The sequence below is a fragment of the Rattus norvegicus genome, chromosome 2, assembly GCF_036323735.1.
Source record: "Rattus norvegicus strain BN/NHsdMcwi chromosome 2, GRCr8, whole genome shotgun sequence".
In the NCBI taxonomy this organism is placed as follows: Eukaryota; Metazoa; Chordata; class Mammalia; order Rodentia; family Muridae; genus Rattus; species Rattus norvegicus.
In genome coordinates this window covers 120,109,457-120,181,545 of record NC_086020.1, presented here as the reverse complement: position 1 = coordinate 120,181,545, position 72,089 = coordinate 120,109,457, and the positions used below count along the sequence as shown (strand labels likewise).

The window sequence follows — 72,089 nt, the reverse complement described above, 5'->3', positions numbered from 1 at the left end:
CATCATCTTCCTGAATGTTCAGAATAACTCTGGAGTGAGGCAGAATTGAAACTTATTAAATTAGGGTGGTGAGATCCAAAAAAAGCAGGCAATTATAAGCAGAATCCTGCTCCCCGATTTCCACAGCCCTTCCTTAGACATACGTGATCAACAAGCAGATGAAATGATCAGTGTTTCCGGTGGTAAGCGTGCACTTAAAATATCAAGATGTAGGGGTTGGAGAGCTGGCACAGCCAAGAGCACTGGCTGCTCCTCTAGTGGACCCAGGGTTAATTCCCAGCACCCACATGGTTTTTCACAACCATCTGTTCCAATGTACTGACACTTCTGGTCTCCTTGGGCACCCAAGGCATACTTGGGTGCATAGACATACTCGCAGTCAAAACACTCAAATGTATAAAGCTTCAAAGGGTTATCAAGACATCCCTTATCAACTTCATTAAAATTGTGAAAATTAGCAATATATTCTGTTGACTGGTCAGCACAGCAATGCAGCTGGCATTAGAAGTAGATACACTCCACTTACAGCAGCCTTCGTGTGGAAACATGTCTGTTTAGAAAGACATGTATACAATGAGACATCATTGAAGGCAATTAAAAAGGGGAAACAACTGTAACACACACATACAAATGTAGCACAATGAGATCCTATCGGGAACAATACAATGGGTGTGTATGTGCTGCTGTGGAAAATCTCTCAGACAATATCTATGTCACTGCCCAGACTGAAGGTCAGGAAGCATCACAGAAGAGAGGGTGAGTAGAAGTGAAGAGCCGGAAGGAGGGGTTGGGGATTTAGCTCAGTGGTAGAGCGCTTGCCTAGGAAGCGCAAGGCCCTGGGTTCGGTCCCCAGCTCCGAAAAAAAGAACTAAAAAAAAAAAAAAAAAAAGAAGAGCCAGAAGGAGGGGAAGAGCCTGCAGACAGGGCAAGGAATCATGTAACTCTGCTGTCCAGATGTCACGCTGCTCTAACAACTATGAACACACAGCTATAGACACCTTCAGAGTGGGTCTGCCAACTTTGTATCATGAATAAAGACGTGTCCATCAGTCTTCCTCCCTTCCCAAGGACCTAGCAGACGGTTGCCGCACGCTACACGTTGTGTTGCTAATGGCTTCTTCTAGAAGAGGGAGTTTCGTTTTCTTTGAAGGTGTGTCCACTGAAGGAGCTAGGTAACAAGAAAAAGAAAGCAGGTGGGGAAAGCAAGAGGGATACCAGACAGTAATGGGAGGAATATAGTCAGGAGTATTTTGTTTGGATGTATGAAATTGACCAGGATAAAGAGAAGAGGTTGGTGTGTGGATATGTGCTTAGTTCACTGAGCTCACCTTCCTCTACTGAAAATGTCGTCATTTTTTATGTAGCAATATTAAATGGTTAAAAGTAGTTGTCACCAATTAAAATTGATATTTTTATTAATGACTTTTCTGTCACTGTCATAAAATGCCATGAGCAAGGCATCTTGTAAGAGGAAGAACTTAGTTTGGCTTATGGTTTCAGTGGTTTAGAGTCCAGTGTGATATATCATATCCTATCATCATATATCACATCATATATCATCATATATCAATCATATATCATATATCAATCATATATCATATATCAATCATAATTATATACCATATATCACACATCACATATCATATATCATATGATCATATTTTCCTGGTCTCTGTTTCAGTTCCTGCAGTGACTTCCTGCCCTGACTTCCCAGTGTGATAGACTATAAGCTCTAAGATGAAGTAAATCCTTTCATCCCCAAGTGGCTTCTGGTCAGGTATTTATCAGATGCAGTAAAAAGTAAATAAGGACACTTCCTAAGAGTTTACAAAGTGACAAAGAATATTGAATTGGAACAAGAAAAAACCATTTCCTGGACATATTAATAAATAGAGCAAACTTTAATGTGTGTGGTTTCATTTGTATATTTTAAAGACATTTTATATACATAAACATGTAAAAGGTAAGAATAAATAAAGCATTTTTTCTATAAAAGGTTCTGTGAGAAAACAGTGGATTTATGGTAAGAAGATGGTGGGGTGGGACTGAATGGTGGACAGGAAATGGTTATGCTTTAGTTAGTTTTACATTATTTAACTATTTAACAATACTTGCTTATGTATTGTTGCAAAAATCAAACTGTTAGAAAAGTTGAAGGACTGGCCAGCCAGATCTAATATTAAGAGTACTGGTTGCTCTGGCAGGAGACACAGGTTTGATTCTGAGCATTCTCATGGGGACTCACAACCCTCTCTAATTCTAGCCCCAGAGGATTCAACGCCCTCTTCTGATTATTACAGGCATTAGGCACATACATGGTACACGTATACACGTACAGGGAAAACACTGATACACATAAAGTCATTAAATAAATCTAAAACATTTAGAAACTTAAAAAAGAAAAGTAAGTAGCAATTTTAAGTGGATAGGGTTTCTTTGTATATATGCTACGTTCTTTTAAATTCCTAGGGTTTCTTTGTGTGTTATATTCATGTGTGTAGATGCTCATGTGTGCATATGCTCATGCATGTGTTCACATGTGTATACTATGCTAATGTGTGTTCCTTCTCACATTTGTGCATGCTTATGTGTGAATGTACTCAACAATGTAGTCAGTGTGTTCAAAGGTGTATTTTGTGCTCATGTGTGTGCTTGCTCATGTGTGAGCATATACTCATGTGTGTATTCACGTATGTTCACATGTGCATGCTATGCTCACGTGTAGTATGCCTGCTCACATTTGTATGTGCTTATGTGTGATGTACTGACATGTGTATTAATGTGTGTTCATGTGTGTATTCTGTGCTCAGATGCATGCCTAATCAGACATAAACATACTCATGTGTATGCATGCTCATTGGTATGAATTCATGTTTGTGTTTACATGTGTTTTTATGTGTGTGCATGTTCATGTGTGTACATATAATCATGTGTATATACTTTTTCATGTGTTAATATATGTTTACATGTGTGTGCATGCTCATGGGTATGAATTCATGTTCGTGTTTACATGTGTTTTTTTGTGTGTGCATGTTCATGTGTGTACATATATTCATGTGTATATACTTTTGCATGTGTTAATATATGTTTACATGTGTGTGCATGCTCATGGGTATGAATTCATGTTTGTGTTTACATGTGTTTTTATGTGTGTGCATGTTCATGTGTGTACATATAATCATGTGTATATACTTTTGCATGTGTTAATATATGTTTACATGTATGTGCATGCTCATGCAGCATATACTCATGCCTGTGTTTATGTGTATTGTTCTCTGTGCGTGCATGTGTGTGTCCCTGATTCAGTTTGCATTCAACTGACTGAACCATCTTCCCAGACCTCTTTTCAAAGGTTTCCTGCCTTTGGGTTCCATTTCTGGACATAGTCTGGCTACTGACGCTATCCCAGTGCCTTGGCTGGGGCCCAGCACAAAGTCTCCATCTCTTCATGTGATCAGTGGAATATTTCTGTGGTGGTAACAACAGTGCTGGTGGTAGTGGTGTACTTATATGTCTTAGGATCACATGGGCTTTCTAGACTTTCTCTGTGTAAATCTTTATCAACACAGCTACAGAATGACATATTGGTTTTTCTGAACCTTTGTTAGGCCCGTGATTTCAAAATACTCGCAACAGCAATGGTATATGGAAGGTCATGGGAAGGGAGATGAACTCTCTGGCTGGAAGCTGAGATTAAGTGTGACCTCCTTTCAACCATTCTCCACCAACTTTGAGAAACTACCACCAAAAAGTCCCCGGGCTTCCACAGCCTTATCAGGAAACCACTGATGTCCTGTCATTTCATGAAGAAACATGTTCAGCGAGGTAGAGATCCCATTAGTGTTCCATGGGAGCTTAGGTGGCCTCTGCGTACAGACATTCTAGGCCCAGTTCTATTAACTGTTCTTCATCTTGGTTGTTCTTCCAAGTAGCGCTGAGGAGCTGTGGTTTCTCAACATTTTTCTACAAAAAAGAGGAAATGGCATCTCTCAAGACTTGTTTTTAGTTATTATTTTCTGTGTATGACTGTTTTGCCTGAGTGCATGTCTGTGCACTGCACATACTCAGTGCTCTCAGAGGCCAGAAGAGAGCACCTGATTCCATGGAACTGGCTTTACAGATGGTGGTTGTGAGCCATCGTGTAGGTGCTGGGAATAGAACCTGGGTTATGGGGATAGGCAGCTGGTGCTTTTAATGGCCGAGCCTTCTCTCTCTTGGGCCTTTATCCTCTTTGCTTATTCCCAATTATACATCATGTGTGATTTTTTTCTGAATCATCTTCATATTTTGGTCTTATAACAATTTCTTTCATACAAGACAACTTTAATAGGGCTGAGCCAACACTGTTCTCAACAGACTTGATCCTCCAAAGAGCTCATATCATCCTCTGGTGTTCATTATCTCTTATGAGTGCTATAAATATGAGCACAGGGTTTTATTCTTGTGTATCTCCCAGGCATTTGCATGATTAACTGATTAATTACCTCATTGTTCTTCCTTGCTGTCCTAGTTTTAGTGAATAGGACCAAAAGCCTTTAACCAGACACGCTAATTAAGGCATTTTCACCAAAAGTTACTAATTTTTTTATCCACATAGAATTATTGTAGACCTCAGTGGTTCCTTACCACAGCAAATCGCCCATCAACATCACAGAAGTCATTTGTTACCAATTAGATTAATGACATCTCTAAGCGCATTATTTGATCTGTATCATGTGACACCATTGATTGCAAATGGCTTGGCTAACACGAGTTAATCCCTTTAAAATGGGCATAGTTAATAACATTAGTCTTACTTTTAAATATTTCAATGTTGTCATTGTCATAGCCACCACTGTGGTTTATTAAGTGCCATTTGCTTGTATGAAGAAGACTAAGAATGTCATTATGTTATGATGGACACAGGACCAGGGATAGAGATACAGTTGTTTTTGGCTTTCACAACTCACCGTGTTAAGACTCAGTTCCTAATATATGAGCAGAGGGTTTTGGCTGAATCAGCTTTACCTAATCTGGGCATTCAGTTCTTCGAGATCTCAGAAAAGGAGCAGTGGGAAATTGGGAAACATCTTTAACATTTTTAGCATTTTAAAAAGTCTAACCAAACTATCCTGGCTATATTAGGTAAGTTGCTATAAGTAGATAATATGTCTGCTGGTGATTAGACTTGGCCTTTATTGTATTAAATATTTGGTATAATAAGGTAAAGAAAAACCCATTGCTTAGCAAATACAATAACTTTGTAGCTGAAAGTTTTATTTTAATATTTTATGTGTGTGTTGAGTATACACTTGTGCCTATAGGCACACTCCCCAATGTGTGTGTGAACATGGAGGCCAAGGCAAACTTCAGGTGTCTTCCTCTGTAGCTTTCCATCTTAGATTTTGAGACAACATTTCCCTGAGCTTGACATCTTGGCAAGACTAGCAAGATTCTGTCATGCTTCTGTCACTACCTCTGAGCACTGGACTTAGAGGAGTATGCTACTATACCTCCTTTTTATGTGCATCCTGGAGATTTGAACCTAGGCCCTCAATGATCCATCTCTCCAGCCTCCAAATTTTATGTCTTATGATTAGTTTTTAAAATAAGTATTTTGTATAAAAAAGACAAAAACTAGATAAAAAAGGATGAGTAACAAAAGGAGATATGATACATACATGTGCAGTGACAGGCATACACACATGTGCAGTGACAGACACACACTCATGTGCAGTGACAGGCATACATACATGTGCAGTGACAGGAAAACATACACACTCATGTGCAGTGACAGGCACAAACATGTTCAGTGATAGGCATATACACATTCGCAGTGACAGTCATACATATATGTGGAATGATAGGCATATACCCATGTGCAGTGACAGGCACATATATACACTCATGTGCAGTGACTAGCACATACACACATACATACATACACTGAATACTATTTAGCCTTATATGTATTCAGTGGCATGTACATTTAGATAGATAGATAGATAGATAGATAGATAAGTAGATAGATGCTAGATAGATAGATGATAGATAGATAGATAATAGATAGATAGATGATAGATAGATGATAGATAGATAGATGATAGATAGATGATAGATAGATAGATGATAGATAGGTGATAGATGATAGATGATAGATAGATGGTAGATGATAGATAGATGATAGATGATAGATAGATAGGTGATAGATGATAGATAGGTGATAGATGATAGATAGATGATAGATGATAGATAGATAGATAGATAGATAGATAGATAGATAGACAGATGTACATATGTTAAGGAATAAATAAATGTTAGACAAAAAGAATTACAGGGGAATATCTCACAGTAGGATATTCCTAGGGAATCCCAGAATCAGTTTATTTTACTACCATATGAGAACAAACTGATAAACCAAAACACAATAAAACCAGAGATTATTTTTTAAAAAATGTACCACATTCTCTCATTCATTAGTCATTTCCTTTAATCCCTAGTAAAACATTTTTTCAGGCAAATTTACAAAACTAGAAAGTTCTGAATTAGATCTATGGAATATTGCCATCTAATCCTGTCTAGAAGCAGTGTGTGGGCCTCTATTCTTCCCCTTGAGCATTTCTTGAACAGTACAAAATCCTTTCTTACCTTGGCAAAGAATATATGTCCTGGTGGCTTTGGCCAGTGCCTTGTTGTCTTGCGTATAATAAAATGGTGTCACGGTGGTATGAAATCGGTCAACTGTCATGGAGAAACAGTGTTTTTAGATGTTATGAGAGAGAAAACCCCTCCTCCACACAATTTCCCCTGTTGATATTGAAAAATCACAACCTAAACTGTGATTTCTAGCTCAACACAGATTAGAGATGGGGAACTGGAAACTACATCTACATTTTCTAGAGGGACTTTACTGAACAATGAGTCAAGGGTGGGCAAGGCACCTGTCAAAAGGAGCTCAAATTGCGTAGTTCACGCTCACCTCTGAACACGGCAGTCTTCTCAAAAGGTGGTGGGATGCCCAGAGTTGTTGCTACCCCTTTTCTGGGGGAAGAAAAAACTGTGAGAGGAAAAGACTCAACAAAAGCATGTAAGACCGAAGGAGCCGGTTGTGAAGGAAACCTCCTGGATTGCTTCTTTTTAAAGGTTACCCTGAAGTTCAGAACCCATTATACATGAACTTTCTTGGGTAGAGTGCTGCTAATAGCCCTAATTGCCAGGAAAGCCAGACATGCAAATGAGCCGTGCTGACATCACATAAATGAGGGAGAATACAAACTCCGGTTGACAATGAGGTATAGCTGAGGTATCGCGTTATCTGGTAAGACAAATAAAGCACACATTTTTGGCAATAGATATGCGCGGAGAAGGCGGAAGTAAAATGGAAAGGTCACCCAAGGAGCAAGGGATGAAAGAACTCTTTAGAGTTCCTAAGAAGTTTTCCTTGCAAAAAAAGATCAAACAATAGTTGAAAGTGTATTTAAAAGCTTCATTGTGGTAGCACTCCCATTCTAAAATTCTCCTTCAGCTATGCCGTCTGAAAACACCCATTAGCTGCCAGGGTAGCATCAAATATGGAAATGTCAAAATGACGGAGGTCTCAGTGATAAAAGGGAAAGCAGGGCCTTGTTGTAAAAACAAGTCATTAGCTATGCGTGTGCCTCAGGTTCATTGGCCTTGAGGATGCAGGCTTTTCTTTACAATCACAGATTGCTCCACCCCAGGGACAATGAGCCCTGATGTTTGGTTAGGTGTGTTGCAGAGTTCTTCTTTGAAGGTATTGTGTTTTATTGTGAGGAGGTCTGCTTCTCAGATCTTCCTGGGCATCTTTTTAAAAATAGCTTTGCTTCTAAACAACAATGGTGGGGAAAGAACCACAACCAAAACAAACACTAAGGAGGGCACGTTTTGGAGATTTTCGTAGCTACTCATTTTTTGCCAAATCATTTAATTGCCTTTCCTTTGCTTCAGAGGCAAGGCGGGACCATCAACAGACTCATACTGATTTCAATAGACTAAAAGTTTGTTTCTCTCTGCCACTTCAGGTAGGCTCAAAAGTACAGAGACTCTATGTCCTAGATGAACTGCATTGCTATACATGACAGTTGCTAGAAACTTCCATGTTTATAAGTAGCAGTGTATTTGGGTTTGAAGTAGTCTCTGAACCCAGAGCTCAACTCTCTGACCATGTGTTTAGCATATGCCATAAAACATTAACCTTTGCTTTTGGGGGAACATCTTTACATGGATTAATAAAGGAATTAATGTAGACTGTACAACCTCCTTAAAAAGGAGGAAAGTATTTATGATATATTTTTGGTGAGTTCTTTTTTTAAATGAGGTGTACATGTCTTGATATTAGCTTCACTGTCAAACTCCCCTTGCCCACTCTGTTGTCTAACAACAAATAAACGGGGTTAATTTATCCATGCTATCAATTCTATTTCTTCAATCGCTTCTGTCTAGCTTTTAAAACAGGAAGTAAGGAGCAAAGCACGACAAACTGGGTCTGGAGAGAAGGCTCAGTGGATGAGAGTGAGGGACTAAGGAGTTAGACAGACTCCCTGAAAGGCAGACAGGTATGGAGAGGGACCATGGCTAGGTAGATGGCTGGCTTCTTTTCTCACCCTTCTGAATTGAGACGAAAGCCTGGCAGTATAAAACAAAGACCTCTGAGGCCTCCCTTTCCCACCAGCAGGCCCCTACTGACAGACAGGCTCAACAAGTTCAGGTCTGAATCATACATGTTGCACAACACTTTTGGGCCAATCAATGATCTATGCTTCCTTCAAACTGACCAACCCTAAATCAGGGAAGGGGACTCCAGAGATTCTGAAAGTGCAGCTCTTGAGAAGAGACTGGTTTATTCCACACTGTGGGGAGTCTATTTCTCTGTGTGCCTGCTGCTTGTGTCCTCATCCACCAATAAGCAGTTGTCTTCAATTGCTGATTCTGTCTGCTGCTGTCTGTAGTGTTTGAGAGTTTCTGCTGCTTCCTGTTCTGATCAAGACCTTTTAAGTGGCAGAGAAAACCAATCAAGATCCTTCAGGAGCATTTAATGCTCTTCCAGAGGACAGGGGATCAGTTCCTAGCACTCAATTGGCAGCTCACAACAATCTGTACTCCAGTCTCAAGACATCTGACATTCTCTTCTGACCTTCCTCGGAATACTAAGCATGTGTGTCATGGAACACGTACATGCATGACATGGTACACGTACATGCATGTGGGGAAATATTTAAAGAAGAAAGGAAGAAAGAAAGAAAGGAAAAAAAAACCAAGACAATAACAAAAGCAGCATTTTACAGTGCTAATAATTCATTAATTATTTAGATTTGGGGATTTTTATTGTAAAAAGTACATTCCTCCACCCCACCCCACCCCACCCCAACTGTGGCCACAGTTGTCACAGACTGGCTACTCTCTCAGTTCTGTTGATTGGTCCCTCTCTCCCTGACCAATCTGAGTGCTAATCCATGTACCAAGAGTGCAGTAAGGAGTCAAGGACCTCCTAGAAATGCTGTCACTGCATGTGAACGTGACAGCTTATTCCAGGCCATTTTCTAAAAGGTGCTGAGTGAAAATAAGCAAAAGAATGAAGTGGCTCAGAAATAATAATGAACACTTACTGAGTATTGCTCCTATGTCAGACATTTTATGGATACACATTTTTATTTAACCTGACCAGTCACCTCGGTGTGTATATCATCACCTTAGTTGAACAACTCAAGGATCAGAGGCACAGGGAGGCTGAGAAAGGTCTGGCTGAGCTTGGTAATGGATGGCAGGCAGAAAGCTCCACCAGAGTACTCCTTCCGTGGATTCACGTGAATCAACCCATTTGTCATTGGAGCTTTCTTTAGAAAATGAGTCAGCAAGGAGAGAGACAATAATTTGGGTGGATCCACTCAATCATGAGGAAAAAGTCACTGTACCAGTGCCTCAAAATAATCACATGTACTTTTCTTTTTAAGACAACAATCATTTAAGGAATAGTCGCATTGCCAGCAACTATCTCTGGCCCATAAGAACCAAAGCTTGGCCATTAAATTTTGGGCTAGTGGAGAAGATAGGACACATATTTCTGTTTTGGATTTTTAAAATTGGAAAAACGGCAAGGGAAGAAGAAAAGCAGACATTTCAGAAATTGCTTCTGAACCTTCTATATGTTCTTATCATGCACTTTGGAGATCTTAGCATAGGCTGAGCATTGAAGGCTAAGTTTGAAAAATGAAGTCAAAGGATTCCAGGAAATAGATGGGCAAGGCTAGGAAGGGTAGGAAGTTTGCCATTCTTCCTGGGTTTGGGTCTACCACCACTGTGCCTTGCTGGGGCTCGACCACGTGATCTGGCAGATGTTAGAGGGCCAGTCTTACTGTATGGCTTCTTTGCTTTCTCCCTAAAACTTTGGTGATCTGCTCCGTGAGATACTGTGTTAGACACCGAGAGTGGAGTGACCTTCACTCTTTGGGTGGGAGTCAGTTAAAACAGGGAACATAATCTGGTTCCACTTGCCAGCTGGATTGATTAATTTTCTTATTGCTATGATAAAATCCCTGACATAAGCAGCCTACGGATGGACAGTGGGCTGGTGCAGGGTTTAAAAGTGTAGTCCCTCATGATGGGAAAGACATGGCGTTAGGGACTTGAGACCGTGAGGAAACAGAAGATAAAACTTGATGTTTCTGTCATCTCTCCTTTCCCATATTTTTCAGTCAAGATCCTAGCTATGGGAGGGTGCCCTTTTTCATTCCAATCTCTTTGGAAACACTTAGAGGTTTCAAATCCAGTCAAGTTGAAGACAATTGGCCATCCTATCACTGAAGACTCTTTCATGTTTGATGCTATCTGAATTTAGTAGTTTGAAAATATAAGTATTAAATAATTGGAAATATCTATATGCCAGTTATCTATCATCTACTTACTATCTATCTATCTATCTATCTATCTATCTATCTATCTATCTACCTATCTACCTATCTACCTATCTTTCTATCTATCATCTATTCTGATTATGAAAATAATTTCCATTTTCCTTCCAAAGATTCAGGTAAAAGATTGTTGATCATACTGAGAGCTTTAGCTTACCTACCTTTTAATTGATATGGGAGTTAGTTCCTAATGTGCAAGTTGGATGCAAAAGTTTATAAAAAGCGGGCCAATAAACTTAATGAGGTGTTATATAATATGCAGAATAAATATTAGTACAGTACAGGAGCCTAAATGACAGCAACAAATTATAAAGCTTAGCGTGCAATTAGAATCACTAATGGAGCGATGTGCAGAGAGAATGGGCTCGTTCTTAGCACAGTGATGCCGTGTCAGACTACCACCTGAACTAATGACACCTCTTCCACTGATTTTTAAACACTCTGCCTGTCATGCAGGAGCTACACTTGGTGGGTTCTAATGTGTGTGTGGCACAGGCTAATAAAATTCACCCTTGAGTCAGAATGGTCCTCATAACCCGGAGACCATCTCCAAGTCTGTGCTTTGGAGCAACTCTTCTGTCATGATACCTATGAAGAAACGGTAAGAACAGTGGTGGATCTACCCTGATTAACTTGCCAGTGTGTGTGGTGTGTAAAGCTTAGGGAGCAAATTGCTGGCTTAAAAGGTCATTGCTCAATGCTCCTGCTCTAAACTGTGCCATGCCCTGAGTTGGTTTGTGGGGGTTTTCCATTTGTTTTTGCTGTGTTGCTTCATGTGATTTTTTTAACAAGATTGGGCTTTCTTGGCTCCATCCTTTTGTGCATGTGATTCTGCCTGCCAATATCATTCACCTCATTATCCGTAGGTCCAAACTTATCCATATTTCAAGGCCCAGGTTAAATGCAATGCTCTCCTGGCCCACTTGTCTCGAAGTAACCTCTGTTTTCTCTAAAATGTTTGTGGCATTTTATTTGTAGTATATCTCTGATTTTCACGATGTAAAGCAGTGCACAGCTGTAGTAAACTGTATATTTTATAACTACATTTCTATAAAGTTCACAACTATGTACTTCATCCCTTCTCTTTGTGTCAGAGATGGGGAAAAGCCTATCAGAAGGGAAGGTAAGGAAACAAGGAAATGCCTGCTTTGGCTTGCAAGCCAGATAAACTGGCCACAGGCTCTGTGCTTAAGCGGCAGATATCGGAAGGATGATGGAATGGCTTTGAACTTTTTAATGGCACAGTACATGGAGACGTCCTTGAAGAAAGAAACTGTCATATAAGTGAAAAGCTTTCAATCCATCCCTTCATTCAAATGGGAAGAAAGGAATGTCCTCTCGCATCCAAGAAGACAAAGGTCACAGAGTTCATGCAGAGAAGGAGGGGGAGATGTGCTGATGGGAGGGAGGGAGCATGGCTCACTTGTCTGAGAAACAGGATTGGTTTTCTGTGGCCCTGGAGCTGTGCCCCTGAGGGTGTTGTCAAGAAAGCCTGTTTGTGAGAGTAGCAGACAGTATCCAGATCTTGCACTGTTCGGGTATCCTCAGTTTGGGCCCTTGCTCTTCTTGGACTTCTCCCAGATTTTAGATAAGAGACTTCTGAATGGACAATAAGAAGAATGCTCCTACCAGTGAGTGGCTTGCCCCAAATGCCTGAGATTTAAAACCTAGATGCCAAAGGACAACTTGAAATGTTTAAAAATACTATACTATATTATATATTAATTATGTTATAATATAACATTATATTATATATGCCTCTCTGAGGCAGCTGGTGCAGAACCAGACAACTTCTGCCAACACAGGACTCCATTCAACACTTTCCCTGTGGATTGTCCCTGTCTTGACTGAAACTTTGCTGAGCTTCCCACCCTTTTGGTCTACAGCTCTCTTTACTCACTTCCCTACATTTCTGCTCTCCTTTTATGGTGTCTGATCAGTCCTGTGATGTGAAGTCTTTCCCGTTATTGTCCTCTCTGGTTCTTTCCCTTTATAAATATTTAAATTGCTTTGGAAAGTCTATGCATGAGCATAGTACTTACATCATTTTCCCTCCCCTCTCTTGCCCATGTCCTCCAACTCCCTTTCAAATTCATGACCTATTCTCTTGAATTATTGCTACACATTTATATATGTAAATATATATGCATAAATTCATATGTGTACATAAATACAACCTGCTGGGTCTATTCAGTATGTGTGTGTGCTTTTAGAGTTGATCGAATAACCCACTGGGGTCCTAATCCCCTAGAGACAACTTATTCTCTCTCTCTCTCTCTCTCTCTCTCTCTCTCTCTCTCTCTTTCTCTCTCTCTCTCTCAGGAATCTCTAATTGCCTGCAGGTCTTCATCTAAGTGAGAACCTATGGGAGTTTCTTTTTCCACATGACCATGTCACCTAATGATGTCACCTGATGATGTCTCCTGCAAGTATTGTTTACATTTCATACTGTTGAGATTCCATGGGTACAGATTGTCTTGTCATACCTGTGAAGACACAATTCACAGTAGACTCCCTGTTCCTCTGACTCTTTATCTTCCCATCCATCTCCATGATGTTCCCCGAGACTTAGGAGTGGAAGCTGTGTTCGAGATGGATCTGTTGGTCCTGGGTACCTCATGGGTCAGCTGTACTCTGTTCCTGTTGTGTCATTTAAATGGCCTCTGTCTGTTACACAGAAGCTTTTGCGATGAAGGGCGAGAGCTATACTTACCTGTGTGTCTAAGAATATGTATTTAAAATGCAGTTAGAATGTACACTGGTCTAGGAAAGTGCCACTAGGTTTTCCTCTAAGGTGCATGGCCTTGCCAGCCATGTATCGTTGGCATGGTCACTTATTGAGCAAACCTGAAGCCCAATTAGATGGATGTTGTTTTGTATGATATAGGTGTCACTTTAGTACCCTGGGGGATATCTCACTGCTTTGATTGCTGTGGTTCACTGGTTCTATAGCGGGGTGGAGATTCCGGATTGCTCCCCCCTGCCCTCTTGGTAGTTTCCATAACTCCTAATACTGTGAGAACTAGTCCTCAGGGAGGAGGCATCCAGGTTGAGTTGCAGCTAGATTTCTCCAAGTTCTGTCCAAGATAGTGTCTTCTGCAATAAGGTCTTTCCTTCAAGTTCTACACAGCACCAATGACAGAGGCAGTAGCCCATGGCATTTTGTGAGTCTCTTTGATTTGCCCAACTAACAACTTAAGAGAGATTTTGCTTTTTTTTTTTTTAGATAGACCCAAATAATGGGTTTTGTTATGACATTTTCATGCATGTATATGTGCTTTGGTCAAATTCACTTCTCTCTCTCTCTCTCTCTCTCTCTCTCTCTCTCTCTCTCTCTCTCTGTCGGTAGTTTCCCTCCTTTCCTTCAAATAAAGCTTTTCTACTCTGTCTTTTTATTCTTAATCTTGATTCTGTATATGAGAGAAGTACAAGCCGTTGGTTTCTCTGAGTCGATGGAGTGCATGTTTTACTCTGCCTTTGTATCTCCCAGAGATAGACAAGGCATTCCAGGACCAGGAGAACTTCCAGCTGGCCATTGCATTGACCAAACCTGATGCAAAGTTAGACCAAGTGCCCACAACCAGGAGATCATCCACTCCCATGATTTATTTGACAATCATTTTGCTAACTTTTTTTTCCTGTTCTGGATATCATAAGTTTAACCAGAACAGAAGAGATTCTTATTCAGATAGAATTTCCCTTGGTAAGGATACTCAATGATTGCTTTTTCTTTTTTTTATAAGTATTTATATACATACATATAAGTATAGGCACCTTTTAGAGGGCCAATTTTGAGTAGTAGCAATGATGGGCATATGGGAGAGTTTTTAAGAAATGGAAGGGAGAAATGTATAATTATATTATGATCTAAAACAAAAATTAGTAAAGGGTTTTCACATGTATGTTTTAAGTCACCATCCATTCACAATATTTAATCACGAGATTATTACAGTTTATTTTGCATCTGCACACACAATAAAACATTCCTGCCATTACCTGCTTGTGGACATCAGAAGTCAACACTGACCCCTCCTTTATTATTCCCAGATTGTCAGGCTTGGCCCCAAGTATCCTTTGCCCAAATAATAAAGAAAAACAAAACCAAAGATTTGGCACATTCTTTATTGATACCTGATAAAGGTACTGATACAGACACAAGGGAACACAATGGCGAGACTCAGGCACATCTATTATGGAGTTCCTAAGGACTGCCAATTCTTTTGGAGAAGATAGGGATTTCTGTCCATCTCTTGTAACCATTAATGTGCAGGAGGCTGACCAGAGGTTGGGAGCCTTGAAGAACAGGTGGTCAGGTGGTCTACAAGCTTATCTTAGGAGTATCTGTTAATGACCTCATGAATCTGTAAGTGGGGGTAAGAGGACGAGGAGTCCAAGGCCAGCCGAAGCTACAGTGCACCATTGGAAATAAAAAGGATTAAAAGTGTTGCTGAGCCCCCGTCCCTTTGCTCTCCATTGTTTTCTTCTGCTTCAGCTATGGTGCCCCATAGCTCCTTCTAGCTTGACTACCCTGAATTGTAATCTGTTGCTCATTCGCCAAAGCTACCTTCCTCAAGCTTTGGCTCTGCATACATGACCCACCAGGCAGATGCAAAAGTGGGAATGTCAGAATGGCTTCAGTACATGTTGAAAGGCCTTATGAATAAAAGCTTAGACAACACAGTCTCCCTCCATCCTTGTGTACAGCGGAAGAACCGTCCTGACTAATCTTGAGAACCAGTTAACTGAGAAGCACACCACAGAGAGAATATCAGGTTCTCAGGATCTGACCATGACTTCATATGTAGAAGGAAGCCAGTGAAGAAGTCAGTCCTGATTGGAGTTTGGACCACTGTTTGCATCACACTGAGAAATGTCCAAAATCGCGTGTTCTGGGTCCTCTGGATGAGAGATCAGTCCCTAGGCATTCATTTCTTAGTACCCAGAAGGAATATTCCTGTTGTTACTCCAAGCATTCACAAAATATGGCCTTCTTTTCATAGATATACCATGTACCACAGTCACTAGCGGGAATAGGAACTAAAGCAGATTGACTTGGGCTGCCTTACAGCCATGAGTGTGTTCATGAGCTCAGCACAAAGCTGGGAAAATCTCTCTACATGAACATAACTCCACTCATTATAGACCTCTACTGGAGCAGGATACAGTTCCATGGTCAGCTGACTCATGTTGGCAGTGTGGTGCAGGTCCTTCAGAGCATATGGAAATGTCGTTGTCATAAACATTGATGCTAGTGACCTGGGTGCATTGGGTCAGGGCAGGCAGAAGAGAGTCATCCATTCAATAGTCTTCTAATTCTGGAGTCTGCAGAGTGTCTGCAATACTTTGTAAGAAAAATTTAAGAGGCATGCTAGTATACATCTTCAGAAGTACTTACACACCCTCAGAGGAGAGTAACAAACAACAAATGTGTTTATCTTCATGTCAAGAAGACTTAAAGGAAAAGGTCACTGAACACCCCCAAATGCTGCCTCCTTGAGTGACCCTCCATTACTTGCTTCTCAAACATAGTTTCTACTGATTGGCCTCCACCCTCTCTTCTAGCCTGCATAGCCCAGTAGTCCAGGTGCCCATTCCTCAAATCAACCTCTTGAAGCTTCCCCATCCTGGGGCAAAACTTCCATTTTAGCCATGTGCCAACTCCACCCAGTATAGCCTGGAAGGTCTCCAGGTTGGGTTTATCTATAAGCAACCCAACAAGAAGGCCAGGGTAGAGCCAGCATTCCACCAGGATCTTAGTCATCTTTGCTTTTCTGTGTGCCAGCCTCCTTGGACAGTGATGGGAAGAGCTCCCTTGGTAGGCCCTGCAGAACAGAGATGGTCAGCACCTCCTTCCCACCTTGCTCTGTGCAGCCAGCTGCAGGGGTGTGGGTGGGGCTTCCAAGTCCATTCTGATGGCTCTTTAGGGAAATGATCCTGATTAGGACACAGGTGACAGGCTCAAGGGATCTGAGTGTCTTCTCTGGCCCCAGTGACACATTTCAATGATTGCTTTTTCATTTTGTGTAATATCTCACAGGATTGTTCAAGCGAATGTCTCAAAAGGTCTCTTTTATATAATACATAAAAAATCAAATCCTTCGTTTCTTCTGTCAAGGTTAATTAATAAAGAGACATTATAGATGGCATTAAATCTGGGGGTCTGGACCTTTTGAAGTAAAGAAGCAAACCATGTCTTGGACAGCATTTAGGAAAGCTGACTGTCTGCCACCATAGAATAGAGGGATGGAGGGGAAAATCAGGGTTGGTATGACCAGGCAGCATCAGGTTGGGCTCAGCATGAACATGGGCTTCTTTTACAATCTAGTCAACTCTGCAGACAGAAGAAATACTTGGTAATTTGCATTTTGGTTTAAGCCTGACTTGTTCATCCTGGCATTTATTTTAAACTGGTCTTTTAGTTAGAAACTCATTAGCAGGTCTCTAGTCAAAGGGTCAGAAGACTGTGGACTAAGCCCAGATACTGCTGATTGGAGTGAAAACATTTATTGGAATGCAAGTGCCCACCCAGTGTTCCTTCATGTTACATCCCAAGGACCATGTGATGATAGAGGGGTGTGGTCTGCAAGTCTTTGAGAACCTTACTACTTTACATTTTACTGAAAAAGTGTGTTGACTTGTGGTCTAACATATTTTCACTGTTGACCTAGTTAATGTGGAAAAAAAAAGTAAGACTTCATCAGAATTATGACCCTGAGACAGTGTCTATTACTTATCACATCTAATTTTATTAAACTTGCATACTTTATATATAATATTCCTTTAATACTTTAAACATGTCCTCAAATAAACCAAGCATATAAGATGTTACGGTCGTCACAAAATTATTTTTGTGATCAAAGGATGACAAAATTTATGACCCTGAAGTCTAATGTGACAGGCTCATCTGGTGACTAGACCTATCTGCATGGTTCTAACATGTTTGTGCATCCCCTCATTAGCTCATTTATGTGCCTTTCCTTAACTTTCATTTTATACCTTCCTCAAGATTGCCTTCCTGGTTTCCCTAAATAAGAAACAACTATTTCTGGGGTTGCCACAATCTTCCTAGTTGCAGAACTATTAGCAGATATGAGGAGGAAAGGGTACCTAAGACTGCAGGATCCAAACTCACTGTTTCAAAAGAGCAGGGTCTCACTCTACATCTTCAATCCCCTCTGCCTCAGTCTCCCCATCCTGAGTTTAAATTATGCATGCAAACTGGTCAATGAGGAGACCAGAGTGGATTGCAGCACCCATGGGTGAAGCCCAAGCTATGCTCATAAGGGAGAAGCCTTTTTTTACGGATGAGTCTCCTGTTCTGTGGTAGTTCTGCTAATGTTAATGTTAATGTGTTCTGTTCTGTTCTGTTAATGGTAGGAGGTTTAAAACCCTGGCTGTACTATCTCAGAATCTGGAACCCTCCCTGCCTCCAGTGGAGAGCGCCTGACCATCGTTCGGCATTACTTGTTGTCAGCACCGGTACACCAAGCCCCGCATTACCTGGAGATTTTCTGCACAGACAATCGGAGGTCAAGTTTGCTTGGCTAATTCTCCTTTGGGGGATTTTACCCTGATTACTCACTCTGTGACACTCTGTCAGACACTCTTAAAGGGTCTGGCTTCTGAGTCACCAGCTGCCAGGTTTGTGTGGCTGTGATATGTAGGTACCAGTGGTAAACAGTCAATACTGTAGTTCCGTGGTTACCTGTTTTGTGTTTATACCCTTGTTCCTTTACTTTCGATGCTCACCCTTGTCTGTACACACCAAGGGAAATGAGGACATGTCTGCGCTTCTGATGCATGGTTATACTCATAACAGACATCCACTTCTGCCTACTTCCCACTATTAAAATAGACTAAAATGCTATTTTTCTATTGGGTCTGTTTGTGATGACATAGTGAATCTTTTCTTTCCTAGATTCAGATATTGTGGTCAGCTGTGGGAGAGTGGGCCACTCCAGGAAGCTTGGCAAGGTTGAGTGGGTCCAAGACTTCCCGAAACCGTAGGTGTCTCCCTGCTCCCTACTAGATTCCTGCCCAGAACACGTGACCACCCTGCCCATGTCCGTCCAGTAGCCCAGAACAGAGTTCTCCATGGTAATGAGGTATCTAGAGGCCCTGGGGGTTTAAAAGCCAATCAGCTTCCTTTCCTGGACACCCCCCCCACACACACAAAATGTATTTAATCTCTGGTCCACCCCGAGGAGGTGCTATGCACCCATTTTCCACGATGTACAATAAAGGGTTTGGAACGAAGAGTGGCCTCTTCCATCAAGAACTGCTGTGGGAGCATAAAGGCCTTCACCGACAGAACTTAACTCTCCTGCAAAAGGCCCTTCTATGCTCCCAAATGACCGCCCGCTAAGCTAAGGACAATCACAAATGAGCTAAGCCAGAGTTCCTCCTTCCCCCTTCCCAGACCCTGGGCTCATAGTCACTTGTCCTCAGCCGTGGGCTCCCAACTCCCCATGACCAAGTGGTGCCTTGATGTCCAGGAGTTTAGGAGCCCCAGCCGGGCCTTGGTACAGGCCTGTGGACCCCAACCCTTCATTCCTGACTCCTCTGTGTGGTTTTCCAGCATAGACTGGTTCTCAGGGTGCTTGGGGACCCCAGCTTCAGTCTCCCACATCCTAGGCTGTGCTTCCTTACCCCGCAAGTGGTGTGTGGGTAATTTACTTCCACTCAGCACCCAACAACAGAGGCTCAGGCATTTCGTCTGCCCAGCAACCCAGGAGCGGCAAAACACAGATCCACAATCAGCTGTAATAATTATGTAGTCTTTGCTTTGAATACTTCATTATCATGGTGGCTTCCAATTGGACTGACTGTGTTCTTAGTGATCCCTCGTCGTTCTGAAGAGGGTTTGGATCTTTTATACTCCAGGTTGGGTCATTGCCAGCCTAATTTTTCATGCCTTTAAGACACAAAGTCAAACACCTTCAAAGCTCCTGGTGCCTTTGAGCATGATTTGAAACCATCGTCTATGATTTATTGGTGCTTGTAAGTGCAAAGTGGGCACACAAGTGCTAATGCCAGGTAGAAGGTTTCTGGCTGGAAAAGACTTTTGTGTTTTGTTTGCGATGAGGCCTCACTATATAACCTAGGTAGGTCTTGAATTTGCAATCCCTCTGCCTCGGCCTCCTGATGCTAAGATTACAAACACACAACACCACAATAAGGTGAAAGGACTTTCTTAAAAAGGAAAGTGTTCATAAAATGGCTTCTAAGGGTTTTTTTGGGGGGTTTTAGTTGAGAATATACTTTCCATGATGTTTGAAAGATATGAATCAAAATTCATAAATTAGTTTTGCAAACCTGAGATTATTTCTGGCTAGGACCAGTGGCCTCCCAGCTGGTTCTGTGAAATTCGTGGGCTCAAATATCTGCACCCAGCTCCTTGCTTGCTTTCTGAGGGTCCTCTAGCACTTTCTCTAGCATGATTGTCCCCCTTTCATGCAGTTTTTCTAGGGTTCTCATACTTCTTAGACATAATTCTGGGAGGGGCTATCCTGTTTGCCTAGAGCTGAGAAAGGCATTGGCAAGCCCCCCCCCCCCCGCCCTGTACAGCAGGCAGCTTTATCCTGAGAAGGCTTTACTCAGTGATAATGGGGTGGGGGTTGTTTTATTAATGAAGTATGTTGTCTGTTTTTGAGACATAGCATCAGTAATAGTGTCATGATTTGTTGTTTGCACTATGTATGTGTATGGACACTCTATTTTAATCAATATTCTATTTTAATCAATTATTTGATTTATTTACGTTCCATCTGCTGCCTCTCCCTCCCGCCCCACCCACACAGAGCTCCTCATCTCATTCCCCCTGCCCCTTGCCTCCGAGAGGAGAGGGTGCTCCCTATCTCAGCCCCCATCCCTCTTCCCTGGAGCCCCAAGTCTCTTGAGTATTAGGCACATCTTTTCCCACTGAGGCCAGACCAGGCAGTTCTCTGCTATATATGTGCTGGAGGCCTCAGACCAGCCTGTGTATACTGCCTGGTTGGTGGCTCAGTCTCTGGGAGTTCCTAGGGGTTCAGGTTAGTTGAGACTGCTAGTCTTACTATAGGGTCACATTCCCCTTTAGCTCCTTCAATATTTCTTTTAATTCCTCCACAGGGGTCCCCGACTTTAGCCCAATGGTTGGGTATAAGTATCTGCATCTGCTGCTGGTAGGGCCTCTTAGAGAACAGCCATGCTGGGCTCCTGTCCGTAAGCACATCATAACATCAGTAATAGTGTCAGGCCTTGGTGCCCTCCCATCTCCCACCCCCTGAAATGGATCCCAAGCTGGGCTGGTAACTGAACAGCCTTTCCTTCAGTCTCTTCTCAATTGTTTGTCCCTGAAGTTCTTTTTGTCCCTCAACTTGGAGCTTGGTGTATCTACTGGAGGTAGACTCTGAGTTCCCTCTCTCCACCATTGGGCATTTTGGCTAAGGTCATTCCCATTGAGTCCTGGGAGTCTCTCATATCCCAGGTCTCTGGGACTTTCTAGAGGGTTCTCTGGACTCTCACTCTTAAGAATTTACTTATATGGGACAATGGCAGACCATACTGTTGTCCTTGAATGGAAGGACTGTGACCTGGCTCCATAGTTCTGTGAAGTCCCTCAAACTGAGTCTTCATAAGATACAGAGGTATAGTGGGTTTTTTTCTTTGAGGACTTGGAATGGTGACTTCTTTTCAGATGTCTTCAGGCCATAAAATGTTTGATATTCCTGAAGGCTTTATTTTACTGATCAGTGAAGGATCGTGCTCATTCCCCGTGTTCAATAGTGACCTTAAATTTTGCTGAGCTGACTTGTGAGATAATCAGTAAACAATCCTGGTGGCTCTGAGACCACAGTGTAGAATGAGTGCCCTCTGTGTTCCTCCACACACTACTCTTCATTCAGATTTGGCTTTTCAAGTGGCTTCTGTTCACTGTGTCTAAGGTGCTGGCAATGTATTACTGTCTCTGCTGAAAGCTCAGAACAGTCCAGAGCCCAGTGCAGATTGCACTCGTACAGTGGCATCTAGTTTATTTAAGTTTTGTTACTGCTGCTGGCAACTTCTGAGCCCATCACTGTCTCCCTAACAGTTTTCTCTCCATTGTTTATGGAGGCAGAGACAACAGGAGGCACAAAGTTTGAGAATGACAGTCCCTAGACTTGGGTCACATATCTCTGAGAACTTCAACTTCATCTTCTGCACTTGGTTAGAGTCCATTCGGTGACTTGGGGCTTACAGTTTTGGCTTCCATTCATGAGTCATGTTTGTTTGTTTGTTTTTAATTTTTATTTTTTTCTCAGTCTAGAATTCCTTCACATAGCTGTGGCCAGCCTTGCTAGGGGCCAAGATAAAATAATGCAAATGGATGTAGTATTGCATGATTCGAACATGGATTTTGTTGTATTGTTTTTAGCTGGTGACTGCGCCTCTTCTCAGTAGAGGGCTCCGCTGAACAAACCAAGCAGAACCCTTGGTCAGTAATGGCGTCAAGGTGCGCTATGTCTGCCTAGCCCTCATACCAACAGTTCTCAAACACCTTTTGTTTTTTTTATCATATTCAATAGCCAATATCTTTACTTTGAAAATTTTAATTTTGGACGTGTGTGAGTGCATATGTATGCATGGTGTGTGTGTGTGTGTGTGTGTGTGTGTGTGTGTGTGTGTGTGTGTGTGTGAAAGAGAGAGAGAGAGAGAGAGAGAGAGAGAGAGAGAGAGAGTAGGCACTCACTTTCCGCCTTATTTGAGAAGGGTCTTTTGTTGTTCATTGCTTTGTGTGCCTGCCTAGCTGGCCTTAGAACTGCCAGCTTTCTCTTTCTTAAGGCTTCTTAAGGTTTCTCTTATCACTGTAGAGATTAGAGATGCACCTTACTGTGTTTTATTTATGTGGAGTCTAGGGATTTGAACTTAAGTCCACATACTTGCATAGCAAAATCGATTTCCCCGCTGAGCTCTCTCTAGCCCCATGATAGTTTTGGTGAGACAAGATGACAGTGCCTTTTGCTTTCCTCCCCCTTTCTATTTTCTTTTGTCAACAGTCATCTGATCTTGTTGAACATACTATGTAAGAATGATATCCTCGATGCCGCTGTGTCACATGACCTCTTTGTCTCTCTGAGAGCATTCCTATAACAGCAGTTCAGCTGTACTCAAAGGAAGCCCCTCGTGTAGACTTAGCCCATCTAGATTCTTGGACCCTTTGGCTTTGCTTCTAGAAGGTGCAGGGCAGAGTGGAGCCAAATGCCTATGGGTGGCTACAGACCTGGCAGTAGAACATCTGTGAGGGAGGGCAGAGGTGGGTAATGGAGTTTTAGTGTCAGGCTAAAGCTGTGAAGGAACTCTACCAACCAAGGGTCTGAGATTAAATCATTGCATATAAAATGACCACATGAGTGATTTATGGACCACTTCAAATATAAAGCCAATTTTTTTCTTTATTCAAACTGGTGACTGAGAACAGGCTACTGCCACAAAGAGCTCTCAGCCTGGTGTGAGGCCATAGGCAGGCTGAGGGCAGGGGCCATGACATCCAGAAGGTTCAAAGGTTTCAGTCCAGCTGGTTAAGACAGTTTATTTCAGGTTGTAAAACAGTAGACTTCTGGAAGTCTCAGATGCTGCTGTGTGAGACGGTTCTGCTCAGCAGTGTTTAGGAGGTGCTGGGGAACAGTGAGGAGAAGAGGGAGTTAGCAAAAATAGGACAAGAATGTAATCGCTCTTGGGCATGTCAGAGCGCACTGGTCTTTCACGTCGTCTTTGAACTCCGGACACTGCAGATGATATACCACAGTGTAGAGACTAGTGAGGAACAACAGGGGTCAGTGATGGTGAGCAAGACAAGGCTGGAGGCCAGGAATGGAAGCACACGTGTGTGATACCTAGTACCTGGGAGGCTGAGGCAAGACGGTCAGGAGTTCAATTCCAGTCTAGACTATACAGCAAGTTCAAGGCAAACTTGAGCTATGTAAGAATACCCTCTTCTCACCCTGTGGTGGTTGATTTTTTTCATCAACTTGACATAAACTACAGTCATCTGGGAGGAGGGAGCATCAACTGAGGAAATGCTCCCATCTGACTGGCCTACAGGCAATTCTGTGAGGCATTTTCTTGATTAGTGATGGATGTGTGAGGGCCCAGTCCACTGTAGGTGGTACCACTGTTAGACTGGGCACATGAGTCACTTTTCCTAGATAAGTATGAACATTACCCCTCATTTAAAAAAAAAAAGAAAAGAAAGGAAGGAACAAAGAAGGCAAGAAAAGCCTTTCTTTGCAGCAAATGAAAACCATCATGAAAACAACTGCACACAAACCCAGAGAACTACAGGCTGTGAGGTGCCTAACCCCAACAGATACATCCACATCACAGCTCCTGCACCTTAGGGAGAACAAAGAGGGGGCAGAATGGGTGTAAGATTCAGAAGATGAAGAAATCAGCCACGAAACCGTCTCTTCTGTAATGGCTAACAGTTCTCTTTAAGATGGCTGCTTAAACAAGATGGGAACAACGGCAATATCAGTGGCCGGGCTAACATGAAAGAATATTCAAGGAGCCCTACCCTTAGACAAAGAACTATAAGCAACTAATGTCTGCTAGAAGAAGAATCAGCCGCTCCCATTTCTATTGGTTATTCAAGGAAAAGTCTTAAGACTTGAAACCATTCCAATAGCAAAAGTGGACTCAGCAGGTTGTATTTATAAATAACTGTGTGTGCACAGATCTCTCTCTCACACACACACTTACATAAAATACAACAATAATAATCATAAAATAGGAGGAAATCAACTTGAGAGCAGGAGGGGGATGTGGGAGGGATCTGAAGAGAGGAAGAGGAAAATTAGGTAATTCTATTTCAATTAAAACATACATTAAGAATAAAAATAAAAAATTAACTGATCAAGCTATGGGTAGCAAGCCGATCAACACCATTTCTGCACCTTTGCTTCAGTGTCTACCTCCGGGTTACTGCCTTGCGTTCTCGCACGGGCTTTCCTAAATGATAGGCTGTAATCTGTAAGCCAAATCAACTCTCTCCTTCTGAATTCCGTTATAGAAAAATAACCACAATACTACCATAAAATGCCAACACTTCATAAATAAACAAAAATTCTAAACAAAAAATGAAAGGGAATGAAAACCTTGTAACTATGGAACAGTAAGCAACTAAGTCCTCAATATACTATGTTCCGATAGGACATCGTCATTGTGTTGTATAAAAGCTATCTTTTTGTTCAGATGGTATTAGTGTCTTCATGGGTTGAGAGTTTAGAACTACAGATATTTAGGAGCCATGAGCTTTAAGTGTGAGCATCTGAAAATTTAGTGATGTTCTTTGCTCATAATCTTTGTTGGTTACAGACATGAAAGTGGCTGATTTTGTACCACACAGGTTGGGTCATCCCATTTTGGGCTAAGGGAGTAACAAAGTTAGAAACAACCATATCTGGTGACTTTTTTTTAAAAAAAAAAAAGGTCAAATAGAAGAACACTTTGCAAGAAAAAGATCATATCAATAGAGAAATTGAACGCACATGGAAATGCAGAGTGGTCGAGATCCACAGTGTAGGTGATGGCTTTGTAAAACCACAGTGAGATTATGTTTACCCAGTGTACCAGCTCCCGTGTAATAGATGGGGTCTTGGGGGAAGGCATACACAGTGGCTTCCCTATCAAATAGCACACTTAGTCTGGGAGAGAAGCATTATGGGTCTCTCAGAGCCAGGGGGAGACAGTGTTTCCTTAAAAACGTTCTTACCGCTCACTCACAAGATCCTGATTTCTAAATTGGTTTCAATTAAATACATTTTTTCCTTTGGAAGAAGCAACATTCCCCAGTAATCTCTCCTAACTATTGGCAGATCTAATGCTATAACACTCCACACCTTCCCAGTGGCTGCAATTACACACATCAGGTTTCAGAATGGACCACAAGGTAAGATTCTAGAGGTAAAAGGCTACCACTTATGGTCCCCATTTGGCTCTCATGTGTCACAGACTTTTATTGTTGGGAGTTATTTAGAGACACAGTTACTAGCTAACAAAACCATCTGTTAGTTAACAACAGCAAAATATGAGGTTGTTTCAGACTGACACGGGGGCATTTCAAGTGAAGGGGAAGGACTGCCAACCATTCTTCCCCTCCAGCATTTCCTTGTTAATGAAGAATGCATTTGTTATCAAAGCCCGTTTGGCAAATGTGCTTTCACCTCTTACCTATCTAGAAATCAAAGCTGCCTGGGGAGTTATTCGAGGGTATGGTCTCCCTTTGGAGTCCATCTTGCTCCAGTCACGCTAACAGTATTGTATATGTGCATCAGGAAAACAATACAGTCTTTATGCACTTCCACCAACACAGCCTACTCACAACATGGTGGATGTTAGGAAAGCAAAAACAGTCTCCCTGGGCAGATTCGGTGAAATTCTTCACCTTTGCGCTCTCTTGCCCCGTTCTATTATTTTTCAGAGAGGAGGGGTGGGAGAGGAAAAATCTCTTCTCCCCTCCTTTTCCCTCAGCCAGATAGTTTCTCAAATCAGCTAAATATAACTCCATTTATTGTCATGCTAAAACGTTCTATTTAGCTGTGTTTAACTGGATATCATGATTCCATGGGCCGACCTTTCACTCCTGGGAAGTCGGTTTAAATTCAATCCCCAGCAAAGGAGAATCCTTCCAATCCGTTGGCTGTGAAAGGGCACAAGTGGGATGTGTTTTGATGGTATCTGCTTATGGTTCAGTTCTCAGTAAACCCGAGCACCACGGGGCCTCAATTGTCCTTTGTTGTGGGAGTCTGAGTTTTAAGAAGCCTGGGAGAGCAGAGCAGGAGACCTGAGGCTGGGTTGCTGGCATCGGCCAAGGCCGCACAAAGGTACCACCTGAAAGCTGAGGCAGGTATATGGAACTAAGTGAGGTAGATGCCGCCTCCTTTCTGAGCTGATGGGGAGTTCAGACGAAAATATATGGTTTCTCTCCATTTCATTTGATCTCTTTAAAAGGGACATTTCCCACTTTCTGGGAGGCAAAGAGGGCGTAGGTGAGGCTAGGAGAGGAACAAGAAGTGTGTGAACCAGTCAGGAGGAAATTGGAGTATCCTGAACACTTATCCATCTCAAAGGTTCAGAGCTTAAACTCAACGTTTCAAGCTTGAGAGTTCTCTTTTCAGGAAGCTTTTCCCTCTCAGGTCAGCGGTACTATAGTCTGTCTGGAATTCTGCACCCATTATCACACCGAATCTTTCAAAATAAAGTACTTCCATTAAATCTTGCAAAAAGGCTCAATCTTTGTTTAAAAAAATCTCATTAAAAAGAAGACATGTTTTCCCCCCCAAAAACATTCAAGGTTTGATCAAATTTGTGAAGAGTTTAATGGTTAGGACACTAAAGGTTTTGGGTTATATGAGATTTTCCATTGCTGCTGGTTTTTGTTTTTAAATTCTATTTGAACTTTCTAGTCACTCCATGGCAAAATTGTTCATCTCATTATTATTATTATTATCATCATTATTATTACTACTATTACTATTACTTGTTCACTTTACATCCCCCTCAGTGCTCCCTCCAGGTCACCCCCTCCGACAATCCTTCCACCCATTTCCCTCCCTTTCCAAATCTCTTCTTTATAACCTATAAGAGAGTAGTTGGTTCCATTGTTCAGTTCTGACGTCCCCCACTCCGACCTCACACACACACCACAATGAAAGCTACCCCTCTGCGGGTATGAAGAAGGCGAACTTTCTTCTACAGTGCTCTGTCTATCCACTGAGGTACTTTTGTACAATTCTTAGTCTACCAAGCTCCCTGATGGCAGAAGCAGAACTTCATTGATTTTCTAAGAATCTTAACTTCAGGAATCCTTCCAGAAGGGGAGCTTTCTCTAACCCATAGCTTCATGACTGCTCCCGCTATTAGATTGAGGTGGCCCTCGTGAAGGGGTTGCCATGGGTGAGTTACCATAACTCTCATATGAATCCCTGTAGGAACCTCCACTTGGATAATCTAAATAGTCACAATCCATCCATCTCCATCTCTATCACCATACCCTCTTGATGGGTAATCATCAAGTGAACTGGTAGGAATATAATTTCTTGGTGGTGGAGCATAACTTTTGGTATCACAACAGTTTAGGTAATCTCTGCTTGGCTGGCTGTGTTTAGTAGAATACCCCTCATCTCCCCAGGACAAGTAAACATCTCTATGGGGCAGCAAGGGCTCCTTCATGTGCCCCCTTAGCAACATGTCTCACATGACACAGGGGTCCCCCTCATTCCACTGCTGCTGCTCTTAAATGTCTTGATCACTTAGGAGGAAGATCTCCACTTCATGATGGAGGGACTCTGTCTGCTTAAAGATGTCACCTCGAAGAACTAATAGTAAAATTCATGGAATAGCCACTGTCATTCATGTGTCTTCCACATGATGGGGTTGGGGAGTTGGGTAGGTGGGGCCACCTCTAATGCGTCCACTTCCTCTCTTCTTTCTCAAAGACCCTCAGAAGGGCGCTTGCTTCTTGGGGGTGGTCCACACCTATGACTTTAAATCAGTGGTGTGGCAGCTTGCTCCACCTTGATGGCTCACTATCTAAGGTCTTTCCATTCATGTCCCTGGCAGCACTCTTTGTATCTGCTGGGTTTTGACAATGATCAAAAGAAATTCTTCTTGATTTATTGGCTTCTCGGTCCTTCGTTGAAAGTGCTTGCACTAGTGACAGCTACTGGTTCCAGAACTGAACAGAAGTGCCCATAGAATTACTGTGCAGCAAGAAAAGATAATAAAAGAGACAGCACACTTTACATTACTAGAGGACGAGGCTAAGGAACCATTCTATCTTCTTTCTAAATGTGGGTCTACCGAGGCTGTATGATGAAAGGGTCTTTGCTTGGTGGGTCCTACATCTATGCAAGTCTTGTCGCTAAAGATTTATAAAGCTTTTCATTTGTCTTCAAGGTAAAAGAAAGTTTCCCAAATATTTTAGGTGTATTTTTGTTATTTTTTCCTGACTATTACAGTGTTTGAAAGCAGGTCTTTAAAAGGTGAAGCAAATAAGAACAAGCTAGACATAGGATGCTTGCACAATGATGCTGGAAAGGTTTGGTGATACAACAGCTTTGTATTAGTCAAACTCATGTAAAGTTCTTGAGTGCTAGGAGCTAGTGTGTTTGTCTGGTAGAATTCATATAACCCACACTTTAGTACTGAGGAGCTCTGGTATATCTAAATAGAATTTATTCTTTTTGTAAAACAGATTATTATTCTCTTGTCTTTAAATAGTCCAGGGATAAAGAATTTGTAACAGTTACTCTTTTTAGTCTAGAATCTAAACTAACTATGGTTGTGACATCTTTATTATTTGAAAACAATGTGTGCTAACATCTGGCTTGTTTGTCTCAGAATAGACCAGGGCTCCAGTCTGATCTTCTTTATAGCCGAGATGACCTTAAGCACTTCCTCCCTTACTTCCACCTCTCAAGTGCTTGGGTTACAGATAGGAACCTACCGTGCTGGGTATTCTCCCAGCCCTGAGGATGCTGCCTGGGGCTCTGGTGCTCTGGGCAACACTTTACCCAGTCAGAGCAGCGCTTTTACACTTAAAGTTGCTTATTCCCTCTAGGTTTTCTTGATCACCGCGATGAGGATTATCTCAATTGCGCCAGCCTTTTAAATGAACCCATTTGGGGTTTAATTTGTCCATGGCTTAATATATATGATTAAGTCATTAATCTTGAGCCTTTCTTTTCACTGTCAGAATTTAAAACTATAAATGTCTTTGTCATGACACATTGATTTTCATACATAACCCATTTAAAATGTCATGCAAGAATTTAATTTTGATTATGATGTCTCTCTTTTGCCATTAATTATTTGAAATGTGTTTGAAAACTTCCAGGGAAGCGGCAGTTGATTTCATTCTTTCGGAGGAAGTGTCTGTGAGGTTTACGAGACTGGTTGTATGGCGGTTTAATTTTTCTAAAATGTCTTTGTTAATCTGAGAAGTCATTGGATGCGGTATGTTTTATATGGTTTTTTAATCAGGCTCCTTGTTAGTGCTATAAATCTATGACCTCTGTTCTTTTTGTTTGCCTGGCCTATCAACTGTAAGTTTGAGTACATAAACAAACACACGAGCCTCTGTTTTGTAAACACTTGTGAGAGTTTAACATGGTTGTGTGCTCCTTGGCCAGAATGTCAGGCTCAGTGTCTGCTGACGGTGTAGACGCCTTCTAACACTGATACTATGACAACTCGGCAAGGGATGCATTCCTGCCTCTGTGGGAAATGGCACGATGTGCTTGCTCTGCTCGTTCCCACCCTCACCGGTGTGCCGTCTCAAGATCAGAGGTTATACAACTTAGGAACACTTCTCACATGGCCCTGTGGTGAGCTTCTGGGTGCAGTATCAGTCTTATCATTTGTCCTTACAGGAGATTGGTGTGAATTCAGTTATTATGAAATTCTGCATAAGCGACTAATGAGATGGCCACTGGATGAACATAGTTTCCAAGCCTGGTGACCTGATCTCAGGATATGTATGATAGAAGGAGAGAACTAATTACTATATGTTGTTCTCTGACCTCTATATGAATGCAATGGCATGTGCATCTTCCCATATAAACAAACAGTAGTAATAGTAGTAGTAGTAGTAGTAGTAGTAGCAGCAGCAACAGCAGCAGCAGCAGTAGTAATAGTAGCAGCAGCAGCAGTAGTAGTAGTAGCAATAATAGTAGTAGTAGCAGAGCTCCAAATGCAAGGGCACCCTCATTCATAAAAAGAAACTTTACTAAAACTCAAAGCATACATAGTACTTCACACAGTAATTGCCGGAGACTTCAACACCCCACTCTCTTCAATGGACAGATGGAAACAGAAACTGAACTGAGATACAGTGAAACTAACAGAAGTTATGAACCAAATGGGTTTAACAGACATCTGTAGAACATTTCATCCTAAAACAAAAGAATATATTTTCTTCTCAGCACCTCATGTTACCTTGTCCAAAATTGGCCATATAATTGGTCACAAAACAGTCCTTAACAGATACAAGAAGATTGAAATAATCCCATTCATTCTATGAGATTGCCATGGACTAAAACTGGTGTTCAGTAATGAAAAAAACAGCAGAAAGCCCATATACACGTGGAAGCTGAACAATGCTCTACTCAATGACAACTTGGTCAAGGAAGAAATAAAGAAAGAAATTAAAGAGTTTTTAGAATTTAATGAAAATTTAGGCACAACATACCCAAACTTATGGACACAATGAAAGCAGCGCTAAGAGGAAAACTCATAGTTCTGAGTGCCTCCAAAAAGAAACTGGAGAGAGCATACAGAGCATATTGCTCTGTAATAACCTGTATTACAGAGCAATTGTGATAAGCAGCTTGACAGCGTACCTAAATGCTCTAGAAGAAAAAGAAACAAATACACCCAAGAGGAGTAGAAGGCAGGAAATAATCAAACTCAGGACTGAAATCAACCAAGTAGAAACAAAAAGAACTAAACAAAAAGAATCAACAAAACTAGGAGCTGGTTCTTTGAGAAAATCAACAAGGTAGATAAACCCTTAACCAGACTAACCAGAGTGCACAGAGAATTTATCCAAATTAAGAAAATGAGAAATCAAAAGGGAGACATGACAACAGAAACTTAGGAAATTCAAAATATCATCAGAACGTACTAGAAAAGCCTATACTCAACAAAATAGGAAAATGGATGAAATGGACAGTTTTTTCTAGACAGATACCTAATACCAAAGTTAAATCAGGATCAGGTAAACCATCTAAACAGTCCCATATCCACTAAAGAATAGAAACGGTTATTAAAAGTCTCCCAACCAAGAGACTTGGTTTTAGTTCAGAATTCTATCAGACCTTCCAAAAAGACCTACTACCAATACTTTTCAAACTATTCCACAAAATAGAAACCAACGAAACACTACCCAATTTGTTCTTTGAAGCCACAATTACACTTATACCTAAACCACACAAAGACCCAACAAAGAAAGAGAATTTCAGACCAAAAGTACTCAATAAAATTCTTGCAAACTGAATCCAAGAACACATGAAAATGATCATTCACCATGATCAAGTGAGCTTCATCTGAGGGATGCAGGGATGTTTTAATATATAGAAATCATCAACATCATACACTAATAAACAAGCTCAGATAAAAGAACCACATGATCAAATGCTGAGAAAGCATTTGACAAAATTCAACACTCCTTCATGATAAAAGTCCTGGAAAGATCAGGAATTCAAGGCCAATACCTAAACATAGTAAAAACAATATACAGCAAACCAGTAGCCAACATCAAACTTGAAGCAATCCCACTAAAATCAGGGACTAGACAAGGCTGCCCACTCTCTCCCTACTTATTCAATATAGTGCTCAAAGTCCTAGCCAGAGCAATCAGACAGCAAAAAGAGGTGAAAGGGATACAAATTGGAAAGGAAGAAGTCAAGATATCACTATTTGAAGATGATATAATAGTATATTTAAGTGACCCCAAAATTCTATCAGAGACCTCCTAAACCTGATAAACAATTTCATCAAAGTGGCTGGATATAAAATTAACTCAAACAAATCAGTAGCCTTCCTCTCTTCAAAAGATACACAGTCTGAGAAAGAAATAAAGGACATGACACCCTGTACAATAATAATGATATAAAATACCTTGGTGTGACTCTAACCAAGCAAGTGAAAAATATGTATAACAATAACTTCAAGTCCCTCAGGAAGGAAATCGAAGAAGATATTAGAAGATGGGAAGAATCTCCCATGCTCATGGATTCAATGCAATACCCATCAAAATTCTCACTCAATTCTTCACAGAGTTAGAAAGAGCAATTTGCATATTCATTTGGAATAACAAAATCCAAGGATAGTGAAAATTATTCTCAGCAATAAAAGAACTTCTGGGGAAATCACTGTCCCTGACCTTAACCTGTATTACAGAGCAATTGTGATAAAAACTGCATGGTATTGGTACAGAGACAGGCAGGTAGATCAGTGAAATAGAATTAAAGACCCAGAAATGAATCCACACATCTATGGTCACTTGATCTTTGACAAAGAAGCTAAAACAATACAGTGGAAATAAGACAGCATTTTCAACAAATGGTGTTGGTTCAACTGGTGACAGCATGTAGAAGAATGCACATTGATCCATTCTTATTGCCCTGTACAAAGCTCAAGTCCAAGTGGATCAAGGACCTCCACATAAAACCAGATACACTCAAACTAATAGAAGAGAATGTGGGGAAGAGCTTTGAACACATGGGCACTGGGGAACATTTCCAGAACAGAACACCAGTGGCTTATTCTCTAAGATCAAAAATCAACAAATGGGACCTCATAAAATCGCAAAGCTTCTGTAAGGCAAAGACACTGCCAATAGGACAAAATGGCATCCAACATATTAGGAAGAGCTTTACCAGTCCTACATCTGTTAGAGGCCTAATATCCAATATATACAAAGAACTCAAGAAGTTAGACTCCAGAGAATCAAATAACCCTATTAAATATGGGGTTTAGAGTTAACCAAAGAATTCTCAAGTGAGGAATATCGAATGGCCATGAAGCACCTAAAGAAATGTTCAATATCCTTAGTCATAAGGGAAATGCAAATCAAAACAACACTGAGATTCCACCTCATACCAGTCAGAATTGCCAAGATAAAAAACTCTTGTGACAACAGATGCTGGAGAGGATGTAGAGAAAGAGGAACACTCCTCCATTGTTGGTGCGACTGCAAGCTTGTAAAACCACTCTGGAAATCAGTCTGGTGGTTCCTCAGTAAATTGGACATTGAACTACCTGAGGACCCAGCTATACCTCTCTTGGGCATATACCCAAAAGATGCCCCAACATACAACAAAGACACGTGCTCCACTATGTTCACAGCAGCCTTATTTATAATAGCCAGAAGCTGGAAAGAACCCAGATGTCCCTCAACAGAGGAATGAATAGAGAAAATATGGTACATCTACACTATGGAGTACTACTCAGCTATTAAAAACAATGACTTCCTGAAATACTTAGGCAAAGGGATGGAACTAGAAAATATCAACCTGAATAAAATAACCCAGTCACAAAAGAACACACATGTCTACACTCACTAATAAGTGGATATTAACCCCAAAGCTTGGACTGTGAAGATACAGTTCACAGACCATATGAAGCTCAAGAGGAAGGAAGACAAAATGTGGATGTTTGAGTTCTTCTTAGAAGGGGGAACAAAATACTCACAGGAGGAAGTACAGGGACAAAGTCTGGAACAGTGACTGAAGGGAAGGCCATCCAGAGACTATCCCACCTGGGGATCCATCCCATATACAAATACCAAACCCAGACACTATTGTGGATGCCAAGAAGTACTTGCTGACAGGAGCCTGTTATAGCTGTCTTCTGAGAGGTTCTGCCAGAGCCTGACAAATACAGAATAGGGGGCTCACAGCCAACCATTGGACTGAGCATGGTGGAGTTAAAGGAAAGAAGGAGCTGAAGGCATTTGCACCCCATAGGAAGAACAATAATATCAACCAACCAGATCCTCCAGAGTTCCCAGGAACTAAACCACCAACCAAAGGGTACACATGGAGGAACCCTTGTCTCCAGCTGCACATGTAGCAGAGGATGGCATTGTCTGACATCAATAGGAGGAGAGACCCTTGGTCCTATGAAGGCTCATTTCCTCAGTGTAGAAAAATTCCAGGGTGGTGAGGTGGGTGTGGGTAGGTGGGAGGAGGAACACTTTCATAGAAGCAGGGGGAGAGGGATGGGAGAGGAAGGTTTGGAAGGGGAAACCAGGAAAGGGGATAACATTTGAAATGTAAATACATAAAATATCCAATTAAAAAAGGGAAACATACCCATTATACAGAAGAGGAAATTTGAGATGTGCAAATGAGTAGTGCCTTGCCAAGATGGGCAACTAATAGATGTTAGAGCTGGCCTGTGAACCTAAGCTTTTCAGGGCCAGGTTAGGAATCCTTGCACAGCAGGACTGGCCTTGTATTCTAGAAATCCCAATAGCCATGAAGACCCTTTAAAAGAACTTTACATGCAGATCCTAATTCTTGGTTCATAATAACTCTGTGATAAGGTTACCAAATAAAAGATGGCACAGTTTCCACAAGACTGGCCGAAAATGTCAGTCTATCAACTCATCCAGTCCCCTGCTTTACCTTGCATTATCATTGTGTCCCTTCTCCTGTATTTCTTGTTCATGTTTATGTCTGTGTTAGTGTTGGGACTCTCTGGGCATTGCTCCTTAAGCCAGGACAGTAAGACAAAAGACAAAAGTTCTTAATGTGACAGGGATGCTTCTGAAATATTTCTCTCGTGAGCAGAAAATTAATAGTTTAGTAAATTTAACTTGAGTCGTTTAAATCCAATATAGAAACATTCAGAGATGATCCGTTGAAGTCAGAGAGGGAAGAGTAGGAGCGAAAGCAAGAAGATGATTTCTAAAACAAAATGGTAGGTGTGATGCAAAGAGAGAGGAAGAGAAGGGAGCCCATAAGACACTGATGGTTTCACTATGCCTGCCAATCACTGAACACATGTGGTCAATACTCTCTGTCCTGTCCCACACACGTTCTCTCTCTTAATCCTCTTGTTGCTGTTGTCTAGGCGAGCAGAGGGGTTCAGAGAAGTTAGTAAGTAACCACCCCAATCACACTGTTAGGAAGGGAAAGCAGGGATGTCTGGCTTGATCAAATCCACAGTATGCTCACCTGGCAAGGACTGAGGTACTCTAGAGATGGTGCCCTGCAAACCTCCCACCATGCATCTGGATTATACACTGCCAACCTCCCACTCTATGTGGGACAGTGAGGTATTAGCACTTAATGTATATTTATGTATCTGCTAATTCACACACAGAGGCACATAGACACACATACCCCACAATTATCCTCCCCAAAGCAAAGAAAATTGGTTAATTTCTGTGTATACTTTGACCAAAGTCTTCTGGAATAAATACTTACCAGAAGGAAGGCATAATAGATGACAAATGGGGCAACATTCTCAAGTGCCATAATTTTAGGAGTAATGCAAACCCCTCACTCCAGCCTCGCCTCCCACATTTAGTGAGTAAACAAAGCCACATAGACCCAAAAAAGCAACAGGAAAATATCACAGAAAAGTGGAGGGGCCGTGAAAATTCTTTCTGAAGGTCCATTCCCCTAAGGGTTGAGGTCAGGCATATGGCTCTATTCATCAGGCTCTAGACAAAGGGCTTGGCTATTTTATGCCCCGATCATTATTGTTGGTTAAATTAAAGCACGATCAAAACACATGTAATGGAATATTAATTTCAGTTACTGGGGCTAATTGAAAACATAGCAAGAGTTGTGACTATGGAAAATGGAGTGAGAACACTCAGATGCACGTCCAAGCTAGCTTACTCTTTTCAAGTTGGGCAGTAGCATATTTTTAAGGAATGACAGTTATCCCTAGAGTCGTGCTTAAGTGCATCAGGAACAAAAGTTAGCCTGGGAAAAAAGGAAGAGGAGCTAACTCTCGGCTATCAGTGGGTTTCAGACATGCAAATTTGGTCTTGAAACTATCAACTGCTAATTTGCACACATGAAAGACATTACAGAAATATATAATCCCTGAAGCCAAGAGCCGAACGTCTCTCATCTTGCTGTCCTCAGCTCGAAGCCTGGACCCTGGCACCGAGATGATGCTCATCAATAATTGTTGACTGATTGAGGGGACAATTGTTAGGGACTTTATGCCTGCTGTCACAAACAAGAGTGCTTGCTTTCTCAGACAATTGACGTCAGCAGTGAAAGTATAGTCCGGCAAGGATTGAAGGAGAGAATTCGTATAAAAGTCTGAAAGATAGAGAATGTAACTAGGAAATTATTTTAAGATTTATTTACCTTTATTTTATGTGTATGAATATTTTGCTTTATATATACCACATACATGCCTGGTGTCAGAGGATGTTAGAAGAGGGTACTGGATTCTCCTGGAAATTAAGTTATAAATGGTTCTGAGCCACCGTGTGGGTGCTGGAAATTGAATTCGGTCCTCAGAAAGGGCAGTAAGGGCTCTTAAGTGCTGAGCCACCTCTCCAGGCTGGTACCTAAGAACTTCTGCCTGCTTTTTCTATGGCTGCATCCTCATTACTTAGACCCTTGCCTGGTAGATGGTAGGTGTTCCGTAAGTGTGTGTTGAATTGATGCAGCAAGACTCGGAATGGATTGGAAGGAGAGGATGGAATTTGGAGCTCAGAACTTTACAAGGCAGTCTTATATCTGTGCTGAGAATGGGCTGAGTTGTTGACATTGTTATTTAAGGTAAATATAAGAATAAACGGGCATGATTTGCCTTGCAGGATTAACAAAATGCAAAGGATCAGGGTGATGCTTCTCAAGGTATCAACTACAGCCAATTGAATAAGAGTTGTTCTGGAAAGACTAAGACCTCTAGAACCTCCAAGAGGCTACCAGCCTTGCTTGGTAGAGGAGGTTAATGTGTCCTTGTGGAGAATTCATAGTAATCTGGGGCCCTGTCTTCTTGGCATCTCCTGCCTGCTAACTGGCTGATTTTTCCTAGAAGAGGCTTGATGTCCTTGCTTTTAACAACAGTGCCTTACTGATTGTCAAAGGCTAGCATGACGGAGAGAAGTGAGCCGCTCTGTTTAAGCTACTGAAAATATTCTTATAAAGAACATCCTCCAGATGTACCCTGACTGAAGCTCTCGACGGCATAGGGAGGGAAATGTTAGCCAAATAAGCTGTGTGCACCGTAGCAGGAACCATTTGTGTGGGGTTAAAAACATGTCATCAATATTCAATGGTTCCCCTATATGGCATGTGACAGCTCCTGAAGTGACTGTGTGTGGTACTCTGTGCATGTGGGTGGTATTTTTTTCCTTCTCACACAAGTACGTATATGTCATTTGTTGTCTTCTCCTTTTGTTATGCTCTTAGCCATGTCTTTAAATTTAAAGAGAAGGAACCAGACGGGAAACAACATTTATTCTCCCTTGGTCAAATACTGCATTTTCTGAATCCATTTTTAATTCAGCTCAAGTGATGCACAATTAGAGAAATTTTACCCACAATCACACATTCAAAATATTGTCACAAAATTTCCTGTTCCTTTATTGTTTCATTATCATACGTGGGTGGCAGAGTTATATATTTTAATGTATCTCTTTTGAATTGTACCCCTAGATGCAGGCAGCAATTTCCACACGATTAAAAAAAAAGCCCACGGTCTCTGTGTGATTTTGACTCCCTTCCATCACTGAGTGAAACTCTTGGTTCTGGGGCATATAATGGGACTCTCTTTAGCCACCAAGATGAGGGGGAAAGTCACAAGAGCAAACTGTAGACCCAAGGGCACATATGGTTCACGGCTGAGAAGCTTACAGTAGTTCTTTGGACTGGAAAAGACATTGACTCTGCAAGCTGAAGCTGGTCCCAGCAAGAACTCACTCAGTGGCCTTTACTTGGCTGATCACCAAAGGTCTTGCTGAACTGGTAACACACGGAGTTGATGTTGATGGAAGAATGAATTACAATTGCAGTTCACAGGCACATTATTTGAGTTTTCCACTATTTAGAGTGACCCCTGACCCAAACTCTCTCCCTGCTCTAAGTTTCGACTTTCTCCCGTGACCTTGAAACTGACATAGTGCTTTTTTCTTGTTGTTTGGTTGGTTGGCTGTTGAACATATCCCAGAAGACTTTTTCCCGACAGCAGAGCGGGTGCTGAAAATATCCTGCAGGAGTCTTGTCTCACGATGTAATTGAGCTACGAGTAGACTCAGTAGAACCTTGGAGTGCTGAGAAACAGGTAAGCTGCCTTGTGCATGCTGGTCCCTACTATCCGAGAGTGAGTCATACGGGCACTGATGGAGGAGCAGAAGGACTGTAATGTGTTCAGTGATACATGGTGTCTGGCAACTAGAAGGTGGGCTTCTTCATAAATGCTAGTTTTCCTCCTAAATTGGGAATATTTGTTGGCCTTCAATCATTTTGGGGCTAAAGTTTAACCTTTATTGAGAGTCCATCTAGAATCTTCACAGTATGGATGAATGAATGGATGGATGGATAGATGGATGGATGGATGGATGGATGAATACATGGGGATTTTCGTGGAGGGGATAATTTGTCACGTCAGGCTTAAGAGGACATAGAACGTTTTTTCTTCCAAGACTTATGTATACTCCCTGATATACCTCTGGATTTCAAGAAGCTTGGGTGGGGATAACCTAGAGAAATACCTAAGTCATCCTTCAAATCCAAGGATTTGGCACTGGTTGTAGACATAAGGATAGTACCTGGGCACACTTTCCTTTGTGTTCCTCTCTCCTCTTTCCTGGGTATCCCTCTGTCATCACAGCTCCAGTGTGCGAACCTTAGAGATGTGATGAGTAAGCAGATTGCACAGCCTGTTGGGAAACTCTCCCTCTGCTGCACACCTCCTCAATGGAGGCCAACCATCATCTTCCCATCTGTTCTCCATCCCTGAACTTCTAGAATTGGAAGTTACTATCTTCTGCTCACATTGGCTTCCAATGTCTTCACTCTAGTGTGGTCCAATTTCTGCTTCTACTTTGCCAAATGGGTTTTCACTTGAGTTCAGTGATGACCCAGTTGCAAATCTAGTGAATATGTTAATGTTCTTCCAGTAGGCAAATATCTGCACTTTGATATTATCCCTTCTCTCACTCTTAAACAGCCTTGGTTCCCACAACCTTCTGACCTTACTATCACCCCATCTCATACAATTTTCTTCCTTTTCATGTCGCTATTCCCAAGTGGTCTCTGGGTTCCTCGTTTCCTTTCTCTCTTGTCTGCACATGCAGTTGCAAGTGCTTTCTGCTGGGACCTGGACTCAAATTCTCAACTGCCTTGTGGATTTTTCATGTCGGCACAGTAGATGAAAGTTCAACCCATCATTGTCCTCCACAATCAGTCCTTTGTCTTGTACTTTGGACATGCTCAGCACTCTATATAATGACTTGAATATGAAGTGCCACCATGGCTCATGTGTTGAAGGCTTGCCCCCCAGGTGGTGGTACTGTCCAGAAGTGTGTAGTTCTAATGCACCCAAGAGTTCATTATGGGGAGTTAGAGGTGGCTATAGGATGTAGATTATGGGAGTCATGACTTTGGGCTGGTTGCCGAAAATAAGTCACTAGAGTTATGACTTTGAAGGATGTATCTTGTGCCTGGCCCTTCCCTTCCTTCCCTTTTTATTTCCTGACTTTCATGAACCAAGAGCTTCTCCTTGGCCACCCTTCCTCCATGATGGCTCTGCCTTGCCACTGCTCTCAAAGAACGGAGCTAGCCAGCTGTAGATCCGCTCCTCTGGAACTGTGAACCAAATAAATCTTTCATTCTTTAAGCTGCTTTTCCTCAGATATTTTTCATATCAGAGAGAAGTTAACTAGTACATCCCACCGTGTGCCTGAACTCCTGCAACAGAGGTCTCATGTGAATGCTGCCCCTAAGACTTTGCTTGTGGAATGACTTTCAAGAAAACGAGCCCATTTTCCCACAGCAGTTTAACGGCTTCGTTCTTGCTTGTTTTGTTGAGACTGCATCTTGATACGTAGCCCTGGTTGATCTTGAACTTGTGTCAGTTCTGACCCAGTCTCCTGCGTGTTGGGATCATAGCATGTCTTGGCAGGTAGAACACAGCTGTTTGTGATTCTTTAATCCTAGCTGGTTTTTAAACTTATAGCATATTTCACCTGAGAATTCACTTTATATACTGACACAATTATCAGTCTAGGTGTAATGGCACAGGCCTGTAATCCTGAGACCTGGGAGGAGGGTGGCTCTGAGACTGGGGCTAACCTGGGCTAAACAGTAAGATGTAAAAACAAACATCTGTTCCTAAATAATTACTTTAAAGAGTATCGCCTTGATTTTTCTGTTTAGGATTCTTCCATAGGCTTCATGATCTATAAGATAAAGATTGGAAATATTATTATGCCCATCATATACTTGGCATTCTTCCATTTGCCTTACGTGGGTTAGCTCTTTTATCATTAGGATAGGGTGGCTAGCATTGCAGGAGTGGGTTTCTGAAAGGTAAATTTGGTATTCTTTTCTCTCCCTCCACCCTCCCCCTCTCTCCTCTGCCTTTCACTATGGGGTGATACAATCTAGAACCCCTTACCAGATGGGATTTCATTAATCTTGGGTTCCCCAGTATCCGAGACTGCAAGAAAGAAACTGGGGTTTCTTTTTTTTTTTTTTTTTTTTTATCTTACTAGGCTCAGGTTTCTGCTAGAGCAAAGCAGTACAGACTAAACCAGGAGTATCCACAGACGAGATGGAAGATACTGGTAGGTGGGTGAAGGCTAGCTGGAACCACATAGCCACGTGGATAGCCACGTGGACGGAAGAGGAGGTGCTGAGTGACAGCTACACGAGGAGGGGCTGGGCTTGAAAACCAGCTGCGGTTCAAGACCCGGCTGTACAGCCCAAGCATAGGACTGGTGAGTCAAACACTAGTACAACTGTTTCCTGCCGTCGACCTTCTCCAGTGAAGATGGCTGTAAGTCATCTTCGGTGGATGAGGTTAAGCTGTAGATATTCGAGGGATGGCCCTTGATGATGAAAGATGTTCAACAGAGAGACTATGGTGCCTATAAAGTTGGTCAACAAGGGACATGTAAAAATTTCTCTGGAGAACAGCAAGAGCTCTGCTGAGGGTAGACGGCATGGCTTTCCGGTGGCCCAGTTTCCACGGTTTCTTTTATTATTTATTTATTTTAATGTGCTTGGGAGAGAGAGCAGAGAAAATCAATTACTGTCTACAATAAGTCTGTGGCAAGGGATAGTAGCGTGGTGGTGTTAGTGGCCACCAATGTCACTTTAGTCTTTTGAATTTTATAGAAAAAAGAAAAACAAAAAAAACAAAAAACTCCATATTCTATGGAGTTCAAATTAAGACTTTTTTCAAAATTATGTGTAATTGTGAAACTGCAATAAGTAAAACCGAGGTTTTCTATTTTCCAGGATATAACAATGTATACTTGATTTTGATTTTAAAAGAAATGTGCAAGTGTAAAACTCATTCCAGAGATTTGGCTCTGATCTCTGAGGCAGGTGCACGGAAGACCAGGAATGTAGCAAATAAATAGTAATAGTATAACACGGATTTCAGATTTTCTGAGTGTCACATTAACAATGTGAAGTTTTCCACTGACTGATATTTGAATGTCACACCCCCAGCAAACCTGTAATTAAAGTTATTTTGGCATTTTCAAATCAAATCCCTGCTTTTGGGGGGTGGGCGGGTTATAATTCCACTTTCAAAATGTGCTTCCAGATAAAATTTGACATGAAATACAAAGTCTTACCCAGGCAGTAATTCCCCTCCACCTTCCACCACGAAATGGAAGTGTTCTAAGCAGCGTGTGTGTTTAAGGTGGACATCGACCTCGCCCGTGGGCGGCACAATAGGAGATACTGCGGTCGTTGTAATACCAAAGAGGCTATTCTATGGGGCGGCAGCAGCAACATTTACTGCGTCTCCTGTTACGGAGGATACTAACTGACTGATACTCTACTTTGAGAGAAGCAATGCTTGTCTGGTGAGAGTGGCACAATCTAAAAAGCATCGGAATAAAAGAGGGCACCAGAAAGCGGAGCGTCCAACTTCGCCGTGGACTGTCAGTTCTCTCTTTCGATGCGCCAACTCTTCCTTTGAATCTTCTGGGCACAGGTGTTTTGCTTAGGACTCTACCAGTTTTCTTTGTCACTCACATATGTACCTATGCCTGCCTCTGTGTCTGTAACAGGAAGGGACAAAGCACTTCCAGGATCCTCTTCTGCCTCCCCTCCCCCTTTTGCTCAATGCTGCCTCTGACTAGGAGGGAGGTTGTAGGGGTGGGGGTGCTTTAGACGGTTCTTAAAGAGTTAGCTAAATTCTCCACTGGTATTTAGAAAGTAAAAGGAGAATGCTGGTGGGGGGGTGTGTCTTATGCAGGGGGAGGGGTCATGGAAAGGCCATTCGATTCTTGCCGGAAGGTCACAGGGGCAGTGGGAGGGGTCATGGAAGAATGAATGACATCCTTTGGGTTTTAGGCACACTCGGGTGGAGGAAAAATGTCAGTATAATCTTTCTTGTGCAGCACATTGTAGAAAATGTCTGCCAAGGTACTGTACCAGTCTAGGGCGGTGTGAGCACTACAATCATTTATTAACGTCAGAGTGATCTTTACTTAAACTCCAGACCACTTCACACTCCCAAAGACTTCATTTCCTTCAAGGTCCACTTGTGTTACTAATCCCTTTCTCTCTTTCCCCCTCAAACTTACATGAACTTAATTTAGGAAATAACAGCAGTCAACCCTTAAATACGCCTAGAGGTTTTAAGGCTCTGAGGGTGTCACCACAACATGTAAAATATGGAAGGAAAAGAGCTGTGTCGGGTACCACAGTTGAGCTAAACACCAGATTTCATGATAAGCCTTTATGGCAAATTAGAGGGTTCCCATTTCCCCAATCAGCTGGCCATGAGATGTCGGGAAGCGGTTTGGTTTTGTTTTGTTTCTTCTTCTTTAACACGGGGGCCCTTAAGACTTTGTAGCAATGTATTTTTAAGACTGTCAGTAAACAGCTTCCTCAGGTCACAGAGGAGCAGTAATGGGAGCTGTTAAAGTGTGAAAAGCGACTGCCTAGCAAAGGTTAATCACAAGCTGCCCACTAATGACCCCTACAGCCCCCGGTTTAAACCCAACAGCACTTGTAAAGACCAATCAGGTGAATAATTTCCTGTCTGAGGTAGCCTTTATGGTTCAGAAGAAAAGCAGAGTTGATTTTGAATAGAAAGGCCCTGGCAGGGGTGGAGGTTATTATTATTAAGCTGATCTAAACACCTGGGTTTCCCACTGGACCCCATTACAATTCCTCCATTATGTCTAAATATTTCAACCATTCCTGTGGCACTGTGGATTAGCACATTACTAAGGTAGGTGAGAACTGGGCGACAGGAAAGTTGAGGAGCGGCAAAGACCACCTCCTACCCCAACCCCTACCTCTCCATCCTCAAGATGATGACATCAGGACCAGAGGCTGCCTAGGACAGGAACGGGAAGGGTTCCAAGGGTCAGAGCTGTCTCTCTGTAGCTCCCTGATTCCATCCTACCTCACTAAACACTTCAGACTAAGCCATTCAGACTGAGAAATTTTTACTATTTTAAAGACCCTTAGAGGACAGGATTCCATTGCTTGCCCTGGTAACTAACTTCACTGTGAGTCAGCAGTCCAGTCCCCAGATAAAGAACTAAAGTAATTTCTTCTGTGCTTTAGATCCACTTTCCCTGCCCTCTTTTTGGGTGGCTGTATTTTGAGGATCCTTCCACGTTTTATTATATGCTTGGTTAAACATTACTCTGGGTCCAATAAAATTGCTTAAGTCTTTGAAGATCTTATTTCCACCTGCAGCTAGCAGATCTGAGCGTATTGGGGCGAGGTGTGTGGATGAAGGCTCGGATCAGGAAACAGTGATATATTTAGGCTCACTGAAGGGACAGGATTTAAAGGCAGCAATAAGATTTGCAGATTCCAGTTTGGAAGCCACGATTTGGGTGGTCCTCTGGAGAAGTGGCTCAGTTTGTACTCAGTGCTTTCATTTACCCTGTCAGCATGCTGACTTCCTATCACATTGTCCTATGTGTCTAGTTTTCCTTTTCTCACAATTGTATTATAAGGCATAAGTCAAACAAACAAAACAAAACATGACAAAAATACAACTCTCACCTTAAGAGAAGCAAAAGAGCTTGTTCTAGAGCCAAATTTGAATGGCTGTGGCCAGGGAATAAAGATTTGGGTTTCCCCAAATTCTAGGTGCCAACATAGAGTTTTGTGAAGTTTATAATTTTACAGAACAAAGAGAGTCATAAGCAATGAAGGCAAGTTTAAAACACATTGGTTGATATGTCAGATTGGTGGTCACAGTAAGAGAGGGGAAACTTTCCTATAGGCCTTAGATGTTATCTGATGGCATTCTTAGCTTTGGGGTTGGTGGAATCTAGTGGTCTGCTAAATTAATCAATTCCCAAAGGGTTTTATCTATTAGTCACTGGATGTTAATTCTGATACAAGGAGTGCCTATTCAAGGGTCTAAAGCTAGCTCAGCTAGCATCTGGACCTTCAACCTGTCAAGCCTGTCACATCACTGGGGTTCTCACCAATCGGGTCTTGCAAACAGGGTTTCTGAACAGGCACTCTCATCCACACCCCGATAAAGAGCAGCAAGCACAGTGGAAGGGTCACAAGGGAAGAGGATTTAGTAGGGTCTCACCGTTACTTCCTGTGACAACTTGAGCTTCCCAAACTTGCTACATAGCACAGGCTAGCCTTGAACGTCTGATTTTCCTCCACTTCCCAAGTGCTGGCATTGAGTTCAGTTTTCTAAAGCAAATCTCCTTCCTGGTTGGCTGTAGGGAGGACAATTCTGTGCCTGACAGGCATGGTACGTGTTAGTTTGGGTCCTTTCTTCTTGTTGGAACCCTGAATTCAGCACAGGGACTGGGTTAAGCATCCTCAGGAGGCATTCAGATTTAGTACTGGGGATCCCCTGTTTCGAATAGCAGACAGAGCACTTTAACTTTACACCAACCGGAAGCAAGAGAGGGAGGGTGTTTGTGATGGAGCTTGGCCACCATGCGCTTTCACTTTTCGGACCTTTAGCGCCATCTGAAAGGAGCCAATCATCCCTAAGCTCCAGCTGGGCTCTGTTAAAGGGTCATGGCCAGAGAATTCGGAACATGCCAAACGGATCTGTATGCTTTGCCACAGCCAGCAGCTGAGGTTGGAAGTTGGAAGAATGCTGACTGCCACTTTTTATTAAGGGCAACGGGGGTGCGGGGGTGCCTCTGTTCCATACCCGTGATGCTATCCACCGCTTAGAAGTCAGTAAGCCTTACTTGAAAGTAACCACACTGATTTCCAGCCTAGCGCTTCTTCCAGAGCTGCCCAGGACACTCCGAGCTTAGAGGAAACCACTCCCTGGACTCTACCCAATTCCAGGCTGCATCTGGGCCGTCATGCCCAGAACCCTGTGACTCAAACATCTCTGTCCTTTCCAATTTCTTTATCCTCCTGGGTCAGTTTGTCTTCTGTGGGACCAAATAGCTGATCTAATAATTATTCTGTGTTAATCGCTCTATAAAATAGAAGGTGCATTCCCTTGGATGATATAATATGAAGTACTGAGAAGTAAGGGTAGGAGTAGGAGAGAGAGGGAGGAAGAGAGGGAGGGAGGGAGGGAAAGGGAGAGGGGAGAGAGAGAGAGAGAGAGAGAGAGAGAGAGAGAGAGAGATGCTTTTTTATGTATGTGAGTACACTGTCACTGTCTTCAGACACACCAGAAGAGGTCATCGGATCCCATTACAGATGGTTGTGAGCCACTGTGTGGCTGCTGGGAATTGAAGTCAGGAGCTCTGGAAGAGCAAACAGTGCTCTTAATCCAGCCTGAGAGATACTTTCCAACAGCTTCCCAAAGATCATGTCCACCCAGATTGCTTCCACCTCCACCTCGGGTGCACAGACCTGCAAGTTTACAGTGTATATGGGGAGTTTCTAGCAGGCTAGTAAGAGGGATTTATGGGGAATTACCTTAAGGGGTCAGGGTTGTGTGCTGATAGCTGGACCCGAGGCTGTCAGAAACTTTCTACATTTCAGTGAACACCCTGGCCTCCCTGGCAACTTATATTTATTCTCTTTGGTTGGAGCCCCAGACTCTTCGATAAAAAAAGACTGCAAAATCAAGGAGACAAATGTTACTATTTGAACTTAAAAAAATATCCTATGCTATCTTGTTTGCTTTTATTGGCTTTGTGGGAGCAGAGAAAGAATGGAGTTGAGTGCTTGCTTAAACTTTAGAGCAGAGGTTTCATTCAAGCCCCCAAGGCTGCTGCTGGTCCCTGTGGCATGCTGCCTCCATATGTGCATCTCTATCACTTGTCAGAGGACTGGCTTACCGCAGAACATCATTCAGGTGCCAGATTCTATAAGTGGCTTTTAGGTACCTGCTGTGTGGTGGGCACAGTCCTAGAAACCATTGGTTCTAAGCTGAGTAGGGCAGTTCTGCCATCAAGTTTCATATATTCTAGTGAAGTAGACAGAGGTACACCGATATGTAGGTGAATAGCAAAGCCAACAGTTGCAAGGTAATAGCAAAACAGGTGGTGTGTCAGAGAGACGGGCTATGGCAGATGGGACACAGGGGCTTCCTGTCTGGTGAGATTCTTGTGAGCACTCATTGAGTCATTCCTCCATTGATGACCAGATCTATGAGGCAAGACCTTTTCCCTAATGACAGGACCTATGGTGAAAACCTCAGGCAGGGTCTTATGTATCCTTTGCTAGCCTGGAACTTGCTGTAGGTAAGGCTGACCTTGAACTTCTGATTCCCTGACTTTGTTTCTGAAGGGCTGAGGTCACAGGCCTGAGTTTCCCAGGGAGTCCACATTGGTGATGTCACAAGATCCTCCTCCCTTCTGAGTGGAGGTGCTCTCATCCCATGGAGGACTAGTCTACACTCGTGCACGAAAGGAATGCACTTCACTAGGGTCTTGTGCACTGCACCTGGCTCTGGAGGCTTCTCACTGAACTTAAACCTCCCAGCCGCCTGAGGACCCCGAGGGCTTTGCCATTTGATTGGAAAACAAAGGAAATGAAGCCGTAGAGCTTAGATGTCACCATTACTTGTAGAGCTGGCTTGGCCTTGGTATAGTTTCCATATAGATCAGCCTTCTTCCCAGCACAGGAAATGGACAATCTGCACCGGTGTGAACCCTGGAACCCTGTCCCCATTACCACCATGGGTCCTGTACTGGATTTACAAGTCTACAGAATGTCTCCTGCCAGGCAATGAGGTAGGCTGGGATGTAAGAGCTACAAGATCCATCTTGGTCCTGGCTCTAGAAGGGATGTTAAGTACCACCCTCACATCCTTGCTCAGCTGTTTAATAGAACAGTGGAATTGGTCCTCCTGCAAACCCAACACACTTTGCAGAAAGCAGTGATCTGAAAAATGTATTTTTAACAGAGAACTCAGAGGCAAGAACCTCCTAGCTCATCATGAGACCTGACAGTGATGTAAATGTCATGGTCGTGTGCCCACACAGTCCGGCCTATTAGCAGACCCACAGAGGTGAAGCACTGTGGAAACTGTGGTGTGAATAGTGGCTCCCTCGTGCTGGAGGTCAACAGCACAGGTCTGTGGATGAGCCCTAGTCTCACCTCAGTGACAGTATCCCAAAAAGCCTTTAACAGAAGCTGCCTTGGCCTTGTCATTTGCCTCCTTCATGAGACAGAAGCCTGCCTTCAGCACTCTGCTAGGGAATTCTAAATCCATCATTCTCTGTGAACACAAAGACTCTTCGCGTAAGTTGAACGGCACACGGGTTCTCAGTGTCTAGGTCTCAGCAGCTTGAGAAAACATGACCCTGCTCTTTTCTTGAGAATGTGATGGATATTGTTTACTGTTTCTTGTTCTGAGGAATATATAAAGAGAAGAAATGTACAAGTGTGAACTTAACTGGTTTCTCATGGTAACACGAGGTTAGACAGAGGCTGGCACTCAAGCATTTCACAGATAAGGAAAACAATACGTCTATGGGAAGGCTCTCGAAGGAATGAACCCTCTCAGGAAGGTAAAAAATATATATCGATCACATGCCCTAAAAGGAAGAGGAAACCATAAATACAAGAAACAGGAAACTCTATGAACTAGATGATTACTTAAGAATGTGGCAGCACCCTTCCATGCCTCTCCACACACCTCTCTTGCACTCCTCCCCACACACCTCTCTTGCACTCCCCCTCAACATACACTGTCTCTGTCTCCCAGGGACTGGTATTCTAAGCGCATACAGCACAGCCTGGTTTTCCCTGTGGGTTCTGAGAACTGCGCTCCAGTCCTCTGGGTTTCTGAGTAAGGGCTGCCTTCCCAGCTCTCCGTTGTCTGATGGTGTTGCCTTGAAGGAATGACTGCCCACGCTCTGACCATTCTTCTCTGACTAGGTGGGCCAAGCGCTGCTGACATTTCTGCATCCTCTGCACGTTGTTCCTGCACTGCCCCTCTTGGGTTGCATTACTATTATGTCTTCTGCATTGGAGTACTGCCGGAAATGAGCTCACTGGGAGGGCTCTCCATGCTGTAATGAGTTGCTCAGCCCAAAGCAGAGACATTGTAAACAGTGACATTAATAACCAAGTGGTTTAGTGAATTTTTGCATCTTTTTTAAAAGATGTATTTGTTTTATGTACATACACTGTCTCTGTCTTCACACACCAGAAGAGGCATTGGATCCCATTACAGATGGTTGTGAGGCATCATGTGGTTGCTGGGAGTTGAACTCAGGACCTCTGGAAGAGCAGTCAGTGATCTTAACCACTGAACCATCTCTCCAGCCCCCAAATCTTTGCATCTTAAACCCACTTTGACAGATTAAACAATGGTCTATAAAGAATGGTTTTTGAAACGTATGTTCTGGAAGACCTCATAGGCTACATACTACAGAATGTCACAGTGCACATCATTTTATTAAATACTCTGAGATATCTCAAAGTCAAATTTACTCAACATGGGGTAACCCAGACATATTTGCTTCCGATGGTGAAACCATGTCCGGTGGCGCAGAGACAGCATGCCCTAAAAGCTGAGTAAGAATATGAACTGGCTGGTCCCGGCTGTGTGCTGACTGAGCTGTCCACAAGATCAGTTTGACAAGGAGATGGACAAATGTAGACAGAGCTGAAAACTCTTGCAGTGAGAGCTTGGAGGACACACTGGAGCTGACTGGAGGTTAGAAATGAGGGACCTAGCCTTTCCATCCCCACCTACCAGAGACAACTCCAGCACTGACCCCGTGTGTGGCCATGGCAGGTCGAGCACACTTAATGCACTCTCCTGGTTCTGAGGGGAAGAGAGAGCTGCTGGGTGTGTACTCCTGGGGTTGTGATGGCAGTGTGGGGAAGGTCAGACACCCCACACACACCTTTCCTCTTTACACTGGGCCAAAGTATCTAGTCTGGTCAGTCTTGCCCACTTCTGACCTCTGTGGATGAGATGGCATCTCTGCGGATGTCTCATGGCTTAATGAGCTCTAAGGTCCAGAGAGGACAAGTGATTTCCGGGTGGACACTGGGAGTCGACCCTGGGAGTTGGGACTCCTGCCTTCCAGCTTAAGGTCTTCTTTATTTCCCATAGTGCAAAGTGCACGGGATCTGGCCTCATTCTGTAGGGGAAGAGAGGCTTCTTGGTAGAACTGCCAGAGGGGAGCTGTGGAAAAAGCCAGGCCTTCCTTCCTCCCCAACACACACACACACACACACACACACACACACACACACACACACGCACAACACACACACAAACACATACATGTGCACATGTACACAACATACCCACACACACACACACACACACACGCACATGCACACAACACATACACACATACACACATACATGAACACACACACATATACACATACATGAACACACACATGCACATGCACATAACACATACACATACACACACACATATATACACCCACCCACACCCACACCCACGCACACAGCCTGTCCCCACTCCGTTAACAGCTCCACTCCAGCTCTCAGTTTCTATCTTTATTTCATAGTTTTACTGGGAGCCCACGAGCATCCCCCATGCTTGCATTTCTCTGGTTGAGTTGGTCTTTCCACGTTCCTGGTCCGGATTCCCGTCGGAACTCCTATTTTTGACCCAAGTTCATATGCTTTGTAGAGAGTATAACTTCTTCCACACTGCACACTCTGTAGTTGTCAAAAAGCTCCTTGAAAACAGACAAGGAGGGAGGTGTGCCGGCTTCGCACGCACGCCCACTCCTGAAATCCTGCCTCCCTCCCTGAGTTTCATTTATAGTACTGCTCCCTAAGCAGGGCCGGGTTAGTTCACTTTCCTGTCTTACAAATCTGTAAATTTGGCTTTCTTGTTTTGCTAAATACATTTTTCTTAAATCGCTCTCAGAGATTTTAAAATGCTTGTATTTTAAAAGGTACTGGAACTTTGTTTCGGAGAGGGGAATAGAAGCCAAGGTCATTCAAATTCTCTTGTCCCTACCCTCCAGATTTCTGTTGAGATTGCTAGGTAGAATGAATTTGGGGAAATTAGGGGAGAAGGGAGACAGGAGGCCAGGGAGGAGAGGGGGAGAGAGGATGAGAGAGACAGAGTGTGTTTCTAGGAGTTCAAACGCAGAGCTTTATAAATAGCTACAAGTTTCAAATGTGAATTGTTTGCTTTTCGTTTTCTTTTTTCAAAGCAGAAAGAAGGCCAAGCTTCTCCTAACACTCCTCTGAAGACAGAGGACCTGACTCTCCTGAACTGTTCTGGCCCATCCTTCCCAAGGGCGCGTGTGTTTCTTCAGTGCAGTCACAGACAGAGCTCATAGGTCCAATGCTCAAAGGCCAAAGGCCATGCAAGTGGTGAGATGACATGCGTCCACTGCGGCAGTAAAAACACCCATGGGTAAAAATTCTTGCTGTGTGTGACCTGAGGCGAGGCACCGGCTCTTTGTTTTTACTGGGTGAGCTTGCGTTTTGTTTTTGTAAACATACAGAGTCTTGATGCCATGCTAGACAGGGTCTTTGTATATGATGTATTTGTTCCAGTTGAAACAGAAAAACAAAACCAAACATAAAACGGAAAAGCACGTCATTTAGAGTTCTCACCCCCCCCCCCCCAGCTTGGTTGAAACAATTTGTATAGGTGCCTGGCTAAGGGAAGGGCACTGGTTCAAAAACTGTTGGACAGAAATTGGTCTTCTCCCTCTGTCAGCACAGGTCCACAGCTCACTTGGGAATTGAAGTTTAGGACAAACATCGAATTTTGACCAAAAGGGACTTGGTTCATTAAAAAATCCCCCTGCTCTCTCTTCTTCTGTTCAGATCTGCAAGGTTGTTTAATTGAAGTCCTGTTTTGTGGGCGCAGATGCACGAGGAGGTTGAATCGTCAGCCTCATTTGGTGTTTTGATGCTGTGTGTTTCTCATTATTATTCCCAGAATGTCCAGTGGACCTTATGCTCCTCCTCAGGAAAACTCAGAAGCACGGAGCAGTCAAAGAGTCCTTTCTTCTCCTCCCGCCCCCTCGCCCCCATCTTCCTTGAAACTTTGCCAGTATCAGATCTCACTCTGTCTGTGGTGCATTAAAATGAAGTGCCTCCCTCCCCGCAGATCCCCCAGCCTCCGCTCCGCTCCCCTCTCCAACCCCACAGTTTCTTCCTAAGTGGGTAGCCTCTTTTGCTTGCTGTGGATGAACTTTTCTCCCCCTGGCCTTTCTCTCTTCCATTTCTGCCTGGCTCCTTAGTGCTGGATTTGGATAGGGGGTGGGGGTGGGGGCCGCCGTGAAGGGAAAGAAGGACCTGGCCCAAGAGTGCACCAGCAGCTGTGGCCACTTACCCCCCCCCCCCAACCCCCGGAATAAGGGCGCTTCACAGAATCCCCTCCTGCAATCCACTGGGTCACTGCAGAAACCCTGACCGCTAAGAGCTCTGCGTATTATTGATGTTACAATTATTGGGTTGTTGTTTCTTTCTGATAACAAGATCTTCGGAGCAGGGGCCCCGAGGATGAATTATGTTTTTGTAAGGTGAGCGGCCTTTCCAGAAAGCGGGCCTTTCTGCCTAGCTCTCAGCCTGTCCTCCGCCCACCTCCTGTCCTTACCCCCTTGAAGGCCACTCAGGAGGTACATGTGGAACTTTTGTGTGGTTCCGCAGTCTTTTATTGTCCTGTGGGCCTCATCCTCTTCTTAAGAAAGAGGCGGGTGGTTAGAGCGAGTGATGAAAACGGTTTTCCTGCACACCAGCTTGCTTTCTCAAGGTTTGCATACGCCTCTGGCAATCTCAGGACTGAAGGGTTCTTTTGTCTTTCTTTTCCTTTTGGCGCACCCGCACCCGTGAGTGCTATAGTCCACAGAACAATTACTTCATGGTTTTTAGGAAGAATGAGACAGGGATGAAGAGAATGGGCAGATACTTGTTTTTTGAAATGGCATCAAGAAAGCCTAGATAATTAGGGGGAAATACTTTTATTGCTGATTTAAAGCAAACCTTGTATTTTGAGGGACGGAAAACATCCAAATAAGCGACATCGATGTCTAATTTGAAGTTTTGATATGCAAGTCTTAAATTTTTTTAAATCAAAGTTCACTTATTCCTGACTACTCTCGTGATTTTTATACTAACTGCACACTACCTACCCTTTGGTGTTTAAATAGCATTTTTGTTAATATGGACTTAGTTTTGAATGCTAATTTATTTGCTAGAAACTAAAGCTACAAGAATATCGCTACTATGAGTGATAAAGTGACTGCTTTCAAAAAAGAACATCATTCCAAAATGGAAACATGTGGAAACACTGCTGTTAGATTCAGGACTGCAGTGCTGTTGATGATGCCTACTATGTGCAGAGAGACTGAAGGACAATTCTTATACCCACGGTGCTTACGGTGTGGTGCTGGGTCCTTTCCACCTCCTGCATCATCTGTGATCTGTGGCACCGTTTAAAGTGCCAGTGGTCTCAAGTCTACCATGGGTCAGTACATGGTTCTAGAATGGCTATTTCAGGGTTTAGTGGGATCTATGAAATATTTCTAGCAAATGAAAGAAACAGCTGTTCTGTTGGTCTAGAGAATAGGAGTCTTTTAGCAGAGTCCAAGTTACAATGTGAGAAGAAATGTAAGAGAAAATGAGTTCCAAGGTCTACACAGCAATGATGAAAACCCAAGATGAAATGAGTGCCATCAATGCAGTAGGTGGGTATCCATGACAACGTGTCATCAGAGCTGAAATGCATTTCTGTGACATGCATGAGGGTCTGGCAGTAGAGAGCAGTGGTTAGGATCAAAGTAGAGTTGAAAAGAAGAATCCTCCTTAGCTCATTGGCAGGAACCAGACCATATGATTAGGTCACCTCCAGCCTACTACCCTGCCCCCACCTGCCTGCACCCACCACCCTGGCTCTACCCTGCCACCACCCTCCAGCCTGCTCCCACCCACCACCCTGCTCCCACCCACCACCCTGCTCCCACCCACCACCCTGCTCCCACCCACCACCCTGCTCCCACCCACCACCCTGCTCCCACCCACCACCCTGCTCCCACCCACCACCCTGCTCCCACCCACCACCCTGCTCCCACCCACCACCCTGCTCCCACCCACCACCCTGCTCCCACCCACCACCCTGCTCCCACCCACCACCCTGCTCCCACCCACACTACCTCCAACCACATCCCCAAGCCACTCTGAACCATTTTAGCTCTCAAAATCTGCCACATTCGTCTTTGCCTTCAGTGCAGAGCTTTGGAGGATTGTTGATCTCCTTCCCTAGGTCTCAGTTAGATGGTTAATGGACGTTCCCAAAGTTGATACAGTTTGTTACAAATAATTGTTGATAACCAGTATGTGTTTTCACACTTCCCACTGAAGCTGATCCGACCATTTGCTCTAAGTACTTGGATCATTGTTTAGCAAACATCTACTGAGGGTTTCATATATGAACAGCTCAGTGTGAGGGGTAGGAGGACAGGCGAAGCTGGCTGTAGTGGTGTTTGATAAAATCCATGACAAGGGTAAGGATCAAAATGTCACAGCTCATATGTGGCTCCCTAAACAGCTTTGTGGTTGGGAAAGCTGAGAACTGAGGCCCAGGAGAAATTAGCTAAGGGGGTTCTAGCAGAGAGAAAGAGTAATCCAGGAAAACAAAAAGACTCTATAAGAACTGGAGCTGAGTGAATTTTGAGAATGCAAGTTGTTCAGAGGGACTGGAGGATGATGGGTGGAGATAGCATGGTAGGTAGAGGTAGCCTGCAAGGTGGAGGTAACATGGTAGGTAGAGATAGCATGGGAGGTGGAGGTAGCATGGTGGATGGAGGCTGGAAGAGTTGGGGATGTAAAAAAGGACCTTAAAGGGGTTTAACTTGTTGCATGCACAGGAAAGCTCAAATAGGGTTTCATGAGCCAGAGAGGAGAGGTGGCATTGGGTAGAATATGTGAGGCTGAACATGGTGTTGTGGATAGCCCAGAGGTGAGAGGAAGACTAAGCCTAAGATATGTGAGGTGGGAGATGTGTGGCCAGCCAGTACAGGCCTTAAGCTCATAATAGCCTAGGGCCTTATTCTGAGTATCCCAGAGGGGTGCAGTCCTTTAGCCTGGCCATTATGACAGTGGCTTGTGAGAAAAAGCTCGAAGAGGAGGGGGGTCAGGAAATAAGCAAACCTTTTTGTTTTTCCTCAAAAACAGTGTGTGTGTGTGTGTGTGTGTGTGTGTGTGTGTGTGTGTGTGTGTGTGCATTAGTGGTGTGTATGTGTATGTGTATGTGTGTGCATGCAAATGTATGTGATTGCATATGTGTGTCTTATACATGAGTATACAGGTATGTGTACCCTCTATGCAGGCCAGGCACATGTGGAACCACACTTAGATACCAAAGGTCTTTCTTTATCTGACTTATTCCCAGGAGATAAAGTCAGTAATTAAAGTGGAAGCTCATACTTAGGGCTAAGCTGGCTTGTAGTGAGCTCTAGAGATCTGCTTGTCCCCACCCCCAATGCTGGGGTCACAGGCATGTCCTCCTGCTGGAGGCTCTCACGCTTGCCCAGCAAGAGTTCTTACCCACTGAGCCTTCACCTCTGGCCCCAAAGATGGTCGTTTTGAAATGTACTGAAGGACATTAAGCTTAGTGGGCTTAATTGTGTTCCTGTAGCAATGTGTCCTGTCCTTCGTGCTTTTATGTGACCTTGACAACTAGCTTTCTGTGTTAACAGAAATAGCCATTTCCACTGTCAGGGGTGGGGAAGGCTTTAATGGGAAGTAACATCAACAGTGTAGCCCTTGACCTGAATTTCTTCATTGAATCCATGAAGTTTGTATTTCGCAGATGAGAGCATTGACTGAGACTTACAAAGAACAAACAAGTCCATAGTCAGATGCTAAAAACAGAATTTCAACCCAATGTTGACTGAAGAAAGGGAAGGGAACCCAACTGTTAAAGTTAAGGAGGAGTCTGGTGATGAACTGTAAAAAAACAAACAAACAAACAACAACAAAAAAAAAAACCAAAAAAACAAAAAAAAAAAACCAAACCAAACCAAAACAAAACATTTTAAATGGAAACAGCAACAAAAAAATTATTTTAAAAGGCTTTTTGTTTGTTTGTTTCTTTCTCCAACTTTCTTTTAGAACTAGAATTTCAAGGTAAAGGTTTGCTTAATTAAGATTTATGACTACACTCTTTTAAGTTAAACTTGGTTTGACCAAGCACGGAAAACCAAAAGGAAATACAAGCCGGACAAAATTTTTCCCGTGTATTTGACATCTGTAAGCAGATCCTATTATTGCCCTACACATTTGGAGGCAGCTTGCCCAAGGTTCTTATTTTTAAAAATCCAGGTTAGTCTGCCTTATTCTTTCTTAGCTACCCCCATCCATCGGGAAGCAGAGCGCCTATCCCAACCTACACCGGTCTAACAGTCACAGGAGTTCAAACTGCTCTTACACATGGAGAAGCCAAGAACCCAAGCAGCCCACCACTGTCTTGTCCAAAGCTACAGGGTAGGTCACCTCAGGACTTCAGGACAGAGTCCCCCATCACAGAAGGAAGCTTAGCGCAGACAAGGAAGGGCCCGGAAACCACGCTTCCAGTTACCTGCGCTCTCCTGAAGAAGGGGATATGAAATGCAAAGTTCTCCAAGTCAACTTTCAATGAGTGCCAAATCAATTTCACGACAGGATATTGTTCGGGGTCTCCTGTCCATTTCCTTCTTACTGTTGCCTCTTTCTGAACCTAGCTTAACAGAGGGAGGCCTGTGACTGGAGAGGTGGCTCAGTGGTGAAGAGCACCGGCTGCTCTTCCAGAGGTCCTGAGTTCAAGTCCCAGCAACCACATGGTGGCTCACTGCCATCTGTAATGAGATCTGATGCCCTCTTCTGGGGTGCAGGCATGCATGCAGGCAGAACACTGTATACATAATAAATAAGAGGAGGTTCGTATGTGGGAGCTGATAAATGACAGGCTTGATACTATGTGGAACCTCTAGCATCTTCTACACAGGGCTATTAGAATATACCCTACGGATAGGACGGACAGAGTTTAGTCCATCTTCCTGAGCTCTTACTTTCCGTCTGAGATTTAAAAGCAACTAGGTAATGTAATTTCAGTACTTAGTGGCTGAAATTTCTTTTATGGTAAAATGCAGAGAGGAATAGGAGTTATTAAATAAAACAGGAGAATTTGAAGAAATCTCCCTTTGTAGAAAGGAGAGTTTAAACCGAGGTCTCTGACTGCCTGCGCCTCCGTGACATATACCTTAAGTTCCCAAATGTTCGCTTTTTTTTTTTGAGACACTCGAGGCTCTCTGATGGACGGTAGTAAAACAAATTAATAACGCTGCTTGTAATTGTTCCTTAAAACGCCATTGTTTGATACAGGAAGCATACTGTTTGATTTTCCCATTAATAAATAATTTAAAATTATCTAAATACTTGCTAATGGGTGCTTTAATATAACCAGTCTTAGTGTTTATCTACAACCATCAAACTTTAAGCCAATTCCAATAAGTAATGTTCTTGATTAGAAGTGAGGCACTCGAATGAATGCCAAGGAGGTCTTTGAAATGACGTGAGCAGTCTGTTTTATCCCCATAGGATGGTGACTGTTAACACTTCATTCTCAAATGTGGCGTTGTCATTAGGTACAGAAGTTGATCAGTCTTCCATTAGGCCCTCTGCAAATTCTGGGTGGTCTTGGCAACTCTACCACATGAACTGTAATACACAATAGAATGGGTTAGGATCCCCCCCAACCCCCCTAGTTTTAATTCTGAATCTCGCAACTCCTGTTGGCTGAAATTGAATAAAACAATAAAAGGCTGTGCTTATGTGTGGAAGCATAGTTCTTCGTGAGTTAAAGAATATAAACATTTCATAGTTTTGTTTTTTACATGTGGGTTCTTTATTTATTTAGCCCAGCAAACTTAGGCCACAATGAGCATGGGGGCTGGGGGCTTGGTGCTGGTTGTCAGCATGCTTGTAAAAGACCAGTGAGAGAAAGGCAGTTCTAGAGGCAGTTACAGTGTTGACTGTAGCGCTCTTCGAGCCAGCCCTTAGTGAGTTTTGTTAGGCCCATCTGGAAGAACAGCGCACAGTTCCTGTCAGTCCCAATCAGGATTGGGATGGACCAGTTGTTAGCCATCCTGTTAGAAACCGCGCTCTTTTCAAAGGTTAGGACTCAAGTGTCCCATGTACTTTAGGCTCATTTATGAAAATACTTTAAGTGCCATAAATACAGTAAGCAGTCAGAAGTAGCTATGGATGTGAATTTTATAAGAAACACAGTTCCTAGAAGCTTAGAATAGAGGGGGGATGTCAGACCTCTAACACTGGCTGCCTGACTGAAAGGTGGTAGGTAATGTGTGTGGTCTGGGTAGTTCAGGAAGAAACATTACCTCAGGAACCATTTTTAATGTCAAGAAAGTATTCTTCTTTCTTTAAACTAACTTTGAGTCAATAAATTTAAATGATGATGGTGGTGGTGATGATGATTGATATTTTCGGATCTAAGACTGTTCAGAATGACTAGCAAGCTCTTACCTCTGATGCCTAACTTACAAGTCTATACAGAGTCTGGAAATTTCCAAATACAAAATCTGGGACAACATAACACAGTTTAGGCTGAAAATATGTTCCTTTTCTTTCTGGTGAGGATGACGCCCCGACCCTGCCTGCCCAGTTCTCTCGCCCTTCTGTTTTTCTTTACCATTCTATACTGTCTCTTTTCAGATCTGAAATCTCTGCCTGCTCTGTTCATCTCGGCCTTTGGGGTCTCTACCTTTGGGGTGCTTTGGTTTCTTGCTGGCTTAGCCTTAATAAGTAACATAAAGTTGTCCCCTCCCCCTCCTTACTCCCCTTTCTTCTCACCCCTCCTCCGCCTTCCTTCCTCCTCCTCCTCCTCCTCCACCTCCCCTGGTCCACACTCCCCGTCCCCTTTGGTAGCCCCTGGGATGACACTTCCCATTGATGTGTCTGCCTCATTAACACTGCTGCCTTGGCTCAGTGGTGGGGACAATCTGTCATGAGAAAACTGAAGAATGCACCCCATTTACAGGCTGCTGTGCCAGAATGCAACTTTTTCTCAGCTGTTCTTTCTGCGACTTCCCCTTGAGCATTCAACTTTCCCATGAAGTCCTAGAAATCATATTGCAGCTTTTCAGCCCAATGGAAGCACCTCTCCCCCATGACCCCTCCCCCATGTTAGCTTTGCATCCCAGCTTCCTCCCCCCAACAACTTCAGAGTTATTTGCAAACAGAACACAGGAGAACATGAAAAAGCAGGTTTTGTCTCTTATTGTTGTGAAATGTAGGGCACATGAAATGAGCAGTAGCTCTTTGAACGTGCAGGGGCACACATCCGAAGTGCAAATGTATATTTATGACACATGTCCCAAAGAGGCCACCCCACTAATAAGTATGAGGCAACCTCTGCTTCCCCCTCACTGCTACAGCCGAGCACATTTTGTACCCACCACAGAGGACTGACTAGATGTGGCAGGCACACTGGGCGTTTCTGTTGCTTCAGGGGCGGGAGCTTCTCACACAACTCCCGACCTGCTTTGTAGCTTTTGGAGGAGTGCAATTTAATAAATGAACAGATTAATTCGGAGCAGATAGCCAGCTGCTGATTAAATAATTATTGTTACTATATTTTTTTTCTTGCGTTAAAAAGTGACCATTGCAACTCTGGGGTGCACAGACTGTTACCAACATGAACGTCTCCTGGAAATTATAACGTATATAATGTGCTTTCTGCCCAACTGACCCTTCACTTCCCCACAGAGAGCGGGTTGTTCATTATATTGCATTTGAGTAACAATTTATTACACACGGAGATTGTCTTTAGTCTTTTTAAAAAGATATGTTGCTGGTTTTAGTGTCATTATATGCAAATCAAGAGTCTTTATTGCCATTATTTTTATAATTCTTATTCTAAGATTAGGAATAATTACATAGCCTCTGGCCTGTTGGTCATATGCACTTAGTCGTTTTGGGTAAAAGATGACACCATTTTAAAAGTGCTTTAGTGATAACGACTTAACATCTTAATTGATTTCATGATCAGTTGGAAGGAAAAAGTGAATTTAGAAGGAGAGATACAGGAAGTAACCAACTTAACGCTCACTGAACACCAAAGGGAGGTAAAATAACTTAAAAGAGAAGCCCCTGTACTAACTCTGAAGGGAAATAGAGTTCTTAAACTACAAACCTCTCTTTGTGAGTTGTTCTCTCACAGGGTTATTAGAGTTACGTTGCAGATTTCTTGAGTTATAATTGACTGATTTTTTTTTTTCCTGAGGCAGACAGCCCGGATCTCCTGGCCCCACCGCCCTCCTTCCAATGCGGGTTCATCTCAAACCGTTGTCTAACCTTTCCCTTAATCCATCTCATCTTGAGCTGATGGGAACTGCTTTCGTTCCTCTTGTGGAGGTAATGAAACAATCTTCTTATTCACTCGGTTCCTCGGGGCCAGCGCCGCGCAACAACAACAGAAAAAGCGCGCACCCTGATTAATGGCTGCTAATTAGCAATGTTAATGACCAGGTGTCCAGGAGCAGGCAGCTCCTCTCAGCAAGGAGCAGGCTCAATGAGGACCCTGCAAATCCTTTCCGTGACCCTTCCCCTCAGCTGGCAGTAAGGAAACAGCTCAGTGTTCCCAGGAGAGGCCCAAGCAGGGACCCCAGGCCTGGACCCAGGCCCCCGACCTTCCGTCTAGTGGGTCTTCCATGAATTAAAATTAACATTTCTGGCCCCCCAAAATGCACAAAGGTAATGAAGTGAGGCGATACACTCAAACTCTCATTTGTCAGGAGACTTCTTTTTCTCCCCTAAATGGAAGCAGTAGTTACTATTCACAGTGGCGTGTACATCTGTGCGCTGATCAGATATTAGCTCCTCCGTATCTTTTCAGTCTGGGCCTTTATTATTACCGAATAACTCATGGGAGCGGACCCTCTTTGCTATTCAGCACAGGTGACTGAATGGCCACAGCTCACCCAGCTGGAATCCCGCTCTGAAAAGTGAGGCCATCTTGAAAATCTTTTCCTAGTTAGAACCGCAAATGCTATTAGCTTTGATTTTGGAGTCAGAGAATTATTTTACCTTTGAAACAAATCAACTGAACAAAACCAAGAGCTTTATACAAAGACCCCAAAATTATTTTTACTAATTAGAGTAGGCTCCTTTTTTAACGCTGACTAGAAGGTTGAGAAGTGACAAGTCTTTGCAGATAATTAACCATTGACTGTGTTGCCAATTGGTGACAGACTGATTCTGTCTATGAGTTCCACAATTATTCATTTTCTCTCACTGCAAAATAACCTGTACTTTCTCCAAGGTGTGTGTGTGTGTGTGTGTGTGTGTGTGTGTGTGTGTGTGTGTTGTTCATATTGGAAGAAATTCACTGAAATGAAAGAAAACATATCAAGTCACTTTTCTTTTCTTTTTAAAAACATGCTTTCTTTCATATCTGTCTAGTTCTATATCTGTATCTCTTAGGTGAGGAGAGCATCTTGGTTGATTTACAAATCCTTTAAATACGTGTTAAAGGAACTTACATTAGACACTATTGTGATCTGCTTCTTACAATTATTTTTTTTTTAAAGAATATATAGGGGTTGGGGATTTAGCTCAGTGGTAGAGCGCTTGCCTAGCTCTGAAAAAAAAGAAAAGAAAAAAAAATAATTTGCTGGGATAGAGCACTTTAATAAAAATCACAAAATATTCATAGATGATGAAATACAACCCATATACCACAATCCAGAAGCAAGACTGTCAAAATGATTGTGATATGGCTTTGGGAGTGCTGGGCACGCCCATAGTGCTCCTCTGAGAAGATGGAGACAAAGACTGCAATTTGGAGGCTAACCTGAGCTACACACAGTAAGATATGGGAAACAAACAGAAACCTTGGGAAAGTAGTTCATTGCTAAAGTACTTGCCTGGCATGCTCAAGACCCTGGGCTCCATTGTTTTTGACACTCAGTGTGTTTGTGTGTGTGTGTGTGTGTGTGTGTGTGTGTATGATATGTATGTGATATATATGTGTGTATGATATGTACATGATATATATGTGCGTGTGATATGTACATGATATACATGTGTATGTATGTGTATATATGTATGTGATATATATGTGTGTGATATGCACATGATATATAATGTGTGTATGTGTGTGATATATGTGTATGATATGTACATGATATATATATATATGTATGTGTGTGTGTGTGAGAGAGAGAGAGAGAAAGAGAGAGAGAGAGAGAGAGAGAGAGAGAGAGAGAGAGAGAGACTTACTTGGTTGGTGGTACCTAAGAGGTCCAAATGAAACTTTGGTAAGGCCAAAGAATATTACCCCATAAGCTACAATAGTAGTTTTTCTATTCCACCTGTCACTGGAATAATAGTATAAATACTTGGCATAATTTGGGGGGAGTCAAATAAATTTCTCCCCATACTTAAGGAACTCTGTATGTATCATCTTAGAAGGCACTGAAAAGCATCTCCCCAACACACACACACACACACACACACACACACACACACACACACACGCGCGCACACACACACAATCAAGAACTCACCAAACCACCATGTTGCCATGCTGCTAGTCATCTTTATAAGCGGGTACTTTTCATAATGTTTCAGAAACTGCGTTTGACAATGAATGATGTAGCTCAATGAGTGAAAGGTTCTTCAATAGCATATTATGACAGTCACTGTTGAAGTAATGACTCCTGCATTATCCAGGAATGGGTTGATGGAAATGTCTGCAGGGAACCATTTGTGATGGGAGTTCCTAACCCTGAAGGAAATGCACAGGCGCCGCCATCTTGGCTAGCTCTTCCCACACAGTGGTTTTGTAGAGGATTGGGTGATTTCCCTCCCTTAGTAACTCACCCTGCTCTGCCTCCTCTTCATAGAGCACTGAACAGTCAGAAGGAGCCAAAGAAAATAATTCACTAAAAGGCACAGTGTCCAATGAACTCACTCTTAGCGAAGAAGGTGGTAATATACAAGCTAAGCTTCACACAGGTCAGGCAGTGTTTGTTATCTTCCCACCTGAGTACAGACAGTCCCTAGAACCATGCCTGGCATATGACATGTGGGGACAGAGACCTGCCTTAGTATATTCAGTCAGGACTTGTGGAAACCTTACGATCTGACTCTTGGCTTTCCCCTCTGTTTTTCCAAACTAATAAGTCTAAGAAGGAATCCCAACCCCACCCCACCTCCCTGAGCATGTTGACTCTTAAGATTCTCACTTGGGGCTTTCATTCTAACTGAAACCTGTCTGTCCATCTAAAATATTTTCAAATATTTTACTCACATTTTTACTCCTTTCTTTGTATGGCTTGACGTTCACTTGGAGATATAAATACACAGTGGCTTAAGAACTGGATAAACAGGCTTTCGGTGGCTGGGGAATTAATCACATTTACTGTTGGTCAAAGTTAAGAAGTGTAGAGTTTAAGGAAAAGTGTAGTTGTGAGAATCTTACTTTCATTTTTTTAAGCTTAGAAAGTACAAATTTCTTCTAAAAGGTGAACGATAATTAACAGAAAATAACAACCTCCCATCAGAAGACGTTTTGCAGCAATTAGGCAAGGAAGAAGCCAGGCCCTTTAAAGATACCCCTTCCATTGAGCGTGCAGGGCGGCTGCTCCTTGCCTTTTGCCTTACCTACCTCTGTTCTTTCTTCCTTCAAGCGAGACCACTGGGGTAAATTCAGCTTGTTATAAGGGCCAATCAAGAAGGCTGTGCAGCCTTAGCTCTTCCCTTCACCTCTCCACCCGTCGTTCTATAAATCACCTGATTAAAAAGGCCACTTAAGCATTTCTCTACAAGTGCATCGTCCATCGAGTGAAATAGCGTGGTTTCCACACTTCACATATAGGAGTTTAAGAGAAAGCAAGAACGCAAGTAAAGCAGGCGACCAGTAAACCACTGAGCGAGCACTCACAGGGAACGGGATGGCAAACATCGATGTGGTTATCGGTTCATGGGTATGGATCCTTGCCTGTTCATCCTGGGCTGGGGTGCTTTACAAGTAAAGAGACTAAAGATATAAATATAATCTTTATTTATTTATTTTAGTACATTACAGCTTTAAATCGAGAAATGAGCATTGCTTTATATTTTTATTCTGGATTTGGTTTGTGGAGGCAAGTGCATGGGACCCAAGAAAGGAACAAATGCCCACTGGGTCCTTGCTAAAGACATTGCAGCTGTGAAACCCCAGCATCAGGGTCTAACTGGTTAGAAGCGGCACCTCTCCAGGCCCTCATGGTCTGTGGTTTACTCCATGTGCAGCACCGAGGCTGACAACAACATCAGCGTTTGGAGAATTAGCCAATAGTCAGTGATGTCAAAGTCAGCAGACACAGTAGGGGAAAACACAGGAAATGGCGCCCCACCGTCACGTGTTCTGGTGACCTAGGGGAAGTCTCCAAAGCTAGCCACACGGATCGTGATTCTTATCTGTAGATCAGGAGAAGACTGTAGAGGGCCAATGCAAAGGCCAGGGTTCAGTGAGTAAGAAACGATACAGACTAGGCAAAGGCATCTATGTCTCGCTGATGAGCTGTCTGGTCCTTTAATGCATGCCTTCGGGATGCAAGGCATACAATTTTTGTTGCCCAAACTTTATTTGATATCTAAAAATATTATATCCACTTTTCTTTTGTCCGATCCAAGGGCTTTCCCTATGCTAAGCAATTCCTTTTGTCGAGCTACACATCAGCCTTTTTCTTTTTTTGGCAGTGAAGAGATTGAACCTGGGCCTTTGCACATGCTAAGTGGTCTACCACTGAGCCACATCCCCGGCCCTGTCAAGGCACACTGTTTGCTAGTCTTGGACTCTTAAACTTCCTAGTTCAGCCTCCTGATTAGCTGGAGTAATAGGCCCGTGCCACTTCATCTGACTTACAGTCTGTTTTATTCAAAGTTTTCTGGCATTAATATCTTGGCCTAGTATATTGATTTTTGGAAAATTATGCTTGTGGTTTTGAAATAGGAGTAAAGCAATGGGTTTTGAAAGTCTGAGCTAAGTAAATTAAGTGACTATCAACTCTGTGGTGGTTATTATGTCAAGGATTCTACACACCATAATTAATCCTTATAATTTCAAAATAAAGTAGTGTTGTTTGTGAATTATGAACACAGAGGTTCAAAAAGTCAAATAAATTGGCCCAGGTTTCATGTCGCCCAGCGCTGCAGCATGGGTCCCATGACTCCAGGCCAGTGTGTCATGTTATTGCAGTTCCTGACACAATTTAGGAAGCTCACTTTTGATACTCTTTTCCTTTTGGGGATATATGAACCCTGAGTGGTGTGAGGTTGATTTTCGGCACTCGTGTGCTTCCTATCTTCCTAGGTTCTGCACATATGAGTGTAGCAGTTAGTTAGATGCTCAGTCATCCGTGGTCTTGCAATATAATCATGCTACACTGTTCCAATACAGGTATTGCTCATCTAGAAAGGTAGGACCTGGTACTGAGGCACTTGACTAAACTCTCTGAAAGATCGAAGAGAAGGTTTTATATTAAGTAGATCTTCACATCTAAGAAAAGCCCAGGAAGGACTGGGCTGCTGACAGTCTTAGACCAGGTCCTTATAGACTTAGATTCTTCAAAACCTACTTTTTAAGGGTTCTGAAACACTTCAACTTTCCTCCTAGCCCACCACCCACCAGAGGTAGTGAAAAAGAAAGGTGAATAGGGCACTGGGTGGTTTGGACCTGGTTAGACATAGTTCTTTGGGGCAATTCCAATCTCTGTTTGTCAGGATACCAGCAATCCAATTCAGCAGTGTCAGGATACCAACAGTCTAGTTCAAAAGTGTCACCAAACATGAATCCAACTGTGGCAAGATAAAGAAGAAACCACCAGGCCTCCACCAAATTGGCTGGAGTCAGTTGGAGTGACCAGGAGCAGCAGGATTCTGGGAGTTCTCTGCTACACCTCTCTCAACTAAGTGAAGATCAATGAAGACACGAGATCAATGAGATCTAGCCATGCAAGTACCCTATCATTGTTTGTTGAGTCCCACTGATACTCTCTCAAAACATTACTTGTCCTCCCATGCATCTTGTTTCAGCACAATGCCACATGAGTCTGTCTCAGCAAAAGACCACATGAGTCTACATCACATGACACAACCAGAAACTTCTATTTCAGATCCTATTTAGAAGTCCCAAGACTTTCTCACATGTCTACCATAGTAAGCCTGTTGTGTGGGCATGCGATCTCCTCAGAGGTGTTCCAAGGTTGTATCTCCCAGATTCCCAGGAAATGTAACTGAGATTCCAAGAGGACAGTACCCTTTTATATTCACAACTTGTCACAATTTCTTCCACTGCTCTTTTGAAATATAATGCTGAAGGCTTTTTGATACAAAGAGACCCCTGAGAGGTCTCAGATGAGTACTTTGAAGACATTAAGGCAAAGCCTCTCGAGGTGATAGGAACACTGGCTCTTGATGGTTGCCTTGAGGTAACAGGAAGCTGCCTGGACCATGATGGACCCAACTGAGGAGAACACAAAAAACTCCAATGACAGTGGCTGGCTGGGGACCATGCATGGCCCCTAATGAACATTCCAAGAATTTTCTTCCCTTTGAGCTTTTTGACAGATGCTTCATTTTCAAGATTCAAGTGTGCGTGCAATTGCAAGATCTTCCACAATGGTAATATCATAACCTTTAGTAACAACTCTGTTACTTAAGATTAAATAAAGTTAAGTATTCAATTTCTTAGCTAAAATGTAGTATTTTGAGTGCTCCTACAGACAGATGGTGATTAATCCACTGGACAGTGTAGATAGAAAAGGTTTTCGTTATCCAAGAAGGTTCCATTGAAGAGAGCCCAACAATACAGAAATAATAGCAATAAAGTGAATCTACTTCACTGCAAAAGGAAGATATATAAGACTTGACATTTGGACTAGGGGTATAGCTCAGTTGATATAGTGATTGTTTTTGATACATGAATTTGATCCCCAGAACCCATAGAAAAAAATCCAGGCATAATGAGACATGCTAAGTTATTTCTCTGCCAGTGAAATGACCCAGTTCTAGCCATACTAGGTTATATTAAATACAGGTTTTTTGGGAAGCTGCTCTCAGGCAGGCAAGTTCACTGGCCCCAAGGAAGGAGGCCAGGAGAGTCACCATGGGAAGGGAGAGAGGGGAAGGGGAAAAGAAAGAAAGAATGTGGGTATGCAGAGAGAAGGAGAAGGAGAAGAGGAAGAGGAGGAGGAAGAGGAGGAGGAAGAGGAAGAGGAGGAGGAAGAGGAGGAGGACAAGGAAGAGGAGGAGGAGGAGGAGGAGGAAGAGGAGGAGGACGAGGAGGAAGAGGAGGAGGAGGAGGAAGAGGAGGAGGAGGAGGAGGAAGAGGAGGAGGAGGAGGAGGAGGAGAAGAAGAAGAAGAAGAAGAAGAAGAAGAAGAAGAAGAAGAAGAAGAAGAAGAAGAAGAAGAAGAAGAGAGACCATTTCACATTTCCAAGAATTCATTGTCTTAGAAGGTCCTTAGCAAAAGAAAGCTTAATGGCAGACACAGGTGTGAATACTCAGCAAATCAGTAATAATAATAGCATCTGATGGACCGTGACTACAAATGTGGTAGGCACTGCGCTCATCCTGTTAAAAGTGAAGCCCCACTGGAGTGGATGGCATAGTATCTCTGGTGGGTGGGGAAATGGGATGAGCAAGGTTAAGAACTACAGGATCTGTGTTGATGAGGAAGGTAGATCACATCGGCGGAAGTTTTGAGAGTGGGTTACTGATTGGAAATGGAGGTATGGAAAGTTGGTCTTTAAATGCAGAAAAAGGCTGAACAACCAAGCGACACTTTCCTCCGTGCCCTGTCTCTGTGTGTTGACACTGATGTCTGTAAAATAGTGACCACAGATGCAGTTTCCATCCATATGCATCCATTTGTGACAGCAACAGTCTGACTCACTCCAAGCCAGCGAGAAGGGAGAGAGAGGCTCCTGTACTGGGACAAGGACAGGAACTGTATAATTCTGTTGGTGACACTTCCTGCTCTGACCACAACTCAAGGAGAAACACATTGGTTATGAGCAAAGCCAAGTAGGAGAGATGGGGTGTTTTTAGAGTTTTTCCGGTCTGTAAAGTGGGTTATAAAGCTCTACAGATGTTATGAGGAGATTCTGGAGCCAGGACTTCACGTTTGACTTCAAGACCAGAAGTCAGATTCCTGTTACTTTACCTGTTTATACAATGTGCATGTGGAAATAAAAATCCTCCATGATATGCTTACTCAGTGTCTACCCGAATGGCATTTCGTTACCAGTCCATCTCCATTAACTCCACAAGGATGATGACGGCCCACAGTAGAAACCACATCCTCACTGGCGACATTACCCTGTCACGCCCTGAGCACTGCTTTCTTGGTATCTTCCTGAGAGTGGCTTAGTTGCATGTGTGTGGGACCTGAGTTTTAGTGAACACACAAGAGCTTTGAAGATGATGAGTCTCATGTTATAATTTTTTTTAAGTAAAGAAAAATAGCATTAAAAACAGAATTAAATTTGCATTATTAATAATTCCTTTAGCTCTCAAGTGGTGCTAATTCTAAGGTTCAGTTCATTTTCTAAGGTCTAACAAGTGGTTTTTAAAAGATTAAGTATGATCTCATGATTTTTTAAAATGCGAATACAGCTAATATTTTAAGTGTAGTTTAAAATTCTTTCCAGATTAAGTTATTAGCCATAACATTAAAATCATATTATTATTATTATTTTTGGATCTGTTGAAGCATTAACTTACTAAATTGCCTTGTATTATTGTAATGGCCATATCTGAAAATTCCCCCTTTGATCCCTAATAGCTATGATCTTGCATTTCCCACCCCTGGACCCCCCTTAAAACTCTGCACCATGATGGAAAGTTCCTGAACACCATGGGCTGACCCAGACCAGAGGACATTTTTCAATATTTAGACCAATATCCATTTGTCTTGAGGGACTGCTACACTTGGAGTGTGGTTACTTGTGTGTGTCTGTGCTTTAAACCTTTTGAGATAGTGTTTCTCTGTATAGCTCTGGCTGACCCGGAACTCCCTCTGTAGACCAGGCTGGCCTCAAAAACTCAGAGATCTGTCTGGCCCAGCAATTACTTTTGTGTCCCCTCCCTTCTTGGGTTGTCATATCTATGTTGGGAGCAACTTTAGAAATTTCAAACTCTCCAGATTGTAATCTTACGGCCCCCAGATCTTGCCAGAGTTGGGACCTGTACCCCAGGACTCTTTTTAAGAGTTAGCGATGGATCGTCTAAGCTGTTGGTTTATCTCTTAGGTGCATCAAGCACACTGAGTCTTGGTTTAATAAAGTTTAAACCACTTAAGAAATGGATGGCTACTTCCCTTTGTATACCTATTGGCTGTGAAATTTAAAATCCTATTCCTTCTGATAAGGTACAGGAATTGCTTATAAACACACTCAGGTACTGAGTACTGTCCTTAGGTGAAACCAGAAGAAAGGACACCTTTGGGATGGTCGAGTTCAATATCCTCGACTGTATGTGTGGGAAAATGAGAGTTTAAAGGAGTGTTCCGAGGCCACACAGCCTAGGGAGCCTCTCCTCCGGGAGAGCTGACCTCTAGATGATCCTCTTATTCCTCTTATTTCTAGCGTAGGACACACTTCCCAGGGGACAGTCAGGTGTTCAAACAAGGATCCAAATGTGGTCGAGCCTGTTGACTCTTGTTCTAATTGGTGTATAGGTGGTTGGGACATTGACAAAGCATAGATATTTGCCAAGGAATCACGAGTAAACTCAGCTGGACATAAACTTTGATATGCAAATGATAGAAAATATGAAACATGAAAAAAAGAGTTTCTTTTCTTTTGTTTCTTTTATACTTAAAAAAAATAAGCGATAAGCACACGGGAAGGCAAGCCTTGTGAGAAAACAGCGCTCTTCCCAGCGGCTCCTAGCTCTGGGATACTGCATCGGAAGTGGGGCCTTGATAATCCTTGCAAAGAATAATGAGAAGGAAAAAAACCCTGCTTGCCGACAGCAACCTCCAGACAAATGAAAACCTGGACCGTGCCCTGAGAGTTTTAGGTAATCCAGGCTCATAATTTGATTTGAGAAGAGCTACTCCAGGCTACTGTGTAATTACGGCAGCATTCAGCAGGCTGGCTTCGGCTGGCCTCGGCGAGTTCTACTTCATCGCCCTTTATACCAAAGCTCCTGTTGATGAGAGGGCGGAAACAGTAAGTGCAAAAGAAGCAATTAGCAGGCGGGAACCGCTACCACTGTTTGAGGCTAACACTCGGTCTTTATTGGTACTTATTAAGTAGATGTCTAGAGCTCCGCGACCGAGGGAAATATTGCAAGCCGCAAACATGAAGAAGAGTGTGGGAACAAAAAGAATAAGGGGGACTTTTAAAAGCAACGTATCTATTTTATATTTTACAAACCTGATCCCAAGGCCAGTTTCCAAAATGATATTAAGCCTCTAGCTCAAGTCTGTCACAGTGCGTGGCTGGCTCAGGTGTGAGTTGAGCTCTTTCGGTGTTCTCTTTTCTCATCCCCTTCTGATTTACTCTATTATCATGGGAGTTGACTTGAAAAATATCTTGGACAGCTGCTGTTTTGAGTTTGGGTTGCAGTTAAACTCACCAGCAGGGGGAGTCGGGGAGACTAGCAAACCTTGGTAGAGTCCAGCCTCTCTAGGACCCAGCCACAGAGCTGGCACTTGAGGACCCTTGAGAAGAAACAGGAAACAGAACAGGCAAAAGGAAGGAAACAGGAGAATTTGACTTGAAATCCTAGTTTATGGTGTTGAAGGTGGGCGAAAAGTAATCTACACTTTCTGCCTTGCAGAGTGACTGTATTCTTGTCTCTGCTGGCTTGTTTGACAAATTCTGTCTTCCCACAGGCTACAAACAGTCCTTGCCCTTGGGTGGGCACCCTGGGAGCTTTGCTCTTCTCGTTCTTGCCCCGTTTGGGGCATGTGAGTATTGAAGCAAGGTGCACAAGACTGCCAAGCTTGGAACAGTCTCAAATAGATACCCTGCACCTGATTCTGGCCTAGTGCTTTGTCCTCCAACGGCTTTCCAATTAAAGCTCGGATGTCAGATGGCCACTTCCGCTCTCTTAGTAGGAAACAGTTTCCAGTATGCACAACGGCTTTAAAGTCAGCCAGCTTAATGGAAATATGGAAGGTTGCACAGAGAGAATGCATATTTGAGCTTCGTTTTTCTTTTCCCTTTTTTTTTTTTTTGAGTGGTAGAAGGGACTGTGGACAGAGGGCCACAGTCACAGTTTGGGGGCAGTGGGGAGTTGTTATGCGGGAGAGTGGCACTGATGTTGCAATACACAGCCTGCATCCCTGGTAAAGTAGAGTCTGGTCGACAGCTTACTTTAGTGTTCACTGGAGGCTTATGCACACCGACTTTCTTCTTGACTCTCCTTCTATCTCTTAGCAACCACTTACAGCAGACCCAGAGAACCACAAGTAAAATTTCAGGGGCACCGATATTGAAGATACTGTTTGCTTCAGTCTTTGGAAGTAAGTAGATGCTTGGATAGGGTGAGAGACAGATGACATCTCAGGCCAACTGAGGGCTGCGCGTGTTGGCGATCAGACCTCAGTAAGTGTCATCTGGGGGACATAATTGGCCTCAGAAATCAGTGCAAAGTGACACCCAAAGTGTACACAGCCATCAGTGCTCTGTGGCTTTTTGGGAATGCCCGTAAATAGAGGAGTATGATTATTGTGAAGGTTTTTTTAATGGATATTATCCGTTCAAATAGTTTTATTTTAGGATCAATTTCACAGTCAGACTTTGGCCGTCAGCCCAGCTCAGAAGTTCACAGTACAGAGTTTCCACCTTCGCCCTCTGCCTTGTTGTCAGTTTTGCATCCCCTGCATCTCCTCAGTCAGTCATGGTGCTTCATGTTCGGATTCCTGAACGCAGTTCTTCTCCTCAGCCTTGGGGATCTCAGGTGACATAGCATCATGATCTTTCAGACAGGGCGGCAGGAGAAGCCCTGAGATCTTCTGAGTAGCTCTTGACATCCCAGCATCTTGTTAATCCTAGTCAGAAGTTGTCTCCACTGGTCACCAATTTCAGGGCACAAATGCAAGAAACTTAAATT

At 42.9% G+C, this 72,089-nt stretch overlaps 2 pseudogenes; both read right to left on the bottom strand.

Annotated features, from left to right (window-relative positions):
* Positions 1–16,298: 16,298 nt before the first annotated feature.
* Pramel7-ps1 (preferentially expressed antigen in melanoma-like 7, pseudogene 1) lies at positions 16,299–16,815 on the bottom strand (annotated as a pseudogene).
* A 10,938-nt stretch (positions 16,816–27,753) lies between these two features.
* Positions 27,754–35,914, bottom strand: Rbmxl1-ps1 (Rbmx like 1, pseudogene 1; annotated as a pseudogene).
* Positions 35,915–72,089: the final 36,175 nt, after the last annotated feature.